Here is a 72089-nt window from a genome sequence, read left to right on the forward strand (position 1 = left end):
ACCATTTGACTGTCAATGTGTTTGTTAATAAAAAGTGTGTTATATACTGTAAATGTAAAAATATTTACAGAATGTATTCATAAAAGTATATACTATTGCTTTAAATGTGGTATTTACTCACTGTGCTTATGCAGAACCTTAAATCTCTTGGATTACTGGGCCAAAGAGCTATTATTGTACTATTGACTAATGACAGCCTAAAAATGAGTTATCTCCCAACAGGTATGAATTAGAATTGAAAAGGAGAATCACAGGCGATAGTGATTTTGTGTCACTTAAAAAGGTAAAGTCTAAATTAAAAAATTTTTTTGGGTTTTGGAAGCATGCGCGTGTTGATAAGTTTAACTGATAGCTAATAAAGGGGATTTTATTAAGGAATTTGGGTCATGCCTTGGAGAAATATTTCAAGTAAAAGTTCCTACCTTGGCTGTGCACATTAGTTCCCTCTGCAGTAGCAGAGCAGGAAGTGTTCCTGGAAAATGCAGTCTTACAGGAAACAAATATAAGTAAGTGCTGAACTTGCACAAATTTTATTAGGGGGTGCTTTACTTTATACCTCTTACAGAAAGAAAGTAAATTGAGAGTAGAGCCCTGACAGTGTGAGTCTCCTCAACCCCCTTATAATGTTGAATTTCACCCAACTACTGGATTTAAAATAATTACAAAAATGCAGATTGTGGAATGATATGGCCACCTACAAATCTATTGTTTATTTTTTAATTTTGCAGGATATAGATTTTACTTACCTCATCCAAGTGGAGTTGGACATCAAACGGAATGCATTAGGTGATGAACTCGACTTCCTGACAAAACTTTATAAAGAGGTAACTGCTAGTGTTACTGGGAAACACCGTATTTAAATAGTTTGGTATTTTTCCATACAGTACAGTTTGCATGTAAAACTAGATATCTTATCTGGTCCTTTGTATTTATCATATGTAGATATATATATGGGATCAAACGGCACTCACTATTCATTGGGCTTCTCGCCGGGTGCTAACCAATAAGTCCAGAGAAAGCGCTCACGGCATTGACCATCAGATATATTTCAAAGTATGCTTATTCGTGCATGGTGCATCAACGCGTTTCGGCTCACATAGAGCCGTCGTCAGGATGAAAACAGGAAGTGAGACAATTCACTAAATAGCCCTAGTGTCCAATCAGCATATCAATATGTAAAACACATAAGTGAGTAAAAGGTAACACCCATCCACATGTGTGTTGATGAATAGATCTGCTCACACCCCTTAGGTGTCTAAAAACTTGTATCATGTGACAATATCTCTGTTTGTAGAAAAAATCATGACACATGATTTTTTAATGTAGACCGAAACGTTGGAATACTACAATATGTGTGTATAAATAAAACAATATTATATCACGATAAATGGGAGTGCTGATCCAGGAATAAATTATTCCAAAGTTTAAGTGTATGCTGGAGATTGATCGTGCACCCTGAACAGAAACAAGGACAGAGTGCAGACGCCTAAGGAAAGTGTGTATGTATATATATATATATATATATATATTTATATATATATAGATAGAATATCTATGGATAGATTGAATACAGGAAAGGGTCTGGACAGTCTTTTGCGATGAATATGTGGAGTGGTTTCGATTGTGTTTTAATAAATTTTGAATTTGACTTTCAGGAACTTGATGGTATCCAACAACAAACATCTGGGACCTCAGTAGTCCTCTCTATGGACAACAGTCGTATGTTGGACCTAGGAGACATTATTGCTGATGCTAAGGCCCAGTATGAGAACACTGCAAAGAAGAGCAAAGAGGAAGCAGAAGCAGCTTATCAAAGCAAGGTAATGTAATGCATTCATTTGCCAAGGGTCAAGAATAAAGCAGTGATATAATTAATAAGAACATTTAAAAGCTTCTGGTACCGATCAAGTTTCATGTTCCTGTTTAGTGATGGGCGAATTGATTCGCCAGGCGCGAATTTGCGGCGAATTTGCGCGATTCGCGCCGAGCGAATAAATTCGCGAAACGCCCGCGAAAATTTGCGGTAAAAATTCGCCGGCGTCAAAAAATGTTTTTTTTCGAAAAACGGGCGCCGGCGTCAAAAACGGGCGCCGGCATCGAAAACGGGCGCCGGCGTCAAAAACGAGACGCCGGTGCCGTTTTGCGAATTTTTCGTCATTTCGCGCATTTCACGAATTTTTCGGCGAAGCGAAACGGCGCAAATTCGCCCATCACTATTCCTGTTATGTATTTTGGCTCCCAAACATGGTAATAAATAAAGTGAAGTAGAAGCACCATGAAACAAGGGTCCCTAACGATGCTAAACACTAGTAAGTGGACCAGTGAAACTGAAATACAGCACAAAAGAATACGATAGACAGTACAGTGAGCAAGAGAGTATATTAGTATATAGGTTTTCAGGCTGAAATAAAAAAAGACATGTAAAGCCAGTAATAAACTGCTATGCTGGGTAATTTGTTTACATTTCTGTAAACAATCTAATAGTTTTAATATGATGAATACAAGGGCTATAATATTGGCAAATTTGTACAGGAGGTCAAATAGTACAGCACAAATAATGATTAAAGTCTTTTACAGAGCTAGTACTACAATCTTATATTTTAGTTGATGGCAGTGGCATAACTATTGTATAAGGGGTGCAGAATGTGAGGATGGAGGCATAGGAGGACATGGTAAGGGCCCATCTTACTATTGTTCTCTGTTTCATGATGAAAGCCACACTATCACCCTCCAGGGACAGGAGGCTGGTTGGACACAGAAGGGACTAGCAAACAAACATTCCTCTCTAGTAGTCACATCAAATTTTTAGACTAGACTCTAGAGAATGAACCACTAGGGTTAGTGTGTTGAAATTATGAATTACGGGAGGATGGAAACAAGCTTGAACTATTGAGGGCAAAAATTTAAATAGCATATACAGGTGCCACTAGTCAAGGCAAATAGTGGGGTCCAGTTTGTTATCAAACTAAATAATAATAGCCAGTGAGAGGAAGTTTCGACTAATCTATTATCTCTATATGCTACTCTCCTTCTGTGCTATGTTTTATTACTATCAGTACCAGCAGTTGCAGCAAGCTGCAGGCCAACAAGGAGATGATCTAAAAAGCAGCAGCAAAGAGATATCAGAACTTAATAGATCCATTCAGAGACTGAAGAATGAAATTGAAGGTGTGAAAAAGCAGGTAACGTTATGATAAGCTATATTTTGCACAGAACATTGTTATGTTCATTTAGAAACTGCTAACTAGTTTAAGATCAGGTTTTCTGTTACAGCCAGACTCCATATCTCCTTCAGATATATTGTTACCAAAAAGGTATCACATTTACAGAGATGGAGTGTTTATCCAATAAATAAACTCCCCAAGGTCATGGTCAAGGTCTCTTCCTCCCACATGTAGGATTGGGGAGCTCCAAAGCCATGTCTGGTATACTACCAAGCATTAATCTGCATGATATGTAAATACAGACAAAGAACTTCTTTAAATGTACCATATGGACATACTGATTAAACTCATTGGCTTCTAGGGTAGGCAACATGTCCCCTGTGTTTTCCCTTTTGGTTGGCCAAAAGGCTGCAGTTCAGATCTGCTTTCTCTGAAATATAATGCCTTTTGGAATATAAATTTACTATTATCTCACTGCAAGTTAAAAGTATGTTTTTGGTTTAACATTCAGAATGTTTATGAATCAAACTGTGTTTTCATCATAAGATTACCAGTTTGAAGGTTTCTATTCAAGACGCTGAAAAACGGGGCAACATTGCTTTGAAAGATGCTCGGGAAAAGCTAGTTAACCTTGAAGGGGCACTGCAGAAGGCCAAGCAGGAAATGGCTCAACAGCTCAGGGAATATCAAACACTATTGAATGTGAAGCTGGCCCTTGACATTGAAATTGCCACTTATCGTAAACTACTGGAGGGAGAGGAAAGCAGGTAGGTCCACAGCAAGCTTTTATGGATGGGATGGTAAACCTTCTAACAAAACTAGGTACCAGTGATATTGGAGAAGAAAAATGAAATGCAGGACTTTCTAGTTGGGTTCAAGAGGAGATACTCAGTCTAGTAACACAGGTTCTTTTAGGTCATGAGTATAGAGAGCGGTGGTGGGAGGGGTTGTCTAATCTTTGCTGAAGTTGAGCAGGTACCATTTTCTGTGTGCTCCCAATGTGTGTGCACACTTGCCATAGCTTAGCATGGACATAGCCTGCTACACTTCCAAAGGTTGCCTATGCAGGAACATATGTACCCTCAGTTTCACATAGTAGCATGGCATCACCAATGACATGGTAAAATTAAGAAATATCTAATTTCTTTCATACAGGATATATGGTCAAGTCTCTGATGCAGTTACTGTCTGTAAGTATCAGTTCTATTTCCATTGTTTCCTTCTGGGGACTTCCATATAGCACTGTAACATCAACACAGATTACAATCAATTTGTTTTTTATTTAGACAACTGAATCAAATACATAACAAATGCAAATGAATAGATGTATGCTCAAAATTGAGAAAAGAAAGCACAGGCAAAAACAGATTACAAACCTGGCTGGAGGGTACATCCCAAGTATTTCAAGAACACAGAAAGGGTAATAAATCAAGGGGTGTCAAACATCACAAAGCTAGAAAAGTGAAATTTTGACCTCTAAAAGCAGTTTCCTATACTCATCATTTAGAGTCTGTCATGTTTTTGGTGTTCTTAAGGGGGCAAAACACAAAGCAAGTGGCCTAAGTCCTGTCTCGGCTACTTGTTCCAGGTTAGTTGATAGTTAAAGGGTTTCCTGAAGCAGGCAGCAAATAAATCGTGGGATATTACTATGCAAAAAGAAACCACTGCCTAAGATATATAGTGGCAGAGAATTTGAAGTGATTCTCTGGCATCACATTAGTGATTTTCTGTTTACAGAATTAAATGCTTTAGTGAAAGATTTGTTCCAATAACGAACCAAATCCAAACCCTAATTTAGATTTGGATTCCGTTTGGCGAGGAGCTTGGATTTGGCCGAATTCTGCTGAAAAATGCAGAATCCTGGCTGAATCCTGAACTGAATCCTGGATTCGGTGGTACTTTACAGACCACTCCGGATTACTCAGGACTCTTACCCTGGCCCTACACGTTTATTAAGAGTTAATTTTTTGTGGATAACAAGTTTTGATTTGTGATAATCTGTTTTCTTATTGGCCCAACTGGTATAAGCAGAGGTTATTTCAGAGAAAGGACACCCATGTTTTGTAGTTTGCACAACACAGAGAAGTCTGGAAATTAACATTTTGTTCATTTTATGTCCTAAAGCAGTTGTAAGTGGCACCAAGTCTTCATTTGACGCAACCAAAAGATCTGCAAGCAGCGGCGTTAAAAAAAGAGGAAGTTCTGGGGTGATAATCTCAAAGACGGAAAGCCTCAGCCAGAGACTTTATCAGTAATTGGGAAATGTGCATTCAGCTTGGTGCCAAAAGTAACAGTAATAAATCAACAAAACAAGTTGTCCAACCAAGGAAATGCAAAAGCCAGAGGTGTAACAGTTGCCAGAGCTTCCTTCAGAAATCATGGGGCTTCTGAACAACCCCAAAGCATAGGGTGCAACCCTAGCAAAGCAGGTAGTCCTTTCCTTACTGCCCACCATGGGGCAATGATGCATGGGGTAAGGGCAGGATTTACTGACAGTGATTAATTAAGTACCAACACATTTTCTTTCTACAGGATTTTAAATATTTTAAAGTTAGTTTAAGGTTTTTGTATTGATCTATATCACGTGTTTAATTAGCTTAACTTTCCTACAAGGTATTCATCAACTATTGCTGAATTACTGTAGAAGATATTCCTATATTTGAAATAAAATGTATTTGTTTCCTATTAGAGATTGTTTGTGCTTTGTAACATAAACATTTCATGGTGAAAAAAAGTCTGATCAAGTCATTACTGTCTGGCTACATCATGGCTAATAGTGATGATGACATTGTTTCTTTGTTTGATCAATGTTATTGTTTGAGGCAATTTACAATTGTTTTTCATTTTTTATTATTTGTGGTTTTTGAGTTATTTAGCTTTTTCTTCAGCAGCTCTGCAGTTTAATCCTAATTCCCCTAGCAGCCATGCACTGATTTGAATCAGAGGCTGGAATATGAAAAGGAGAGGACCTGAATAGAAAAAAGGAGCAATAAAGAGCAATAAAAATAAATATCTAGCCTTACAAAGCATTTGTTTTAGGTGGGGTCAGTGACCCCCAATTGAAAGCTGGAAAGAGTCAGAAGAAAAAGTCAAATAAGAAAACTATAAAAAATAAACAATGAAGACCAAATGCAAAGTTTATTAAAACTGGCCATTCTAAAACATACAACAAGTTAACTTTTAGGTGAACCACCCAAGGATGAAACTTGCTCTGTTTCAGAACATGTTAAATACAAATAGTGTAAAACTAAGGAGACTCGTTTTTGGTCCTCCAGTAGAGATGTCGCGAACTGTTCGCCGGCGAACTTGTTTGCGCGAACATCGGGTGTTCGCGCTCGCCGGAAGTTCGCGAACGTCGCGCGACGTTCGCCATTTTGGGTTCGCCATTGTTGGCGCTTTTTTTTGCCCTCTCACCCCAGACCAGCAGGTACATGGCAGCCAATCAGGAAGCTCTCCCCTGGACCACTCCCCTTCCCTATAAAAACCGAAGCCCTGCAGCGTTTTTTCACTCTGCCTGTGTGTGCTGAAGAGATAGTGTAGGGAGAGAGCTGCTGCCTGTTAGTGATTTCAGGGACAGTTGAAAGTTTGCTGGCTAGTAATCGTTTTGATACTGCTCTGTTATTGGAGGGACAGAAGTCTGCAGGGGTTTGAGGGACATTTAAGCTTAGGTAGCTTTGCTGGCTAGTAATCTACCTTCTACTGCAGTGCTCTGTATGTAGCTGCAGTGGGCAGCTGTCCTGCTTCTGATCTCATCTGCTGACTGCTGCAATAACAGTAGTCCTTGTAAGGACTGCTTTTATTTATTTTTTTGTTGTTTTACTACTACTACTACTACTACTATAAGAGCCCAGTGCTATTAGTCTAGCAGTGTTGGGGAGTGGGACTGGTGTGCTAATCTGCTGCTCCTAGTAGTTCAACAGCACCAACTTTAATTTTTTTTTTAATATTCATTTTTTTTTATTTTACTTTTTTTTATTTTACTACCGCTGTAGTAGTGTATAAGTTGACCTTTTAGGCATTATTTGCCCTGTAGGCATTTTTTGCCCAGTGTGTTATTCAACCAACTGCCATCTAGCTGTGTGACCTTGTTCACATTCTGTCTAAATATCCATAATATTACCGTCTCCAGAAAAAACACCGGAGTGACTTTTTTCAAGCAGCCATAATATATTTTACGTAATCCGTATCCATCGCTGTAGTAGTGTATAAGTTGACCTTTTAGGCATTATTTGCCCTGTAGGCATTTTTTGCCCAGTGTGTTATTCAACCAACTGCCATCTAGCTGTGTGACCTTGTTCACATTCTGTCTAAATATCCATAATATTACCGTCTCCAGAAAAAACACCGGAGTGACTTTTTTCAAGCAGCCATAATATATTTTACGTAATCCGTATCCACCGCTGTAGTAGTGTATACGTTGACCTTGTAGGCATTATTTGCACAGTGTTTTCTTCAACCCGCCATCTAGCTGTGTGAGCTTGTTCACATTTTGTTGACCTTTTAGGCATTATTTGCCCTGTAGGCATTTTTTGCCCAGTGTGTTATTCAACCAACTGCCATCTAGCTGTGTGACCTTGTTCACATTCTGTCTAAATATCCATAATATTATCGTCTCTAGAAAAACCACTTGAGTTACTTTTTTTCAAGCAGCATTCATATATTTTACGTAATCCGTATCCACCGCTGTAGTAGTGTATACGTTGACCTTGTAGGCATTGTTTGCCCAGTTTTTTTGGCCGCAGCCACTGAAGCACAGAGGCCAGAAAAAATATGCCATATAAATGCTGAAAATAGTCATTTTTTGCCATACGTTGACTCAACGTATATGGCAAAAAATGACTATTTTCAGCATTTATATGGCATATTTTTTCTGGCAACTGTGCTTCAGTGGCTGCGACCAAAAAAACTGGGCAAACAATGCCTACAAGGTCAACGTATGGCAAAAAATGACTATTTTCAGCATTTATATGGCATATTTTTTCTGGCAACTGTGCTTCAGTGGCTGCGACCAAAAAAACTGGGCAAACAATGTCTACAAGGTCAACGTATGGCGAAAAATTACTATTTTCAGCATTTATATGGCATATTTTTTCTGGCAACTGTGCTTCAGTGGCTGCGTCCAAAAAAACTGGGCAAACAATGCCTACAAGGTCAACGTATGGCAGTTGTTTAAAGAGAACAGTAGATTACTAGCCAGCAAAGCTACCTAAGCTAAAAATTCCCTCAAATCCCTGCAGACTTCTGTCCCTCCAATACAGAGCAGTATCAAGCAGATTACTAGCCAGCAAACTTACTATCATCTGTCCCTGAAATCACTAACAGCTCTCCCCCTACACTATCTCTTCCAAGCACACACAGGCAGATTTTTCAGATACATTTTTGCCCTTGATCCCCCTCTGGCATGCCACTGTCCAGGTCGTTGCACCCTTTAAACAACTTTAAAATCATTTTTCTGGCCAGAAATGTCTTTTTTAGATGTTAAAGTTCGCCTTCCCATTGAAGTCTATGGGGTTCGCGAACCGTTCGCGAACCGCTCGCGTTTTTGCGCAAGTTCGCGAATATGTTCGCAAACTTTTTTTCCGACGTTCGCTACATCCCTATCCTCCAGTATTGAATGAATGTCAAAGCAAAGCTGTTTTGTTTGGCTTAGCCACAAAATTGGCAAAACAGCTGAAAAACGTTGAAAATGTTGTGAAACGCATTGGAGTAAACAGGTGTTTTTCTTTGCTTTTTTTCCCCGCCACATGCATTAAAGTAAATGGGCATTTTTTCTCAAGTTTTTTCTCCAAAGTCATTAAAGTCAATTGGCGTTTTCTTTTTCTCCAAATGCATTGAAGTGAATAGGCAGAGTTTTTGCAGCTATAACAAACAAGGGAAAGTTGTGCTCACCACTATTTTTTAAAAAGAGTTTTTGCAGCAACAATTTGGCAAAAACATTAGCCAATAGGACCAAAGAGACACCATGTGGTAGCTTCCCTTCTAAAAGACTAGGGAACCCTGACACCCCCTGGCCAGTTAATGAACTACCAGGGAAAAACATGGATAGAGATACAGATCCCCCTCCCAACTGTAAAAGAGGAACAGCTCTTAGATGTCCAAACCCTCATAGGGACTGCCTGAAATAGAAGATAACAAAACTCTTGTACGCTTACACAGCTACAGGCATCACAGCAAGATGAACATAGTGTTATTTTCCTAATCTATTAATAGAGGGCTGATGTCAATGGAACCAAAGAAGGAAGCTTTTTTTCTATTTGTCATTGTAAACCATTTCTTCAGCTAGACAGAACATTATTAAACAGATGAGACTAAAGGCTTGCTGGTTGCTAAAAGAAACTGCACTGAAAAAAGAACTCAATAAAGGCAATCTTCTTAATGAAATTGTTCATTGTGTTCACAGCCTTACGCGTTTCATGTTACAAACACTTAGTCATAGGAAACTGCACTGGTATAAATGATTTAATGAGCCCTGTTTCCAGGGCCGGAACTAGTGGTAGGCAGAGTAGGCACGTGCCGGGGGGGCGCCAGGCACATACCATGTCCGGTCCCCTTTCTCCCCGACTATGTGTGGTGTTTCCACATCTTTTTGTGCTTCCACACATGCACGCACGGCAATCTATCTGTATGCACACACTCTGATTCGCCTACCCGCGAGTGCCAGCTCATGCTGCGGCTGGCCAGGTTGCCTAGGGCACCTGGCCAGTCTGGCCCGGCTCTGCTTATTCCTGTAAAATATGTCTCCTACCCCTTATATAGAAGCACCTTCTACAGAAGACACTTCCCATTAAACGGCAAACCAGCAGCCAGTGAATAAAAATCTGATCAGAAGTAAATAATTAGGGTTTCACTTGGCATAGTTATGTGATTTAGTGTTCCTGTTAGGATAATAAATTCGTCAGGCATGGATTCGCGATGTAAGTTTTGCGAATAAATTCACAAAACTGCAGCAAAAATGTGTCAGCAAAAAATCCACTGCAACAAAAAAAATTTGTAGCCTGTCAAAATTGGTATGTGTATCAAAATTGACACTCATCAAAATTATTCGGACGCCCATTGAATTAAATGCATTTGGACAAAAGAGTCGCGCATATAAATATTGACATTTGTGTCAAAATTGACGCCCATTGACTTCAATGTGTATTTCTCCATTTCACAATTTTTTTCATTGTTTCGGCGGATTGAAACGGGACCAGGGTCGGACTGGGGGGCCAGGGCCCACCGGGACTACTGCCCAGGGCCCCCTCTGACCCCCCTACGATGACATGCATGCGCGGAGGTGATGCTTGGCGTGCATGTGTGTAGGTGCAGCTCAGTGAATCAGTGAAAGGTGCCGCGCGCATGCGCAGATAGCGCTGCGCGGCACATAGAAAAATATCAGATACGATCGGGACAGGGGACTGGCCCGGCGGGGGCCCATTAAGGGTCGGGGCTCATCGGGTTATTTCCCGGTAGCCCGCCGGACCAGTCCGACACTGAACGGGACGGATTCGCTAATCATAACCATACAACCAAAAACTCATTGCTATCTAGAAAATATCAGGGGGTTCACCACAGCCCACCATAGAGAAATTCTGCCGTGCTTTTTTTACTTGTATCGGATTTTTAGAGATTAGTGAGAGATTTATTCCTAAATATCTCATAAAAGTGGCAGAATTTCACTCTGGTGGGCTACAGTATGGAACTCTAGTTTCACTCTTTGATAATTAATTATTTAACAAATACTTCACCAAAATAAATGTTTTTTACAGGTATAATATTAAATGTATTCCTGAATTTATAACCTAGCTTCTTTATCATTAATGAGCAGAAATAGACAGGCTTTTGCATTCAGTATCATCCAAAGTTTAAATAATCCTATGCAAAGATACAAATCTTCTCATGGAGATCCTGTGAGAAAACTGAAATGTTGAAAGTATTTAAGGGTATTAAATATTCACATAAAGGGAGATAATATTTTCCTTAACACAGCATATTCTAGTCTGAACATTCAGACTTCTGCTGACATCATCTCCATTTGAAGTGACAGTCAAACCAGATCTAATGATAAATGACTTGAGTCTTAAAACAGGATCATTTAGTTCTAGACTACAGGAGGGGCACTGAGAAATGCGTATAAGCTAACATTGTTTAAGGTAGAAGGATATTTAAAAGAAACATCGGCTCTAGCATGTTTGGCTTATTGGGTTCTATATGATAATGTAAAGCTCTAACTAGACATTCATTATATCATGAATTACTGGGTCAGATTACCTACAGTGAGGGGCAAACAAGGTAAATTTCAGCTTCGGCCATTCAGTTATCCCATGCTTTTCTCTTTTAGTTGTGGTGCCTTTAGGTGTGGTGGTGCCTTCTTCAGATGATACACTTTCAGTCCTTCATAAAAATGTAATTCTCCTTAAAGTCATGCCATCAGAGGAGGATCTCATCTAGCCCAAGAATTTAGTTGCCCCAGTTTAGCTTTGTTGATTTTATAAGTGGAGTAACAAAACAGTAGTACAGATAAAAAAAAGTTTCTGATGGCCTGTTGAGCAGGGCCTTTTTTACCTCCTCAATGTTGATCTACCATTAAGGTTAGAACTTGTAGTCCCATGCCTAAAAGCAACTCTATGAGACATTGACACTCAAATCATGAGGGACCTTGATTGGTGCTTCATTATATTCTGTTTAATATATGCATAATTCTTAGTAGTGCCTGCCCCCAAACCTTCATTCTGATACAGCCAACACTAGGTTCACATTTGCTTCTCTCCCAAGCTCATACCACATCAGCTCTTGCTTTACAGTTTACCATTCCTAGATCAACCTTTAGTCTCTTATTTATATCTTTATTTCACAACACCCATTCATTTTTATACACCTCATTTTCACATGTGCCCAAGAAGATTTCTACTCATGGGCCCATACCATATTATTTCAATGGGCTGGATTTGTATTGCTTTGGGTAATTAGGTAACTACCCTTCCATTTGTGTTGGAAGTAACCGTAGCATGTTATACCTTATGTCTACAAAGAATATCTAAAAATGAATTCAACTCATTAATTATATCATAAATAGTGATGGGTGAATTTATTCGCCAGACGCGCATTCGCAGCGAATTTGCGCGATTCGCCGCCAGTGAATAAATTCGCGAAACACCTGCGAAAATTCGCGTCAAAAATTCGCTGGCGTCAAAAAAAAAATTTCCGAAAAAACGGACGCCGGCATCAAAAACGGACGCTGGCGTCATAAACGAGACGCCGGCGCTGTTTCGCAAATTTTTCGCCGTTTTGTGAATTTCGTGGGAAATTCGCAAATTTTTCGTCGAAACGGTGCGAATTCGCCCATCAATAATCATAAATAACTACAAGAATTATCTGAAAAAAATCTGAATTATTAGATTAAAATATAGTTTATGGGAGAAGACCTTCCTGTAATTCTGAGCTTTCTGCATAATAGGTTTAACAGATCCCATACCTTTATTTGTATGTAATAGGCCTGTTTGAGGTCTGAAAACTTTTATCGTATAGCAATGTTTTGGTCTATGCACTCTATTAAGGATATCCCTGATATAATGTGTAGCACAGAAAGTATCATCAGCGGGACACAGGAGCTAAACAAGATAGCCATGACCATAATATTGCTTGTGATGATTTATTTAGCCAAAAACATATAATTCTTGCCTCTTTATAAATAATAAAACAACAATGTGTGTGGTTACTGGGGTACAGACTAGGGATGTAGCGAACGTCGGAAAAAAAGTTCGCGAACATATTCGCGAACTTGCGCAAAAATGCGAGCGGTTCGCGAACGGTTCGCGAACCCCATAGACTTCAATGGGAAGGCGAACTTTAACATCTAGAAAAGACATTTCTGGCCAGAAAAATGATTTTAAAGTTGTTTAAAGGGTGCAACGACCTGGACAGTGGCATGCCAGAGGGGGATCAAGGGCAAAAATGTATCTGAAAAATCTGCCTGTGTGTGCTTGGAAGAGATAGTGTAGGAGGAGAGCTGTTAGTGATTTCAGGGACAGATGATAGTAAGTTTGCTGGCTAGTAATCTGCTTGATACTGCTCTGTATTGGAGGGACAGAAGTCTGCAGGGATTTGAGGGACATTTTAGCTTAGGTAGCTTTGCTGGCTAGTAATCTACTGTTCTCTTTAAACAACTGCCATACGTTGACCTTGTAGGCATTGTTTGCCCAGTTTTTTTGGACGCAGCCACTGAAGCACAGTTGCCAGAAAAAATATGCCATATAAATGCTGAAAATAGTAATTTTTCGCCATACGTTGACCTTGTAGACATTGTTTGCCCAGTTTTTTTGGACGCAGCCACTGAAGCACAGTTGCCAGAAAAAATATGCCATATAAATGCTGAAAATAGTCATTTTTTGCCATACGTTGACCTTGTAGGCATTGTTTGCCCAGTTTTTTTGGTCGCAGCCACTGAAGCACAGTTGCCAGAAAAAATATGCCATATAAATGCTGAAAATAGTCATTTTTTGCCATATACGTTGAGTCAACGTATGGCAAAAAATGACTATTTTCAGCATTTATATGGCATATTTTTTCTGGCCTCTGTGCTTCAGTGGCTGCGGCCAAAAAAACTGGGCAAACAATGCCTACAAGGTCAACGTATACACTACTACAGCGGTGGATACGGATTACGTAAAATATATTATGGCTGCTTGAAAAAAGTCACTCCGGTGTTTTTTCTGGAGACGGTAATATTATGGATATTTAGACAGAATGTGAACAAGGTCACACAGCTAGATGGCGGGTTGAAGAAAACACTGTGCAAATAATGCCTACAAGGTCAACGTATACACTACTACAGCGGTGGATACGGATTACGTAAAATATATTATGGCTGCTTGAAAAAAGTCACTCCGGTGTTTTTTCTGGAGACGGTAATATTATGGATATTTAGACAGAATGTGAACAAGGTCACACAGCTAGATGGCGGGTTGAAGAAAACAGTGTGCAAATAATGCCTACAGGGCAAATAATGCCTAAAAGGTCAACTTATACACTACTACAGCGGGAGTAAAATAAAAAAAAGTAAAATAAAAAAAAATGAATATTAAAAAAAAAAATTAAAGTTGGTGCTGCTGAACTACTAGGAGCAGCAGATTAGCACACCAGTCCCACTCCCCAACACTGCTAGACTAATAGCATTGGGCTCTTATAGTAGTAGTAGTAGTAGTAGTAAAACAACAAAAAAATAAATAAAAGCAGTCCTTACAAGGACTACTGTTATTGCAGCAGTCAGCAGATGAGATCAGAAGCAGGACAGCTGCCCACTGCAGCTACATACAGAGCACTGCAGTAGAAGGTAGATTACTAGCCAGCAAAGCTACCTAAGCTTAAATGTCCCTCAAACCCCTGCAGACTTCTGTCCCTCCAATAACAGAGCAGTATCAAAACGATTACTAGCCAGCAAACTTTCAACTGTCCCTGAAATCACTAACAGGCAGCAGCTCTCTCCCTACACTATCTCTTCAGCACACACAGGCAGAGTGAAAAAACGCTGCAGGGCTTCGGTTTTTATAGGGAAGGGGAGTGGTCCAGGGGAGAGCTTCCTGATTGGCTGCCATGTACCTGCAGGTCTGGGGTGAGAGGGCAAAAAAAAGCGCCAACAATGGCGAACCCAAAATGGCGAACGTCGCGCGACGTTCGCGAACTTCCGGCGAGCGCGAACACCCGATGTTCGCGCGAACAAGTTCGCCGGCGAACAGTTCGCGACATCTCTAGTACAGACTCCATTGAATGCAGCCACATTTGGAGGGTGCAACATTGTTATGGAAGTTTATTCTCCCTTTTGATATCAGCTCACACTTAATGAATCAGAATTATGGGTAAAAAGAAGATTTGGAAAGCCCCAGGCTTGGACTTCTAATTACATGTTATAAATGCAGTATTCTCCACCCCTTTGAGCTGATTATTAAAGCTAGATAAGATGTAACAATACAACATGTCATGAGAGCCTGACATCTCCTACATGATAGACATTCAAATCTAATTGATGTAACGAATACAAACAGGTTTGTGGTGTAGCAACAGCTGTGCTTGCAGATACTGAAATTGCTAGAGACTTACCATTTGGGTCTGACACCCATTTCTTGGATACTGTTGCAAAACCAAAGGGTAAACCATAAACAGAGATACAATAGAACCCAACAGGATCCATAAATAAATTCATCAAACCATCATAAATACATCACAGCGATGTGCAAAAAACATAAGGCATATGGTAAATACTGAGGGGCAAAACACAAGCAGCGCTGTATTCCTTGGGAAACCCAGATATCTGTGCATGGTTTTGAAGCAGAGTGAAGAAAACATTCAAGACTGCCCCAATATGTTGCACTTTTCACCCTGTCCTACACTTGAAAATGACTCCTAATGGCTGTTTAAGCACTTTAGATTGAACTGATTATTTTATAGTTTCCATTATTATCAGGAGAATTGCAAATTGTGTGGCCTTTTCCCTACAGACTTGCTCCTATTTCACTTGTAAGCAATGCAAAGCAAAAGGTGAATCTGGATCTCCTCTACTTGTGTCTATTCTTAATAAAAAATTAATATATGACTTGATATTATGAAAAATCAAAACCAAAAGTAGCTAAATATACATAATCCTTTATTATAACATGAAAACGCATTGTGCCTATTGTGGCAGTTACTCAGAAGCTCATTATTATTCTTTTCAACCCTCTTTTAACAAGATTTTATCATCTTATGTCATTTCATATTTTTATCATTTGCCAGTGATGTTTATCAATCACCTCTGTTGTGGTCCACCTACTTCTGTACTTACCTTCATGCCTAATAATCTGGGCAAGAACATGGAGGTTTACACAAAAGACAAGGGCCTGATTTAGTAACAAATACATATAGAAATCAATTGGTGATAGCGATGAGCAAATTGTTTTGCCACGCATGGATTTATGGCAAAATTTCGAATTTTTGCCATCTGCAGATTTTTTTTGCAAAACTGCATCCAAAATCTGCTGAAAATAAAATGCCCAATGACTTAAATGAATTTCGAGTGAGGAAAAACACCCAGTAACAATGCAAAGACTTGAGAAAGCTTTAATGTAATTGGAGAAAAGTAGCTACAGAAAGTTGCTGCAACAAAAAAATGGACCCAACAAAAAAGTTGCACATAGACTTTAATATATTTTGCTACAAAAAAAGTTAGCATGACAAAAAAGTCGCCCATAGACTTTAATGCGTTTCACAAACTCTTCGCCGTTTCGATAATTTATCAGCAGTTTTACAAATTTTCCAGCGAAGCAAAACGGAGCACATTCGCTCATCACTAATCAGCAAATAGTTTTGATCAAGTAACTAACAGTTACAAAATGAAACCAAAGAACTGATTGTTTGATAAGTAACTGCACTGGTGCAATTTAGCACATAGGGTGATATATCAACCCTAATTTGAGTTATAGTATCTAAACTCAAATTTCTGAGATTTATCTGAAAGAACTAAAATAAAATTAGAATGGAAAGACTTGCCGACTTAAATCTGTCATTGTTGTATAGAAGTCAATGGGAGGAATTTTTGAAAAATTCAAACTATGTTATTTTACAACTTGCTATATCCTTATAAACGGTGAGTTCTGATGTCATCAGTTATTAACGGTGAGTTCTGATGTCATTTCTGTCACATGACTCACTGAAACTTGTGTATTATAATAAATAAAGTTGCAAAATATGAGGAAATAGAAGTTACCTCGGAGTTCCATGACCTGTATGAAAACACTCGGCCTCGTATTTTTATATGGTCATGAAACTCCTCTGTAACTTACAATATCCTTATATTTTACAAGAGGGGGTACTTTATTCACTATATATTTATTATAATTATACTGTTATCATTTGTGCATTGTTTTATGCTCATATTATTTCAAGTGTCATTAGGTTTTATATTTTCTATGAGCATCACACCAGACACAATAGTGATGCTCTGTGCTGCTCTTGCGTCTACCTCCGGTTTTACCAGCATCTGGGGTATTATAATTAAAATAACTACCATCCGAGGGAAGGAAATACCATAAACCCATAAATTATTTTATGCACCACTTCTTCACTGCTGTCGAGTTACATGTTAAAAAATACACTACAGTTACATGGTTAACATATTTTTCAGGACAAGTTATTTCTTGTTACATTAAAGAGAATATTTTTACTTTAAATACATAGCAAATCTTGTGTATTCCCGTTGTGAGCTTTGCCCGAGGAAGTAATATGCTTTGTACAAAATGATTTCAATGGCCTTTATTCTGCCTTTCATTTGTCCCAAAGCCTCTTTCAGAAGATCCCATTTCTAAGCTGCAGTTTAAGATCTATACATTAAGGCCAAATAATGGGATCTTATTATTAACAATTAATATTACTGATGTTATCACTGAGTTCTGTATAGTAGCAGGTACTGTATAATACAATCTCCGCTAAGAGCAGTTGCAGACATTTGAAAGCGTGTGAAGCTGACAGCCTTTTCAACATAAAACAGAACTGACTGTTTATGTTACTCCAGTTGACAATATTAGTATTCCTCTCTGCAGTATAAGTACACGCCAAGGCCCTGCCATAAAGATATGTGGACTATATAGTGATATATATATATTGTGTACTCTTTAGTCCTTCTTTGTTTTTACCCAACTGCAACACCCTTCAACTCCTGGTAGAGCACTTGTTACATGTGCCTCTTTCTCTAAGGTGGGCCTTCGCTGTATTGGTGGGGAAGGCTTCAAGACACACATATACACAGAAGTGATCTTTTAAATAACTTGGGTGCCAGTGGCCCTTGCAACAAATAGTTAATACTTTATAGATGAGTCTTACTCAATCTCTTTGGTCTCACTGTACAGATGGTACAACAGTCATTCAGTTCATAGATACTTTAGACATTTCATCCCCTGGATGATATTCACACAGGCATAATATTAGCATTACGCAGAGGTAGTGCTCACTTATAGGTGAACTAGTCCACATCCCTAGTGGATTCTTAAAGTGGTTATTATTTCAGGAATCACCTAATCTTGAGCCTAAACTCTTTATTCCTTATGCTGGCAGATAACACCATGGGGTACTTAAACTCCTGGTCTACCTGTAGGAGCCTCTGACTGCTCAGCTAACTACCCTGATCCTAGCTCTCATCCACAGAGTGAGCTATTATGGAAACTTTCCTTACATTTTCCTTTTGAGACCTTTCTCCATGCCAGGCTCTCCAGCACAAACTACCCCTCCAGCAAATTGGACCAAAGGTCCAAGAGATCCAGAGAGGCCAAGCACATAGTGACTTCCTCTTTTAAAGACCTGGCCAAATACAAACGGTGAGGGCACACTTTGACCTGCAAAGATAAACAGCTCTCTGTGAAACAGGCCCAGCCCTTGCCTGGATTACCTCTTATGGGAACTGGGATGAGCAAAAGCTTTACATTCCTACAAATAAATATCAAATAATACAGGACCTCACTTTGCAAGCTGTGATGCACTTAATAATATTATATTATGTTGTCAATGTGCTTGTCTACATGTTTCTTTATCTGGAAATGTGATAGCGCATCTTGTCCATATGACAACAAAGTCCGAATATCACTTCCAGCTGACTTCTCAGTTAAACTTCGAACATCCGAAAATCGTTCGATTCGAACGATCGAAGGATTTTAATCGTTCGATCGAACGATTTTCGTTCGAATCGAACGATCGAAGCCATTCGATCGAATGATTTCATTCAATCCAATGGCTTCGATCGTTCGATTCGAACGAAAATCCTTCGATTTTAGCGATCGAAGGAATCGAATGGTCGAATGGTCGAAAGATTTTTGACACGAACGTCGCGCGACGTTCGCGAACATTCGGCGGACGCGAACAGTCGAAGTTCGCGCGAACTAGTTCGCCGGTGAACAGTTCGCTACATCCCTACAGATAACTGTCGTGCAAGTGTACTGTGAAAATCATTTTGGGTGAGCTAAAATTGCCCAGACTATTAACTATAAACCCCAAAACAATTTTTATACAGTTGGCCTGTCTTATCCTTAAATCTCCACAACACCAATAACATCCGTCAATGTATACAGAAATATGGATGTTTTTACATAACTACACTCTCTGTACATTTTAGGTCCTTTGGTCCCAGACCTAAATGACTTGGCTTTAAAAATAAATATTACACTTGCCACAGCTTTCAGATGTGTTGCTAAAATCTGCAATAGGGAGATCTTGCCTCTTGTAGTTACACAGATAGAAATATGTCCAGTTTCATTAAAAAAATCTAAAAAAAATCTTATCTTTGCCTTCAGCCAGAGGAATATCATTGACTGAGGAATATGATGCAATTCTATAAAGCGAGCCAAAACCCTGCAAGCAGTATAACATATTCACTGTTTTTGTTCTACTTATATTTTAGTTATTAGTTTTGTTGGCATGGATTGCTTTCTCTACGTTATACAAAATTATGTAACAGAGTTTTCTGCCCCTTTCTGTCTTCTTAGAAAGTGTGTCTTATACATTTACTGAAGGGCGAAGTGGCCGTTGCTAGTGAAAATTTGCCAGAAATCTCATCCGCAGGGACATTGCCAATTAACATACAGGCGTCAACGACAATTCACTAGCAAAAGAGACTGTCGCTAGCGCATTTTGGTTCCCTCTCATCAGGCAAATTTTTGTTCAGGGGAACAATCGTTACTCCGCAAATTCACTAAAGTGCATATTTTATAGAACATTACTGCTTTCACTAGAATTTCCTTCGCCACCTTAGTCCAGGAGAACTGATACGATGAAGCTACAGCTGCCTCAATCTTATGTCAGTGACATCATATCCGGTATGTCGTAAACTGATACAAGTTGTAAAAGACACTGAAGTTTTTTCATTTTTTAAAGCGGAATTGTCTTCAAAAGTCGTAACTATTAAAGATTTTTGTGTTAACATTTTTTCCCAACCATTTGAGGGGCATGCCACATTTGTTTTAGGGTGGGCTTATATCTAGGATCTCTTTTGTCTTTATTTTGCTTCCTTGGCCACTTCAAGCAATTTCCACCAACATCTCTAATAAAGATGTCTATACGACCTATATACTGTAAGAGTACTAACGAAGTTTCGCTTGGTCAAAATTGAACGATATTGATCGCGCTGTCAAATGAACGCTAGCCAAACTTTACCAGCATTCGGCTGCTGAGACGCAACTTTTTAGTGAATTAGCGTACTAGTAACGGATTTGCGTGGTGTGGCGGATTGTTTTTATTACACATACAAATTGGAGCATATGGCTATGGAAGACTCCATCAATGCAAATTTGTCTCTATAAGATCTAGTAAGTATATTACTTGCAGCATACTTTGTAAAGTCAGCTGTGGGCTCAATTATACTGTACAACATTTTAATGTACATATCAAGTCCTCCTCCAAATGTAGAACATTCACATTTCCCTTTCTAACAGAAATAAAGCAAACTATACAGAAAACTATATTGAAAGCTGTAGTAGTTGTACAGAATGATTATGTAGAAAGTCTACTTTGTCCAGGGAAAAGAATGCATATAGTGCTGTACTTTCTGGTTCTTACTTGTTATTTTATTTTCACCTGCTCACTTTCAAGGATCTGTCTTTACACCAATAATGCTGGAAGCGTAAATGTCATTCCTGAAATTTTATTTGAAAAAAAAATGCCTTCTGGGCACATTGTGCATAATAATCTTGTAAATTGATCTCATTGCACTCTTTTAGACCACGCAGCACAAGTATATAAGAGCAGCTGCTAAATCTCAGATACAGAGGGGTTCTGTCTCCTTGACTCTCTGTTTCTGTACATCAATTTCAATTTTGTTCAACCCAAAATGAGTCAGTATAAGCAGTTTAGTGTTCGATCAGTTGCAACTTCAGGCAAGCCTGGCTTCAGTTCATTTTCTGTGGCTAAGAGTGGTGGAGGATTTGGAAGTGCTTCAGGAGGAGGTAGCTTTGGTAGCAGAAGTCTTTATAATCTAGGGTCAAGGAAGGTCAGTTCTGTTAGCTCTGCAAGTGGAGGTGGCTATGGAAGTGCAGCAGGTGGTTTTGGTGGAAGAGTAAGTGGTTTTGGTGGTGGAGTAGGTGGGGGAGGCTATGGAGGAGCTGGTGGTGCCTTTGGAGGAGCTGGTGGTGCATTTGGAGGAGCTGGCGGTGGTGGCTTTGGAGGAGCTGGATTTGGAGGTTTTGGAGGTGCTGGCTTTCCTGGTGGACCATCAGCTGGTATACAAGAAGTTACAATCAACCAAAGTCTCTTGGCACCACTGAACCTGGAAATTGATCCAAACATTCAGAGAGTTCGAGTGGAGGAGAGAGAACAAATTAAAACTCTGAACAACAAATTTGCTTCTTTTATTGACAAGGTAACATTTGATAAAGTATTATTATATATATTATTATGCCTATATTTCTTTGCACACATGGTCATGGTTAAAGAAAGTAAGGGGTTTGGTAAGTTTATGGTTTCTTTGCAGTAAACTCCAACCAAATGTGTTTTCCAGTTGTCTTCAATTGTTATCTCATGCCATAGTGATTTTTAAATTCACATATAGTATCCATAATAACTAATTAGCACTAATATATTCACAAACATTTATTTTAATTTATGTTAGGTCCGGTTCCTTGAACAACAGAATAAGGTGCTTGAAACTAAATGGACCTTATTGCAAGAACAAGGAGGCCAAGTGAAAGGGTCAAGAAAAAGCAACACTGAGCCTATTTTCGATGCCTATGTCAACAACCTCAAGAGGCAACTGGATGCTTTGCAAAATGATAAACTAAGGCTTGACGGGGAGTTAAGAAATATGCAAGACTTGGTCGATGACTTCAAAAATAAGTAAGCAATGTTCATACTAATTTGACACTAAGATCCTACATCTACAGGAGGGCGGGTGCATTATTTGAAACAGTCAGGTTGGCGCACAAGATACACAAGGTGCAGCATTTGTTGTAAGAGAAAGAGGGTGTGGCTGTGTGACACGGGCATTAGTTAAACACAATTTAGGTGTACTTGTGACATGGTGTGATTAAGCTTGGTATGCAATCTTATTAATCACCTTATTTATTTATTGGTAGATACGAAGATGAAATTAACAAGAGAACATCAGCAGAAAATGAGTTTGTTGTTATTAAGAAGGTAAGTTATAGTAAAATTAAAAATTTTTTTTTTAAAAAAGCTGAATGTATAGTAAACGACTCTATTCAAGAAAGCTATTAAGTATCTGTATCTGGTTCTAGAATAGCTCTAAAGTGAGAAAGAATACCAGCTCCATTTGGATATTATGCATATTATCTGGATTTCATAAAAAGTATATTGGCCTTAGTAAATGTTCTCCTAACTGTATCCTGTTCCATATCAAAGATTATTACAGGACTAATGGGCAATTATATACACTTTAGGGATCATTTACTATTTACCCAGATGCAAGTGCTAGAGCACTAAGCTAAAGCATAAACCTAAGTACACAAAAATTCTGCACTAGGTGCAGAGTGCAGTGCCATTGCACAAATTATTGTAGCTGAAATACAGTCATCATAGCTGTTCTGCCATCTGTTCATTTTCCATCAGACGGAAAACAAATGGATGCGTAACTACTGAAGAGACCCTCTCACAACAATGGCAGAACCCTCATATTAATCAGCCGCAGGAGCTCTGCAAATTATTTCCATAAATAGAGTGCACACACTTCTGACATTGCTTAGTTTATCATAACAAACATTTGGAGCAGACGTAACACCAAAGGAGGATGGGACAAAGGCATGATAGGCTACTGCCTGCCAACATTCTGTATTGTGATACATTGCCTATAAAAGTAAAAATGCTTCTGCTAATAATCGTATTATATAAAATGAGACTGACATCAGACAGCATTATATATACACTAAATTCATAACATCTGCCATGTTTAGGGCATTTAATGTCTTCAGCAGACTTTGATATTTACCAGCTTGGCTGCTGTGATAATAAGCAACAGTCCAGTTAAAACTATAGTGAACTTGCAAATCTTATTAAGTTTAATAAGTGAAATGTGGCCTCTGCTGGAGTCTGTGTCAGCTGCTACAAATGAAGGCACTTCAGATATAAAATGTACATAGTGTTTTCGTGGCTATACAGAATTGACATGTAATATCACAACAGGTTCTTATCATGATGACTTATTGTCAGACTTGGCATTACTTCTGTTGGACTATTTTCAGTGATTTGAGATTGCTGTCATTTATATACAGGGTGATAAGCATCTGGTTTATGTTCTATGTTTCTGAGATGATAACCATGAATATCCTGTACACTATAGCCTTATAAACAGTGCTAAGTGATATCATCAGTTATAAATGGTGCTTTGTGATGTTATTTGTGTTACATGACTCACTGAGACATATGTATTATAAAGAATTTTGCACCCCTCTTGTAAAATAAGCGCATATCTGAAGTCATCACCAAGGAGTTCCATGACCATATAAAAGCACTCTGCATTTAAAAGGTCACAGAACTCCTTAATGATTAAAGGAACAGTAACACCAAAAAATGTAAGTGTTTTAAAGTAATGAAAACATCATTTGCTGTTGCCCTGCACTGGTAAAACCGATGTGTTTGCTTCAGAAACACTACTATAGTTCATATAAACAAGCTGCTGTGGAGCAATGGCGGAAATTGAAAAACGGCTATATGGCACAGATAACACCATTAGACAGACAGAGCTTATTGGCTACCTGCTGTGTAACCTGAGCCTTTTCTCCTTTGAATGGCTGCCCCCATTGCTACACAGCAGCTTATTTATATAAACAATAGTAGTTTTTCTGAAGCAAACACACCAGTTTTACCAGTGCAGGGCAACACTGCGTTATATTTTCATTACTTTTAAAAACATTTTTATTTTTTGACTTTACTGTTCTGTTCCTTTAAGAATATCCTTATATTTTACAACAGGGGTATATTATTCTCTATACAACTTATGTTTGGTGATGTCCTGAGTTATAAATAGTATTTAATGATGCCTCTTATATCATAAGAAATGTACCTTGCCTTTAAAATATGAGGGCATTGTATAAGTGTCCTTGGAACGCCATGGTATGTATGATTAGTGATGGGCGAATTTGCGCCCTTTGCTTCGCCGAAAAATTCGCGAAACGGCGAAAAATTCGCGAAACGGCGCCGGCGTCTCGTTTTTGACGCCGGCGCCCGTTTTTTTCAACGCCGGTGCCCGTTTTTGACGCCGGCTCCCGTTTTGAATTTTCGCGGGCGTTTTGCGAATTTATTCGCCTGCTTCGAATCGCACAAATTCGCCGCGAATTTGCGCCTGTCGAATAAATTCGCCCATCACTATGTATGATGTGACTGGTGATAAAACTCCTTGTTGACTTCTAGTATCCTTATATTTTACTATATAAATATACTGTACTATAAATACTATGGGGCAGATTTACTAAAGGGTGAAGTGGCTAACACTAGCATCAATTCGCGTTCAGCGCCCAGTATGAAACTCCGGATGTTGTCTGAAATAATTTTTGCCTTGCGAAGTGTTGCGCTGGGTGCGAAGTGGACGCCAGTTAGTAAATCTGCCCCTATATTATTATAAATATACTATATACATATTATAATAATTGATCAGGGGTTTCCGTTGTTCTATAAGTAAATGCTTAACTTCTCTATGTAAATGATTAACTATTGTATGTTCTGTGCTTTATTTTTCACACTTGACCTAATTTTGCATGAATTCCATTTCTCAGGATGTGGATGCTTCTTACATGGGCAAGGTGGAACTGGAAGCCAAAGTAGATGCTCTGACAGATGAACTCAACTTCCTGAGGACCTTCTTTGAAGCTGTAATATATGTTTTGCTTTATTTATATAATACAGTAATTAGAGGTTCACAAAACAACCACAGTCCTACAGCTGTTTTTGAATAATATGATTCAGTGAAAAGGAGAGACATTATTACTCTACTGTACTCATACTTTGCAGATATCGGGTTAACTAAAAACAATTTAATGACTACTTTAAGATGGAATAATTATTCTAACTTCATTATCCATATGCACTCAACTATTTGTAGAAAAGTAAGGGGTCCTTTTAATGATGAAAGACAACCAAGTGTCTGGGGAGAAATTACAGGGATATAGATCTTCAAGACAACCTTTGGTTATTAATGGAATATTTGTAGTTGAAGCTGAACAACAATTGGAAAGCTGCTGGTTGGACATCCCTATTGTACTGATATACACAGTAACATGGGCTTTGTATTTTTCTGTACTACCCTAAAACTTGACCCCTCTAAAAACTTGACCCCTCTAGGAACTGGGTGAGTTGCAGGCTCAGAACTCTGACACCTCTGTTGTCCTGTCCATGGACAATAACCGAGCTTTGGATCTGGAAAGCATCATCACTGAGGTGAAGGCTCAGTATGAAGACATAGCAAAGAAGAGCAGAGCTGAAGCTGAATCTGTTTACCAGGACAAGGTAAGGGCAATGATCTTCTCATAGACACCAAAGATAAGCCAAAGAACTATAAACCAATTGCATGAGAGCAGAATCTATTGCTTTTGATCACCCTCCAGCACCCACAACACAGATAAGAAGAAGGCATTCAAGTAAGAATTTAATTGTACTGTGTACGCTGTACTCTGTACATATGACAATTAAACTTTGGATATTGAATCAGTTTCTTGATACATGTTAAACAATTAAAAGGCATTGCTAACCATGATATTCACCTTATCTTAAAATTTTTGGGGAAACAAGAAGTAAATCTGTACCTTATTTTGTAAGGTTCAAGCATTGCAAGCATCTGCAGGCGAACAAGGAGATGTTCTGCGCAATACAAAGAATGAGATCTCAGAGCTCAATCGTACAGCCCAGAGACTGAAAGCTGAAATTGGAAATGTGAAGAAACAGGTGAGGCATTGGCTTGGGTTTAGAAAATGTGGCAATATAACCTGTCCTATGATAGGCTAATACCTTAGCCCCAAATGGAGACCAGCACTGGCAACTAAAGCTGGCCATAGATGCAAAGATCTGATTGTACGAATCATCGCACGATCGGACCCATCTCCCGACCCGCCACTAACCATTCAGATCAAAGTCTTACCAGTCAGATCAAATAAAGTAGTTAAAGAACAGATCAGCAATGTTCTGCCCCTGACAGCAATCGTACGATATCTATGTCCAACCAAAGCTAGTGACAGTCTCCCACTGAAAATCGTACGATCGGCAATACACGCAGAGATATTATCGGCAGCCGACAGAAATGTTCTAACCTGTCCGATCGACCAAACGACCGATCTCCGCAGGACGAAAAACGTCGGGACTCTCCACACACGGTCCGAAAATCGTACGTATCCTCCATTCGTACGATCAGATCTTTGCGTCTATGGCCAGCTTTAGGTTTATCAGAGGGTCGTGCATAGAATATACTTGCAAGATTGTTTGTATTTATTAAAGTATATTTATTGCACTATTGTTATTACATGTCAGTATTATGACATTTATATTAGGGATGCACCGAATCTGCTAGGTTGTATTCGACCAAACCCCTGAATCCTTTGTGAAAGATTTGGCCGAATACCAAACCGAATTGAACCATAATTTGCATATGCAAATCAGTAAAGGGGCGGGAAAAAGAAAGTTAAGTTAAGATTCGGTTCAGCCAGGCACAAGGATTTGTCTGAATCTGTATCCTGCTAAAAATGGCCGAATCCTGGCCAAATACTGAAACGAATCCTGGATTCTGTGCATCTCTAATTTATATACAGTCTAAACATCGATGAAATTATAATTTCAAAGTGCTTCATAGATATCATGAAAAACAACATGAACAAATGTTGCTCAGCTCCGATATTGCAGGAAAACTACTGTTTCAGAGTGCTCTAGCTTTTGTCACAGTGTAAGGAATTGTTGGAACTGGAAGAGTTGTTAGAAAGAGCTGCAATGTCATAGTGTGATAAACAATGCCCTAGATCATCTGGGCTCTAGTACATTTGCTCTGGCTTCTGGGTAGTCTGTCCATTGTCCCCAATCCAAAAGTCACAGAGACGGGCCATGACTAAATGTATTTTATGTGAACTGCATTTATCACATTTTTGTTTAAAATTATGGGTATAATTAGGTCAAGACAATTTCGATATAAATATAGTCCAAATGATATACTCTTAAATGCACATCAGGTCAATTACCTGGTTATAGATGAGACTCAACTGTAATCTGACTCTTATTCTATGTAGATTTAAGCAGAAAAAGAGAAAGTCTGTCAGTAGAGGTGTAAAAGTCATAAAGCATAATGACATATTGTTTCCAAAATACCCTTTCTGCAAATCAGCATGCAGTAGGAAGCATTCACACTGGCTTGGCTTGTCTAAAGAAAAAGGTTAGGTAGAAAAATTCTTAAATTTTTAGGCTACCATGTCCAGTGAATGATCCTCTATTGACTTTGAGACAGGGGTTATTTCTGAGGATCATTTGGCAGTAGCTAACATGATGAATATGGCTCAACTATCCATTAAAAAAGCTGTGACCCAAGTAACGTTGGATGAAAACCTAATTGAAATACAGTAGCTATGGGCAACTGTGCGAGAAGCACTTAATGACTGCTCTTCTGCTTTTGTTTACTATTGAACTGGTAGATACTGGGCACAATGTGGAATGCACATAACAGTTGACTAGGGAGAGCAGTTACAGAGGGGAATGGCTTTTATAGCTATGACTGATCTAATGCAAATATATTCCTTCTTTCATATTGGTGTTTCCTATATTTTTATAGCTATGTGCATTAACAATTAATCAGGTCTTCTTTTAGGTTTTGGCACTAATCATAGGGAGTATTTACTCTGTAGGATTGCTTTCAGGCCAGGTACACCTGAAAAATTTCCAGCATCATCTTTCTGTTTTATCCAGATCGCCAAGCTGCAGGCATCTATTACTGAAGCAGAGGAGCGAGGGGATCTTGTTCTGAAAGATGCTCAAACCAAACTCGCTGAGCTGGAGGTTGCTCTGCAGAAGGCCAAGCAGGACATGGCTCTCCAGTTGAGGGAATACCAGGAACTGATGAATGTGAAACTGGCCCTGGATGTTGAAATTGCTACTTACAGGAAACTGCTGGAAGGGGAAGAGAGCAGGTAGGTGTTTTCAGTAAAAGCCACATTATTTTTAACAGCCTGAAACTTTTCTCATGTCTTAAAATACAGCGGTGGTTGAGCTATCATGTACGTTAGCTTGGGTTTCTTTTGCAGGGCAGTTCATACAGTGGGCATTGGCAGTCCTCAATGAGATAATGAGAACTAAGAATTCAGTGCTTCTACCAAGCACGGACAAACTGCTGCCACACAATACTAGGAATCGATTGTCTGCTCTAGTAGTGGAATTAATGCTCTTCTACACATGGGATAGAGTGAGAATAGCACAGGCAGTAAAACTTGATCCCCTCATTTATTGTGCCCATAGGAACCCCTAGAAATCACAAATTTGCCTGAATCAGTGTGGTGGGGAATAATGGAGTAAACACCTGGTTTCCTATGTTTATTTTCATATATGTATGTATAGGACAGGGCTTATTTTGATCTTTAATAATACTGATATTTTATTTTTTTAATTATTTCCTCTACAAAAAAAGCTTTAATAATTGATTATTTGGGAGGCAGCTTGGAAGAATATGGCTATGTAATAAAAGTCTGGAGCAGTAACTCATAGCAGCCAATCAGCAGGAAGCATTTACTGGCAAACATCTTTTTGGTTGATATAGATTGCTGCTCCTGGGCAAATGGGGAAGCTTATTTGTCAATATTCAAATTTGTGGATGTTTGAGTGTTTTAATAATTCAAATAAACTAAATAATTTGAGCAAGCTTAAATGTTTGCTTATTTATTTAAAAATTTGAATCTTAAAAAACTCGACCAAAACCATGAAAGAAATGGGTCTGTCTACGAAAAAATTTGAGAAATCTGAAAACTTGAAAACCTGAAATTAAAAAAATTGCTTACATTTTGCTTAAGAAAGCTTTTAAAAGCCGAGTTTTTTACGTTTTTTGTTGTCGAACATTTGAGTTTTGAAAACCATCATTTTAATTAGTGAGTTTTAGTGCAAAAAAATTCCAATTGCAGTAAGAATTTGAATTCAAACGCTGATAAATCAGTGGCTTAGTGTCTTTTCTTACATATGAGGGATAGTTCCTTCATTTACAGGAGTAGAGGAAGATCATGTTGTGTCATGTTTATGATATTAATTAATACTATGGAATTAATTGGATTTTGGTACTCTAGTAACCAGAATGATATGTCTCCACCGCTGGCAAACTTAGTAGCCAACATATGGTGTATGTTTCTCATTTTGATGAAGAGCTACAATTTTGTTAATTGACGCTAATTTTTTTATTCCATTCCATTTTTTTCAGGATTAATTCAGATGTCAATAATTTCAGCATCTGTAAGTATTTTCTGTGTGTTTCATTGAACCCTCATAATATATGCCATGTAGCCTTGTTTGTAGGGTCAGACTAGGCCAATGGGACACCAGGAAAAAACCACTGGGCCCAGGCCCTCGTAGACCCTACTGGCCCAGGCCGTTCCCTGCTCAAAATTGCTGCCCCCAACCTCCCTCCCTGGCCCCGTTTGTGATCCTGAGAAGAAAAAGTTACACGTGGGGGACCGGAGGTGGCTTTGAGGCTAGGGCGGGGGCCAAGGTGGGGTGTGGGGGCCCCACAGGCAGCAGTCCCAGTGGGCCTCAGGCCCCCCCAGTCTGACACTGCTTGTCAGTCAGTGAGCATTCCTATCGACATATATATCCCATGAATATGAATGTCACAGTATAACACTGGGTGAAGTATCCAGCCATCTTAATAAAGATCTGATCTTTTTATAACATGTGCAAATTTTGCTCCAATTCGAGTAAAGCAAAACAGCAGATATATTTTTGTTATCTTTCAGCTGAATGCAAATATCTGATTGCTATGATTTACTTTACCTTGAGCAAACTTTGAGACCGTTCTTTTCTGTTTGTTTCATAGCTGTCATCAGCTCTGGAGGCAAAAGTTCCCTAGGAGGAGGAGGAGGAGGTGGATCTGGAGCAGGCTTCGGCTTTGGAAGTGGTGGTGGAGGCTTTGGTGGAAGTGGTGGTGGAGCCTTCAGTGGAAGTGGTGGTGGAGCCTTTGGTGGAAGTGGTGGCAGTGCCTTTGGTGGCAGTGGCCTTTCCTTTGGCTCAGGAGGTGGCGGATTCAGCTCCTCAAGCTCCTCATTTGGTGGTGGCGTCAGCAGCGGTGTGAGATTTTCTTCCAGCAAGTCCAGCTACAGGAGTTAATCAAGTCATGAAATGAGGCAAATATCAGTGCCCAGAACACAATAATTCATTGCCTGTTAATACAGATACTGCGCTTTCAGTTGCTGTAAACATTCTGTTCTGCAGATCCCATCCTCATGACTTTCTCTTTAAAGCAAACACATGTTTCCACTAAGGCTTTTCCGCAATAAGGTGCTGTCATTCCATACTTGTCTCTCAAGCATTGTCTGTGCAGGAGAAAAAAGGATTTAAAATTTTTGACAAAATGGTAAAAAATAAACATAATAAAAATAATACAATGCAATGCACATCCTTGTTACAATGCCTCCCAATTGTAATCCTAATTGCAAATTTGGGGTTATTCTCATATGTGGCAATCCTGCCCCATTTCTGCTTCATAAAGGTAAAACGATCGACGCAGGTCCCTGCAGTGGCACAAACAGAAGCAAACATGAGCAATCATTGTTAAGCATTTGACACCTTTTTTCCACCTCGATTTGTAAATTCCACCCACTAGGGGGATAATGTTATGTTTCTGTAAATGTGCACTGAGCTTAAGCATTGTGGCACAAATAAACATAATCCTGCTGCAATATAAATCCACTGTTCTGTCTTTTTTTAATTGTGAAATTGTTTTGGAAATATGTATAGAAGAGTAGAAAGCTGCTGCAACAAAATCATATTTAATCAATCAAACAAATAAACCATACTACACAAGTGCCACATTTCAGGTTGTCCCTCAACTCTTCCTCAAGCCCAGTAACAAACAACATACTATAGGGGAGTAATATAATAAAATAAAGTTGCAAAATTCCGGGTCACTTCTGGATCTGCTGCTGTTCTGAAACAAGGCTCTTTTTGCCATTCCTGGTAAAGACTCACCTGAGGCAATGTTTTTCAACTTGCAGAAGTTTGCACCAGGTCTGGTAACGTACAGCAACCTCAGCAGGTAGCATTATGACTTTTTTAATCTTACCCAATAAATGTTATGCAGTAAAACGAGTCGCCTGGACACATATATGCACCCACTTAAGTATCCATGGCACAAGGTAAACACATGGATTGTTGGTTATTTTTCTTAATGAAAAAATAGCCCCGGTAAAGTAAATGCAGACTAACCACCCAGATCCAAATATAGATAAAAAAAGACCCTTGGATGGAGACTCTAAAACCTAACTTTCTTAAAGTTGTTGATATGCTAAGACAATTTTCAACTGTTCATTTTTTATTGTTTGTGTTTTTCGAGCTCTCCGGCTTGCAATTTCATCAGTCTGGTTGCAGGGCTCCAAATTACCCTAGCAACCATACACTAATTTGAGAGACTGGAATATGAATAGAAGAGGGTCTGAATAGAAAGATGAATAATAAAAACTAGCAAGAACAATGTGTAGCCATACTGAGCATTTTTGTAATGACTAACGCTTACCCTGGTGGTCTAGTGGGCAGCGGAGTCCACCGGACCTCCTTTGGCGTGGACGCCCGCCGCAATGCTGCCTTCCCTTGCTGCGCCGGTTTCCCTGTGGCGTGCGCACCGGCGTACTTCCTGGTTTATGCGCTGGCGTGATGACATCACACGCAAGGGCCCGAAATTCAAATTGTATAAAAAGGGAATTCAGTGTTCTGCAAACGGCCCGTTGTTAGGTTCTATTTAGAAAGTTCCTAGGTGCCTTGCTTAAGTTTGATCCATTCTGTGATACTGTGTATTGACCCTTGCCTGCCTGCTTTACTACTCTGACCTCTCCAATCCTGACCTTGCCTGTCCGTGACTACTCTGATCTCTCCAATCCTGATCCTTGCCTGGCCTCCGACTAGTCTACACTCTCCAATCCGATTCCGGCCTGTCTGACGATTCTCTGCTTGTCCTGGCCCGGCCTGCCTGTTCCGGGTGGTGTTCTTCCTTCCAGTATCCTGGTGAGATGATCGTGCCCCTTTGCTCGTCCAGAACCATTAGCTTAGCTCCTCTCTCAAATAAGACCTGGCGGCATCTGATTAGCCGAGGGCTCCTCCCGAGGTGAAAGGCGGCGGTTAGAGGCAGAAGTGAGAGCCGAGACCAAGGAGCTTAGCTTGGGTTCTGGATATAGGGTGCCGAACATGACAATTTGTTTTTTTTTATTGAGATTAGTCGCCTGGGTGAAGGCACACGCGGTGCTTCATTTTTCGAAGTCGCCCGAAGTTTCCTTCTGAGGAAAATGAAGCATCGCGTTTGCCTTCGCTCAGGCGATTTTCATTTTAGCCGGGGGAGGAGGAAGGCAGTTGAGGGAGTTTGTCACCCAGAAGAAGAGGAGATTTGTCGCTGGGGCAACTAATCTACCTGAATCTGCTTGTGTGGCCTGACCCTAAAAGTTAATTTAAAGGTGAACCACCCTTTTAAGATCCCATCATCCAGCCCCCTACCAAAATAGGTATGGGAGGACGTACTCAATCACTTTAGACACTTCATTGAGAAAAAGAGTGCCCAGCTTTGAGTAAATGTTTTCGTTCAGGTATTTATCTCCAAGGTGAGATTAGCACAATAACACACTTGTTGTCCATTGCAGTTTTTTTTTCTTTTAAAATTATTTTTATTGAAGTTTCAATAAAATACAATGACTTAACAAGATAAAATACATATGTTTCCAAAAGAAAGGAATTTACATATGATGAAATTCCAAAGATTTCTTCATGAAAACAATAAAAATAAAAACAATAAAAACAAAACAAATTAGAAACAAATTGACCTGTTATTTCTAATCATCTAATGAAAGCAATCTGTCATTCCTTTTAAATGTGCAGACAACTAGAAGAAAGACTCTTGGCTATTTTGCTATTGTAGACCATCTCAGACATAACTACAGTATCTCCCTGTATCTGTCCACATTGGACAGAATCACTTATAAACACAAGAAACCAAAATTGTGCTTCTTAGTCTGGCACTTTTTGGAAATGTGAATTCATCCATTACCTTCCAAACCTGCCTATCTGACCAATCAGGTTGTGTCATTGCAAAGTTTCAGAAAACTACTTATCTGGCATTGTTACAGAGGAGAAAATGGCTAGGGATTCTCAGGGAACTGAGCTTGGCTATGTGTTCCATTTAAAGTATCTGCCAAAATCACAATATTTCCAAATAGCAAAAGGCTTCATTAAAGGAAAACTAAACCCTAAAAATGAATGTGGCTAAAAATGTAACATTTTATATATACATAACTACTAATTAGCAAGTGAGAAAATACAAGGTTACTGAAATGAATTCCTTGGACCAGGAAGGAATTTTTACCCCCCTCTGTGCCAAGTTGAAGAGGCTTCAGTTGGGGGTTTTTTTTTTGGCTTTCTTCTGAAGTTAGGCAGTTTTTAAATAAAAGGTTGAATTTGTTTATCTTTTTTCAACCTCTACTACTGTGTTACAATGAAAGTAAGATTAACTGTGCAAATATTCTCTGAAAAGAGAATGAATTCATGCTCTTGTTTTGTTAATGCCGTTGCCATCAAGTGTGAGTGATGATCTGCAGAGAAGGCTATTGGATATACAGTACAAACACTATATAAAGGGCAGGGTGTGATAAACGTAACAATGTACTCATTGTTACATTTAGAATTAATACTACATTTAGAATTAATACTATGCATTCATTTATACAGAGTCAGCCATGTATTATTAGGACCCACTGTGGTGGCAATGAAGTGGCTCGTCTGTGTTTGATGGTTGAGAGTGGTGCTGTAGGTTCAGCAGTAGCATTCGTTGAGGGGGGCGGGCCCTGGTGCGTGACGCGCAGCCGGGCCCCGCCCCCCTCCGTACCGCCGCATTTGGCCGCATTTTCAGCGGCGAACGGACTGCCGGGGGGTCCTGAGGGGGTGCGGGCCCTGGCCCGCTCGCACCCCCTGCTCCCCCGGTAGTTCTGCCACTGAGGTTCAGGCACATAAGAAAAAAATGTAAAGGTGCTTAAGACATTTATCCCAGTTATTTCTTTGCATTGATTTTCTTTTGCAGTGAGTCTCCATATTGTATCTGCTTTCACACTAAGGAAGCAGTATGCTGGACTGAGATAAAGTCAGTTACTGTATCACATTGGAAGACCCTAATTTTTCATTAATTTTCTGAAACAGAACAGGTGCCCATTAAAAGACCATATGTCAGACTTCCAGTGGTGATGTCTGTAGAGAGAGACTCACAAGAACCTCACACTGCCACAGGGCTGACCTGGGGGGGGGAGACAGGGAGCCAATGTAGTGGAGAAAAGTGTCACGTCTTCCCTGGGGAGACAGCGTGGAGTACCAGGAAGTTAGGAGCGTGATGACTGGGTAACCCGCGGTGTAACCATACACAGCATTACGGAGATCAAAATTCATGATAATGGGGAAATAATATTTTAATAAACTTAGAGAAGTGATAACAACTCACACTGCTCACAATGTATATACAAACTTGAATTAGTAGAAAGCAGCAGGCAGGGACACAGTCCAGAATCAGGCCAGAGAGTCAAGGCAAGCGGCAGACAAACAAGGAGTCAGCACCGGGGAATCCAAAATCAGTGCAAGCAGGGGCAATAGTGTACAGGAACAAGGAAGGAACAGAACTCGGAATCAGCAACAGAGCAGTAACAAGAACTTGGAACAGGATCAGATGATACAGGAATCAGCAGCAAGATCACAGGAACAGCTTATTGACCAAGCACTGGGCAGAGGTCAAGGGCAGGCTTAAAAAGGGTCAGGATTGGATCATGGGAAACAGATGGGGATAATGAGATGGACGTAGAGATAGGGCCGAAGACTGGAGTAAACCAGAAATTACAAAATGAAGATCAAGACAAGCCTAAGGAAGGAAAGAAACAGTCAAGCACACATGTGATAGCACAAGCCATGTGACACTGCTGTGGAGGTAAGTCAGGGTGCATGATGATGCTGGAATATGGGCAACCCAATCCAAGGACAGGCACCACTGCACAGGCAGAGGAACCTTACGCCATAGCTGCCATTTTGGAGCACTGATTGCCTATATGGAGGAAGGACAATGGAACCTGCAGGACAATGTGAGTCTTCTAGACAAATATTTTCATTTTACGTTAACCAATCAAACTCATCAACTTAAAGAAGAAATTGTCCTGCAGTTAAGTAGCTCCAAATAAACATTTTTGCTTTTATTTTACTAATCAACATTTTACTAAGCTCTGGCTGGTGGACATACTGGGGCTCATTTATCAACACCGGGCAAATTTGCCCATGGGCAGTTACCCATAACAACCAATCAGTGAATAGCTTTTTAAAGCCAGCTGCAAGTAGAACAATGAATGCAGCAATATGATTGGTTGCCATGGGTTACTGCCCATGAGCAAATTTGCCCGGTGTTGATAAATGACCCCCACTGTATCTGCAGATCACTGAATTGCTGAAAACACAATTTTTTTTAAATGGAATGCAAAACATAATTCTAATTTGGATTGGTATCACAGTCACAGGTTCACATTGGAAATCAGTTGAATGTGTGGACAACTGATGCCTGCGTTTCCACTCTTGTCCTCTCTGCTGCAGTGCTTATCATGTTTTGATATTCAACAAATGCTTATTAAGAGCTTACATAATGAAAGCAAGAATGTGCAGATGGGTAACTGCTGATAAGCCTCCATCAAACCTCTTTCCTTATCTCCTTGCTCACATACAATCAGAACATGACATAGGCGTGGTTTTTCAAGACAGGATTAATGTGGCCTTTTGTTCTGCCAGGATGATGCCCAACTTATAGGAACATGTTTGACAAAACATTTTTCTCTTGGCCAAACCCTTTTATGTTCTTGTGGCTGAGCTAACCGACTATGTGAAGATATTCACAATTTCCAAGTGTGACTAATGTGTCTAGCAGTGCTGACTAACGTGTGGAAACCACCTATTGTGGAAACCAGCTATTGATGCCACTGATTCACCCAAAATTCACACTGATGTGGTTCTGAAGTATGTAACACTAGTGAGATAAACATCAGGGCAAAGGAGTATACCATGACTTTTACTAACATATAAATAATATTTCATGTCATCATCTACCTGGAATATATATAATGTCAGCATATTCAGTTGGTTTCAAGTACAGGTATGTGACCTGTTATCCAGAATGCTCAGGACCTGGGGTTTTCCATATAATGGATCTTTCTGTAATATGTATCTTCATATCTTAAGTCTACTAGAAAATCATGTAAACATTAAATAAACAAAATAGGCTGGTTTTGCTTCCAAAAAGGATTAATTATATCTTAGTTTGGATCAAAGTACAAAGTACTGTTTTATTGCAGAGAAAAAAAGAAATCATCTTTAAAAATAAGGGTAATTTGGATAAAATGGAGTCTATGGGAGACAACCTTTCTCTAATTCAGAGCTGTCTGGATAATGGGTTTCTGGATATCAGATCCCATTCCTGTATTTGATTAAAATGGAGTCTATGGGAGACAGCCTTACTGTAATTCAGAGCTTTCTGGATAGCGGGTTCGGCCTGGGAGCAGATTTACTAAAGGATAAAGTGACTAACGCTGGCGACCATTTGAGTTACTGCTTTCAGGCACTTCACCCTTTTACTAATGGGCACAGGAGTCACTTCGCTAGCGAAGGAGATAGACGCTAGTGGTGATTTGCACTCTAAGGACCGGTGACTTTTCGCTCTGGCGAATGGACGTTACTCCGCAAATTCACTAAGATGCGGATTTTACTGAACGTTACCTTTTTCGCCAGACTTGCCTTCGCCAGCTCAGACCAGGCGAAGTGACTTCCTCAATCTTCAGTTACTTAAATCAAATTTTTTGAGTGGAAAAACTTCTAAGTCCAAAAAACGCTGGTGTCTTTTCCTTTTTTCAGGGTAATAGGCTGCAAAGGTGTTTTTTTTTTTGTGTAACCGGTTTCCCCCATACATTTTATAACATATGGAAACATTATTTTAAACTGGGCTTTTGTGTAGGGCATTATAACAACTCAATTGACTTTATTAGGGTTCCCTTGGCATGTGTAGTTATCAGTGTAAATATAATGTATTAGATGCAGTATGTACCATAAAGAGGTCCATTCAACTTTAAATTTGCCGCCGTATGCAAATTAGCCTGAGCGCAAGACCTCTAGCGAAGTTGCGCTAGGCAGAATTGAATGCTAGCGCTTCTTCACTTTGATTTGCTGGCATTGCCGAAGTAAAGCTAACGAATATTCGCCCAGGACGAAACTTCGCATTTTAGTAAATTAGATTTGTCTGAGCGAATTTTCACCTGGTGAAGTATTGCGATGCCGTCGATGGCGAATTTTCACTGGCTAGTAAATTTGCCCCTTGGATTGGCACAGAAGTTTGTTATACATTGTACTTTATCGAATATGAATTTATGACTGACCCAAAACAATTTGCTGAGCTTTAATGTCGCCCTGCACTGGGGTCATAGATCCTATTCCAAACATAGAATTTTGCCTGGGGGAAAATCCCTAATGAAGGATAATAATAGTAATATGACAAGGATCAGACCAAAGCTTACATAGGCAGCTCATATAGGCTTAGTAGGGTTTTACTGAAAAATGTTAAACATTTTTACTTTTGAAAAAGTTAGTATAGTACAGTATATGTCACTTATAAAGGCCCTACACAAAAGAGCTACAGCAATAAGGGACACAAACTGAGGTTTGGGAATTCACTGAGGTCTTCTGCTTTGCACTTTGCACCAGATTATAAATGCAGAATACAGTGCTTATGGCAAGGCACAGCATTGGACTGGGTGGCCTGGGGCCCACCAGGGCTGCTGCCTCAGGGGCTCCCACATACCACCAGCTGCAAAGCCCTCTCCAACCCCCCCTGCCACCCCAGCTGCACCCCCTTTCTCTTCCAGACTGGGGCAAGGGAGGGAGGTCGGGGTCAGCAGCATTGGTATCAGGCAGGGAGTGGGTCTGGGCTGGGGCCCACCATTTTTTTCCCTGGGTTCCGCCAGCCCAGTCCGACCCTTACAAGGCAACCCTGTCCTTACCGCCTGCCTGAGATTCAAATTTTAGTACCCAGCCAAATAATATGACTCAGGTGCACTAACCTCAACAGTTTCTACAGTTGCTGCCAAAACTTGCCTGATGGCAAAAGCTGGTTTGGCGTTTATCACAAAGAAAGCATAAGGACACAGCCGTGAATATGCATCCCAAACGTTTTTCAGTTTTGTGTGCCTTTAAGGCAACGGCACAGACAGACACACCTCGCAGTTGCCAGGGAAAGAGACAATGGGCAGAATTCAGTAGATCGTAAATGCCAACTGCAATCTATATTTACTGAGGACAACGTGTCATTATATAATTGCTGTTTATATTTCATCTTTGTACGAGAGAGACCCACTTAATCGCTTTTGACGTTCTTTATTATGCCAAGAGGAATGCTACCTGCCAAGGAGACACTGGCATCACATCAAATGTGGGCACTGACTTCCCTCCTATGGAAAGTAGGAGAGGCAATGTATAGAGCAACACTGAGTTACATTCAGATAAAGTGCCGGTATTACTGAACAAGTCACTGCTGAGTTAAGTATAGGGTTATTTATCTACTAATGTGCCAGCAGATGCAGAACTTCAGGGGAGTTGGGGTTTTTACATAGAAAGGCATCACATGCCATTCATTTAGTGTTGTTTGCCCACATACTTAAGTTTATATTTAAGGGAACATAATACAATGACAATCCTATTATAAGTAGGTACTATTTAACTCTTTAATAAGTAAGTTTACAATCACTGCCTTTATTTGAACAGTACATACCTTTGCTATGGGGAAGCGTTGGGTGGCACCATAGTTGTAGCTAAACATATTAATAAAGGGGTATCAGGAACAAAGAATTGGTTGATCAGTGGATCACGTGTTTCAGTATGAATATATACTCTACATTACTACAGCATTGATGACTCAATTACTATTGCTTATTGTTGTGAGCAAACTGGAAGCAGAAATGTGTGCATTAACACAAAAAATCTGAACATATTGGACATATAATATAATATAATATTATATTACATATAATAGTCATAGACACATTATAGACAATTTTTATCAGTAGTGGGTAAACCCACACAGACACAGCATACAAGCTCCTAGTGGATAGTGCCCTGGCTGGAAACAAACCCATGACATTGAGCATTCCATGGATCACTAGTAGGAATACCTGTTAAGTACATGGTCCCTACAAAGCACAAATGAGCAGCAAAACATTCTTTTCATGGATACCTTTCATCCTCTCACTAGCTGTACAGCACAATACCTACAAATATATTTAGGGCTATCTTGGTGTTCTATAAGCAAGTGTCTGGAAAGATTTCTTCTAGATAAACAAATATGGTTTTCTGCTGGGACTCCTTTATTTTGTTTTGTATATTTCCCACTGATGTTTGCAGGCAGTTGCTCTAATTCTCCGCATGAGAGATTTGGCCCAGTGCGCTGTTTTTTGTTCTCTCTCACAGGAGTGAAACAGCTATTGTTTGGTTAATACCATAAGAAATGCAGATGGGCGTTCACTGTCTTCATGCACAGATTGGCTTCAGTATCTTAAAACATAACAGAGGCTGGATGGAGATGAGACTTAGCAGCATTCCTGCCTTGTAAAAAGAGATTTCCTAACCACAGTTTGAGAGTGGTGATTTTGTTCCCCTGAGTCATTACAATGCCTGCAGGTCTATCTATGCATCGCTGGTGGGCTTTCACTTGGCGAAGGATGACGAGACATGTCCATCCCTGTGGTGGTGGGTCCAACTACTGCAAAACACTTCTACAGAGACTGTCCATTGGCTAACTGGGGGTATATGCTGAAGGGCAATGATCCATAACCAGTAGCTCATGAGCAACATGTTGCTCCCCAACCCCAAGTGGCCTCAAAGCTGGTGCTTATTTTTGAATTCCAGGTTATGACGCACGTTTTGGTTCTATAAAAATCAGGTGTACTGCCAAACAGAGCCTACTATTGGCTGTCAGTCCACATAGGAACTACCAAATAGCAATCACATCTCTATTTTCCATCCTCAGGGATTTGTTTCATGCTTGTGTTGCTCCTCAACTCTTTTGCATTTGAATGTGGTTCATGGGTAAAAAGGTTGGGGACCCCTACTGTAGGGAATATAATGCTCCCTTATGATCACTGCTACTAATAGCGGAAAAAATTAGGCCAGTATCAGTACCATATTGTCTGGAGCTATTTATCATCAACCTAACAATTGGTTCATCATCCCTAGTGGCTTATAGTGGTTTATATAAGGGCCCCGAGGGACATGTGCCACCAGCCAAGCAGTACTGTAAATCACATCACCATTGTACTGCTGAGATTCAAGATTCAAAGTTTTATTGTCAGATATACAGAGTACAGCATACACAGTACAATGAAATGCTTACTTGAATCCCTTCTTCACAGACAAGACAATTATCACTGCAACATTACAATAACAAAATAAAATGATAAAAAAGTTCTGTTTGCTCTAACTAAATACAATAAAGGTCTGTCTTTTTCTAAATACAGTAAAGTTACAACAAGTCCTATCTACTCTAGCTACCATGTACTATTATCAAAATGACCGTAACCATAAAGAGTGAGTGTAAAATGTAGCGTTTAATAGTCTTTAGCATGTTCAGTGTACTGGATTGCAGTGCTGCTGAGCTGACTATGGTTTGTATGCAAGGAGGCCAGATAAACATTTTTTTTTTTTTTGCTGGGGGAGAACATGCCCCCAAAGTTATACCACTGCCACCAGAGGACTGAAACTGTACAAAAAACTGACAGAAAACTGCATTAATACTTATTTGATCCATAAAGCAAAACTTGAAGGAAGAAGAGATGGTACATGGTTTTAAATGTAAACCAAGAAGTAGAGATTTTGTATTGAGCATAAAATAAAATATGATATACATTTTTCTAAGGCCATACAAAGTCTTGTTACAGTTAGCATCCCAGGCACCATTCCCCGTTGATCTGCAAACCACATATAATTTATTAAGCAGCAATAAAAATGCCAGTTAACTGCAGATTTTGGTTTACATAAAAAATGTAACTATATGAATATTGCTGCTTAATAATAAGCTTAGTATTATTAGTATTACCATTTTGCAGTGAATACTAAAGATTTGTGAGGAATCGTATTTTAGAGTATTTGTGGATAGATGCTACACTGTGAAAGTCCTACAGCCTTATCCCCAAGCCCTGTACTCCCAGCTTATAGGTTCTCTTGCTCTTTATTAAAAGGCTTGAGCACTGGAGAGCTGCCCTGGATAACAGAGCTTCCCCTGATCACATTCTCCAGGAGGGATAGTGCATTTATTTTGAAGTGGCTTGGTTTAAGACTAAACATGCTGCATTACAAATTATACAGAGTTAAATACAGTTGGAAAGCAACTAGTTAAGTCCAGAAAGTGAATTTCCCATAAATTCCAAGCCGTAACAGTTTAGTGCTTGAGATGTTAGAGGTGTGATTTAATTAGATGATTTCACTGTTTAAATTGCTCGAAGGCATGCCAAGCCCAGTATTGAGGTAAGACGATTCTTGCACATCATAATGACCAAACCCACATACTCATACAGATAAAAGGGGGAGTAGAACCCAGGAACGTTCACTCTGCATTCTCTGTTTGCTCATCCTCAGCATCAAAAGTTTAGAGCTACTGCAGTAGGACCATGTCTATGTCTCGCCAAACTGTCTATTCTGTTGGAGGTACCAACAAAAGATTCAGTGCATCTTCTGCTGTACCAATTGGGGGAAACCGAAGCAGCTTCAGCACTCTCTCTGTCTCTCGTGCTGGTGGTGGAGGTGGCCGTTCTAGCTATGGTGGTTTTGGGAGCAGAAGCCTTCAAAATGCTGGTGGATCTAGGAGAATTGCTGTTAGTTATGGGGCACCATCACATTTTGGTTTCAAGAGTTCTGGCATGGAATCTCACATTGGCGCCAATTATGGTTCAGATATGTCTGGAATTGGCATGAGTCAGGGTCACTTTGGCGGTCCTGGATTCCCAGTGTGCCCACCTGGCGGCATTCAACAAGTAACTGTTAACCAGTCCCTGTTGGCACCTCTCAATCTGGAAATTGACCCAGCTATACAAAGAGTTAGAACAGAAGAGAGAGAACAAATTAAGACCCTCAACAACAAGTTTGCCTCTTTTATTGACAAGGTAAGTGGATTTGCTATTTCCATAACATTTCCTTTCTTATAGTTTGCATAGTGCTCATAAGGGTTTTCTAGGAATAATATTTGTTTTTGAATGTTTCTTTAAATTATAAATCTCTTCTTGCACAGGTTCGTTTTTTAGAGCAACAGAACCAAGTTTTGGAGACAAAATGGAGGCTCTTGCAAGAACAGGGGGTAAAGAGTGTGAAATGTAACATTGACCCTCTGTTTGAAGCTTACATTAGTTCCCTGAGAAGGCAACTGGATAGCCTATCTAGTGAAAAAGCCCGTTTGGAATCAGACCTGAGACAGATGCAGGATGCTGTAGAAGATTTCAAGAAGAAGTAAGTGGACATATAATGCATCTTACAATTGAAAAAGTAAAACCTTTTTTTTGTATATTTGGGGAATGTAACCATTTAAAGTTACGCTAGATAAATAAGTGAATAATTATGTAGGGATGTTTTGTGTTGGATATGTCACATACTACAAAAGCTGAGGACTTGTTGTCCTAGTGCAATGAGGGAAACTAAATTTGCAAACTTGAATATTTCAGGTATGAAGATGAAATCAACAAGCGCACCTCTGCAGAGAATGAATTTGTGGTTCTCAAAAAGGTGAGGTTAAACCTGACAACCATCAATTAAGGATGCTCAGATGAACCGCCCATAGATATATTAATGGTTTAACATGCATCTTTCCCTTGCAATTAAGGACGTGGATGCTGCTTATATGAACAAAGTGGAGCTGGAGGCCAAATTGAACAGTCTGACAGATGAGATCAACTTTTTACGAACTCTCTATGAAATGGTAATTATTTCACTTATATGATCCTTACAATATATAGAGGTGAAAATATTTTTTTTTATTAGGATAAGCTAAATTATAAAGTAGTAAAGAATGAGTCATTGCTTGCACGGTCTGGGGAAACACAACAATCAAACCGATGTCTATACATTTGGTGACACATTTGTTTCTTTTATACTTTAAGTTCCTTTTTTCCTGGTATTTAATTGATTAACAATAGACTCTTGGTAGCTGAGATACAGATGGAGCAACAGTGTTATCTACAAGGATTCAGATAAGTGTGTAGAAAGAGTGGGACACCTATAAAATATGTCTGCCTTATTTTGCTGAATCTGTAACTGGGAACTTGTTTTGTTTTCAGGAGCTCGCCCAGATGCAGACTCAGATCTCTGATACTTCAGTGGTCCTGTCCATGGACAACAACAGGAGCCTGGATCTGAATGGTATCATTGCTGAGGTGAAGGCTCAATATGAGGATATCGCAAACAGAAGCCGGCAGGAAGCAGAGTCTTGGTACCAAACCAAAGTGAGTGATTCATCCATGTCAGAAAGCATGGAAAAAATACCTACACTCTACACCTCAAACCTATTTTCTAGAGATGTACAGGTATGGGTCCCTTATCTGGAAACCCATTATCCAGAAAGCTCTGAATTATGGAAAGGCTGTCTCCCTTAAACTACATTTTATACTAATAATTCACATTTTTAAAAATGATTTCCTTTTTCTCTGTAATAATAAAACAGTAGCTTGTACTTGATCCCAACTAAGATATAATTAATCCTTATTGGAAGCAAAACCATCCTATTGGGTTTATTTAATGTTTACATGATTTTCTAGTAGACTTAAGGAATGAAGATTCAAATTACTGACAGATCTGTTATCCAGAAAACTCCAGGTCCCAAGCATTCTGGATAACATGTCCCATACCTGTATTTCCTGCCTCATAGATTTACTGTGTATATATATATATATGTATATAATGTTTGATTGTTCTATACAGTATGAGGAACTGCAACAGTCTGCAGGGAGACACGGTGATGATCTCAGAAATACCAAGACGGAAATCTCTGAGCTAAATCGCATGATTAACAGACTACGATCTGAAATTGAAAACGTGAAAAAACATGTGAGTTCAACCCAGAAACAATAAAGGTCTTAGGGCAATGGTTTAAACTTTCTCATTTAAGGACTTACCTTTCTCATGAAGGAGGGATATATTGCATTATTATATTATTATAAGGAACATAAGTGCCTTATGTATAAATAGGGGTAAAGGGCATAGGAGGCTTTATTTGTCTGCTTATTTTTCTTTTTACATTTGCTGGGAGCTATCATCATTCTTCTGGTAGTTAAAATGGGATAACAATTGAATTTACTTACTAGGATAATGGTAGGAGCTGGTGGGGAATAGTACTTGGAATTTATAATCTTATGCATGTTGCTTTGCAGTAGGTCAGGTGTAGCTTTATTGCCATTAGTAACTACTTTCTTCATTCAGTGTGCCAAACTACAAGCTGCCATTACTGAGGCCGAGGAACGCGGGGAACTTGCCCTGAAGGATGCCAAGAAAAAACTGTCTGACTTGGAGGAGGCGCTTCAGAAATGCAAGCAGGACATGGCTCGCCAACTGCGGGAATACCAGGACCTCATGAATGTCAAACTGTCTCTAGATGTTGAAATTGCCACCTATAGAAAACTGTTGGAAGGAGAGGAGGGCAGGTAAGGGGTTTAACATAAAAAACCAATTTAACCTAAAGCCGGTATAAAATCAAACACTATGATTGCAAGGCAAGGCAGAATTACTTGACATTAAAACATCAATATGCTCGTATATATAACTACAAGTTTCTGGGCTCTACAGTAAAAACATTTAAGGGCCCACTTAAGTTTGAGAATAAGACATTTATCATGAACATATGCAGAAACTGCTGATCAGGCAGTGCCCCACTGGCCCGCCTATGGGCCTACCAGCAGTCACAGGTCTGTTTCCTCTGTAGTTATACCCATATGTATATGTATATATTGCTACATGGCAAATGTGTGTTATGCATACTTCCATGCTTGAGGGAGTGCTTTAGCTTGCACCTGTATTGGTCATGCAGTAAGTAGAGACTGTACCACATGCAGGAATGAAACTGTGTGCCTATGTCCCTCCTGCTTGTTGTCCCTTCCCACAAACCAACAAGTTATATATTATTGTACTAATATATTCATCTTTTTATCTCTTTCAGGTTGGCAGGAGAAGGTGTTGGACCTGTAAATATATGTAAGTATTTATACAAGAGATGTTCTGTACCAACCCGCTTGCTGTGTAATCTAACAGTATAATTCTATCAACAGCTGTTGTGAGCTCTGGCTACGGGGGCAGCAGTGGAAGTGGTCTTGGCTATGGAATGGGAGGAGGAAGTGGCTATGGAATGGGAGGAGGAAGTGGCTATGGAATGGGAGGAGGAAGCGGCTTTGGATCAGGAAGCGGGTATGCTGTTGGCGGAGGACAAAGCTTTGGCGGAGGACAAAGCTTTGGTGGAGGACAAAGCTTTGGCGGAGGACAAAGCTTTGGAGGAGGATCCATTTCTGGAAATATGGGAGGAGGCGGCTTTTCTGTAAGCAGCGGGAAAATGGCAGCCTTTGGCCCAGGCAGCGGGAGCAGTTCAAGTGTGAAAATTATATCAAAAACCTCCACAAGCTCTAGAAAGCTTTAATTTCACTCCCCAAACCAAGCCACACCACACAAATAATGCCAGCTTCATATTCAAAGCGTGCCTGTAACAGCACATGTGCCTAGAGATAAAGCATATCAGCTGTGTTACAGGCAGTTACACAAGCATTTGCATTTTGGTATTCCACTGCATCCCAAAGATTTCCCTGTTTTGAAGAGGTTGTTGTAGGTGACACTTTAAGGCAGTCCCCAGAAACAAAAAAAGGTACTGGAGAACTCAAGAGAAAACATTGACATTGCTTAGACAGCAGATATATTATATATTGTTTAGTTAATATTCTGGAAATGCACTCATTTGCTACAGTTGATACCTCTACCAATAAACCCTTTCATTCTGACGTTGTCTTAATAAACTGCAATAATTCTTAAGCACCATTTGCTGTCTTCTTGTTTCTAATATATGTCACATTTACTGTGTATTTTACTTTTTTGTCTATGTCACAAGCAGCTAAAATTCATTCATGGGAAGCACCAACAATGTTAGGGAGTGAGGCAGTGACGTAACTAGTTGGGGCCGGGCCCTGCGGGGGCCCTGAGGGGGTGCGGGCCCTGGCCCAATCGCACCCCCTGCTCCCCTGGTAGTTACGCCACTGGAGTGAGGTGAAAATATATTATTCCCTAGATATTTTGCTATTAAATGATTGATACACCAAAAATATGTAAGTTGTTACAAGCTACCAAAAGTTGAGCAAACAGATCAGGATTGCCACCTGGTACACAATAAAAAAAGAGGAAAAAATTTGAGAAATGCACACACAGATTTGTATAAACCTGTATATGTAATTGTAAATAATACAAAAATACTCATAAACACATTCCCTCTGCTACTATCACACAAGGTGCAGGGGGTTAAAGGACAAGGAAAGGCAAAACAATAAAATCCCATTTTTACTGTCTTTAATGAAAAAGAACCCTATCTCCAATATGCTTTAATTAAAAAATGTGTACCGTTTTTATGAGAAACCTGACTGTATGCAGTAAAATTCTCCCTTCATTTACTGCTGTGGATAGGAATTGTCAGATGGTCCCTAACTGCTCTGCAGGGAAACAATCATACTTATGAACAGCAGGGGGAGCCCCCGCCTTACTTACCAGCCATGCAGAACTCAAGCAGCTTTGTTTATAACGATCTCTAAGCAGCCCAGACGACACTGAGCATGTGCAGGGTCAGGGTCAGGCAAAGATGTTTAACAAAGTTACAAGATGACAGCCCCCTGTGGCCAACTTTGAAAGCAGAAATAATTTGTTTGATTAGGCTTGTGGTGCAGTAAGTTCATGCTTATGTTTAGTATACAAAATACAGCATTTCTAGCCTTATTCTATTTTAGACTTTCCTTGTCCTTTAAGTGCAAAAACAGATGCAAGTTTGCATGTTTTTTGCACTTATCACACACACAACAGCTCCAAAGGCAGTATTAACACACTGCAAGTGTTATTTTATTATCTGTACCCACACTGCTAATAAAATAACATTGCAATATATATAAATTACAGTACACAGGCATAGTATAGCACACACTGGCATATAATGGCACACATAGGGCAGCGTAGGACAGGCATAGTATGGCACACACAGGCAAAGTATGGCACATACAGGCATAGTATGGCACACAAGGCATAGTATGGCACACAAGGCATAGTATGGCACACACAGGCAGAGTATGGCACACACTGGCATAGTGTGGCACACAGAGGGCAACATAGGACAGGCATAGTATGGCACACAAAGGAAGAGTATGGCACACACTGGCATAGTATGGCACACACAGTCAGAGTATGGCACACACTGGCATTGTATGTCACACACAGGGATAGTATGGCACGCACAGGCAGAGTATGGCACAATGGCACACAAAAGCTTAGTATGGCACACACAGGCAGAGTATGGCACACACAGGCATAGTATGGCACACACAGGCATAGAAGAAAAAACAGCGGAGCACCGTAAGAGTCCAGTAAAAGTATTTAAAAAAATGAAAGTTTTATTCAGTAAACATGTAAAAACAGGTTACAGCAGCAGTAAACCCTGGCTGCCCGCTTAACGCGTTTCGTGGCGTCCTGCCACTTCATCAGAAGCTGACGGCAGCCAACCTTCAACTACTTTAAAAAAAACCCATATAGACACACCCACAAAAACCATTAACCCCATATGACCCAAGAAAATACAGTAATACTTAGAGAAAACAGACAGCCATCCCCATCAGATAAGAAAATGTAGTAATACTTAGAGAAAAAAACAGACAGCCATCCCCATCAGATATAATCTTTCATTTTTTTAAATACTTTTACTGGACTCTTACGGTGCTCCGCTGTTTTTTCTTCTTGTCCTTGAAATCCTTTTGACCGCATGGGATGGCGGTTGGCTGCGCAGCACGTTTGAATCCAGTGTCCGGTAAGTGCTCCCACTAAACACATTTTTTCAGGACACACAGGCATAGTATGGAACACACAGGCATAGTATGGCACACACAGGCATAGTATGGCACACACAGGCATAGTATTGCACGCACAGGCAGAGTATGGCACAACGGCACACACAAGCTTAGTATGGCACACACAGGCAGAGTATGGCACACACAGGCATAGTATGGCACACACAGGCATAGTATGGCACACACAGGCATAGTATGGTACACACAGGCATAGTATGGCACACACAGGCAGAGTATGGCACAACGGCACACACAAGCTTAGTATGACACACACAGGCAGAGTATGGCACACACAGGCAGGGTAGAGCAGGACAAGCAAAGTAGGGCAGGAGACAGGGAAACCTATTACGACCACTCTAAGATGAACAGGAAGTACTATACTACATACACTGACACAATGCCGGCACTGCTCCTACAGTCTGTATGAGGTGTGAACTATGTGGGTGTTTGCAGCCTGAATCTGAGGTTTGAATAATGCAGGAGGCAGCTAATCTTAGTACTGCTACCATTAAAAACTTACCCAAAGGTAAGCAGTCACAGCACCCAGACTTTAATGAGGGGCCAGAGTCTATGGGCCTTTTTTTTGGTGGCAAAACCTGGCAAAAAAATTAGCCCACAAATTAGCCTGTTTGCTTACTCAGAGGAGCCACAGGCACAACACTACTGCCACAACTGGTACAAAATACAACCACAAGCAAAGTTATGGGTCCAGTAGTATTTCATTAAATGTATTTCATTAAATGTACTTGTTTCAACATGTGTTCCTTGTACTTCCCTATAATTGTCCTCAATTGTGCTGCCTTCCTCCTGCCTCCCATTCCAGTTATGCTCTAAAGTTCCCACACCAGCTTGCATCAATTGCCTCAGTAGGGTTGTGTCTAATGAACCGGGAGCACATGTTAAAGATGTTGCATATTGTGTGAAACAAACTCACAGATGACAGTAAAATGGAAAATACACCACAGCTGTTTTATGTAAATGTTTAATATATATTACCATTTATGACTGGCAATGATCAAAGTGCAATATTAAGTGCAACTCAGCAGCATTTTCCCCCAGAATTCCAGTGTTGTTGTTGCAAGAGGGTGTGTTGTGCCTGACGCAATAGCAGCTGATGTCTCAAAATTCATGCACTTACGCTTGCACTTTGCAATTGTCAGTTGGCATAATTTCCAGTGTTTGGCATGAGAGTGACACGTACACCACGGAGCTGCTGCCTGCCTTATCAGCCAGATAAGCTATATACTTTATTTTTCAATACATATTTGACATTTAAATAAATGAATAAGAAAGGTGACATTTTTTTGTTTTGCACCTACATCATAACTCCTGACTAAATCATAATAGCACCCATCTGACCCCAAATAACAAATGAATAGTAACACTGTAACATCAATATACAGTATACTTCCATACATAGAAGTATCATTAAATGCTTATAAATAATACAGCAAAGAACCCAAAAGTTGTCATTAGGTGGCACTGTTGGCACAATAATCGGGATGAATGAGAAATAATTGTAGATAAAGAAATGAAGCATGTTAACAAATAGTGTTACTAAATTCATCCCAAAATGACACCAGGGCATATACAATAAAAGGTTTAAGAGAAGTAACTTATGTACTGATCACTTACTGTTCACTAGTTCCTAAACAGCATAAAGGAACATCATTGGTGGTGACACAGGGTGGTTCACCTTTAAGTAGATTAAAGAATAACTAATTCTAAGCAACCTTCCAACTTTATCATTTTTACAGCTTTTTAAATTGTTTGCCTTCTTTTTGCCTTCTAGGGTAATTTGAACCGTAGCAACCATATTGCTGCAATTGCAAACTGGAGAGCTGCTGAATAAAAAGCTAAATAACTCAAAAAGCACAAATATTAAAAAATTAGAACCAATTGTCATTAGTCTCAGAATATCACTCTCTACATCATACTAAAAGTTAACTTAGTGGTGAATAACCCCTTTAAAGAAGAATTTAACCCTAAAGTTAAAAACATCCTACCCTACATAGACCCCCCTCCTCCTCCTCCCCCCCAGCCTAGCTGTCTTTACTTACACCTCCGTGCCCAGCGCAGTTCACGGCCGCAATCTTCTGTAGTCTTCGGAATAAGACCGGTGCAGCAGCGCATGCGCAGTTGGAGCATTTTTCTGTCTTGCAACAACTGCGCATGCGCCAAAACTCCTGAAAATTGCAGAAGCTTCGGTCTCATTCTAAAGATTACAGAATCGGCTGAAGATGGTGGCCGTGAGCTCCGCTGGACAGAATCAGCATATTGATGGGCGAATTTGGGGTGTTTCGCTTCGCCGGAAAATTCGCAAATTTCCCACGAAATTCGTGAAACAGCAGAAAATATATTTTTCATCTGCGAATTTTCGCGGGAGTTTTGTGGATTTATTCGCCTGCAGCGAATCACGGGAATTTGCCATGAATTCGCGCCTGGCGAATAAATTCGCCCATCACTAGTTTCCTGACCAATAACAATTTCCAACTCTAGATACTATTTACTATATTTCAGCAGGTGATAAATACCAGCTGAACTAATTAGTGGAATGAATACAAATGACTCAATGGAACCAGTGATAATTTTAAGATACATATAATAATACCTGTCAGGGAATAAAACAGACCCCTTATTTACTTATCAATATATACTGTAGCACTAGCCAAGTACAGGTATGGGATCTGTTATGTTGAAACCCGTTATCCAGAATGCTCTGCATTATGGGACCCATAGACTCCATTATAATCAAATAATCCACATTTTTAAAAATGATTTCCTTTTTGTCTCTGATGATAAAACAGTACCTTGACCCAAATTAATATATAATGAGTCCTTACTGGAAGCCTATTGGTTTTAGTTCATGTTTACATGATTTTTTACATGACTTAAGGTATAAAGATCCAAATTATGGAAGGATCTGGAAACCCCCAGGTCCCGAGCATTCTGGATAACAGGTCCCATACCTGTATGTACTTACATTCATACAATTAAGCCCTGTTGTGTTTCCTTTCTGTTCTGTTCAATGAAGCGCTAGTTTTATCAACTGAGAGAGAGAGAAAAAACTTTCTTTCAACATTTCTCATTTTTTTGCAGATAACGTGAAAAAGAATTGTGCAACCTTTATATATATATATATATATATATATATATATATATATATATATATATATATATATATATATATATATATATATTAGAAGTGGTAGAGATCGCACTCACAGGTCTTAATATAGAAAAAGAAAATTTATTGTGGACAAGTGCTGACGTTTCGGCTGAGACAACAGCCTTTCTCAAACAGCCTTTGAGAAAGGCTGTTGTCTCAGCCGAAACGTCAGCACTTGTCCACAATAAATTTTCTTTTTCTATATTAAGACCTGTGAGTGCGATCTCTACCACTTCTAATTGATGTTACCGACCTTGGACTGCACCCAGGCACGCTTGACCTCCATTTCGTGAGTGCCGGTTTTTTGCTTTACATTATATATATATATATATATATATATATATATATATATATTTATAATATTTAATATAATATTGATGGAACTTTACTTTCATTTGGATGAAAAACCCGTAATTGACAGGCAAAGACCCCATATTCTGATGGTGACCCCAATCAGGGGGACTCTATGGGCAAACCTGGACTACTACCTCATAAACCCTCAACCCCAGCCACAGAGCCCCCCCGACACAGCCATTCACCCATCCAAGCCACACAGCTCCCTCCTTCACAAGTCTTACCTCCGAGTTCCAGCACTAACATACTTGCTTCTACCTATTGCCTCCTCTATCAGATTTGCCCACAGGTGGTGGCCAAGCAACAGGGCTCAGTCTGACACTGACCCTAATCTCCTATCCCTTCCTATTACTTTCCTCCCCCTCTACCCAACACCCACAACAACTATACATATTTTTATTACTTCATTTTATTTGAAACATGAAAATAAAGTTTTATTTTCTTGGGTAAAGCTGGTTGCATTTACCATGCAGCTGAACTGCGCTCTCATTATACAACATGTCTATTTGACAGAAGATTATAAACCACCAATTATGTGTCAGGTTAGTGCAATATTTGTACTCTCAGAAAAGAAACAATGGGTGGCACTCGTTTAACTTGAAACAGGAGAAAGAACATATCCTTGTAGTAATTGCATTTGTTCTTTGGCCTGTTTTAAAATACTTTTCATATCTGTACTTAAAGGGATTCTGTCATGATTTTTACGGTTTATATTTTATTTCTACATTTTTCTAAATTGCTCATAATTCACTCTACCATTTATACTTGTATTCTTGAAACAAGAAATATATTTTTAGGTTGTGATATGGTTGTGTACTAGAAAATATACTGCTGCAGCACCTCCTTTGTTGCAAAAAGTGAAAAGTTGAATTTATTAAGTCAGACAAAAAGGCAATGTTTTGGACTTAGTCTTGTCCTTTCTTAGGTTTAAGAAAGGGCCTGAGAAAGGACAAGACTAAGACAAAAATGTTGCCTTTTTTTATTATAAATAATAAAAAAAGTAGGTGCTGCAGCAGTATATTTTAGTATGTCTATTTAACCCCTGGGAAGGGTTTCCGAACTGCTTTGCATCCAACTCACTGCAGCCATTACACAACAGTAACTTCCAACTCTATCACTCCCAAGCAGTATTGATAGTGATGGGCGAATTTATTCGGCAGTAGTGATGGGCGAATTTATTCGCCAGGCGCGAATTCGCGGCGAATTTGCACAATTCGCGGCAGGCGAATAAATTCGCGAAACGCCCGCGAAAATTTGCGGAAAAAATTCGCCGGCGTCAAAAAAAATGTTTCCGAAAAAAACAGACGCCGGAATTTTTCGCCGAAGCGAAACGGCGCAAATTCGCCCATCACTATTCGGCAGGCGCAAATGAGAGAATTCCCGCGATTCACTACCGGCGAATAAATTCGCAAAACCGCAGCGAAAATACGCCGGCATCAAAAAAATGGACACCGGTGTCGAAAACAAGACACCAGCGCCGTTTCGCGAATTTCGCTGAAAAATTGTGAATTTTTCGGCAAAGCGAAAACGCCCCAAATTCGCTCAGCACAAAGGGGCAGATTTATCAAGGGTCGAATTTCGAATAACAAAAAACTTCGAAGTCCGACCATCGAATTACAAAACTTCGAATTCTACGTTTTTTAAAAAAATTTGCCAATCCTGCGGTCGCATAAAAATCATTCATTGGAACGATTAAAGCGTTTAAATCGAACGTTTTGAACGATTTTAGCGATCGATCGAAGGATTTTCCTTCGACCTCTAATGACTTAGAAAATGGTTGGAGCAGGTCCCCATAGGCTAACATACCACTTTGGCAGGTTTTATTTGGCGAAGTATTGAAGTCGAAGTTTTTTTAAAGAGACAGTACTTTGATTATCGAATGGTTGTATATTCGAACAATTTTTACTTTTAATCGAAGTCGAAGTAAATTCGAAGTCGTAGTATCCTATTCGATGGTCGAAGTATCCAAAAAATTACTTTGAAATTCGCATTATTTTACTTAGAAAATTCCCTCAAATTCACTTCGACCCTTGATAAATCTGCCCCTAAGTATTGATAGTACTATGAATACACAGTATAACTCATGTGCACAGTGACACCTGCAGGCCATTTGTATACACACCACAAAGGTTATACAGCGTGGTTGAAGCACATACAACCTCTATTACTAATATTGGTGTGTAGGCAGCCATGTCAGGTTATTCTGCCTGATCCTGTGCTTTGAGAAAGCATCATCACTGCACAACAGAACTGCATTCAGATAAGCTATTGTTTCACCTACTTAATGTTATTTCCTAAGTCACAAATAGCAAAACAAAACTTGGGTTTCTCCCGATCTGGGGGTAAATTATTGCCCCTTTCTGTATTACTGTATTTAAATGGGTGGTTCAGCTTTACGTTAACTTTTAGTTTGTTATAGAATATCCAATTCCAAGCAATTTTTCAATTGGTTGTCATTATTTTTTTTTTTTTATAGATTTTGAATTATTTGCCTTCTTTGTCTGACTCTTTCCAGCTTTCAAATTGCGGTCACTAAAAACAAATGCTCTGTTAGGCCACAAATGTATTGTTATTGTTACTTTTTATTACCCATCTTTCTATTCATTTTAATATATTTTCTCTTTCAAATCAAAACATGGCTGCTAGAGTAATTTGGATCCTGGAAAACAGATGGCTGAAATTGCAAATTGGAGAGGTGCCGAATAAAAAGCTAAATAACTTTAAAAAAAAACCCACAAGTTATAAAAGTGAAAAACAATTGCAAATTGTCTCAGAATATCACTCTCTCAAGTGGCAAATGGGGGTCACTGGCCCCATCTAAAAACAAACAAATACGCTGTAAGGCTACATGTATTGTTATTGCTACTTTTTATTACTCATCTTTCTATTCAGGCCTCTCCTATTCATATTCCAATCTCTTATTCTCTTATTCAAATCAATGCCTGGTTGCTAGGGTAATGTGGACCCTAGCAACCAGATTGCTGAAATTGCAAACTGGAGAGCTGCTGAAGAAAAAGCTAAATAACTCAAAAACCACATATAATAAAAGATAAAAACCAACTGCAGAATATCACTCTCTACACCAGTGATCCCCAACCAGTAGCTTGTGAGTAACATGTTGCTCCCCAACCCCTTGGATGTTGCTCCCAGTGGCCTTAAAGCAGGGGCTTATTTCTGAATTAAGTTTTGGTTGTATAAAAACCAGATGTACTGCCAAACAGAGTCTCAGTGTAGGTTGACAATCCACATAGGGCTACTAAATAGCCAATCGCAGCACTTATTTGGCACCCCATGAACATTTTTCATGCTAGTGTTGCTCCCCAACTCCTTTAACTTCTGAATGTTGCTCACAGGTTCTAAAGGTTGGGGATCCCTGCTCTACATCATACTAAAAGTTAACTCAAAGGTGAACAACCTCTTTAAGTCTAAAAATAATGTAACATTAAACGCAATAGGTTTGTTTTTCCACCAATATGGATTCAAGTAGCTTAGTTACAATCAAGTACAAGGTACTGTTATTATTACAGAGAAAAGGGAAATCATTTTAAAGGGATACTGTCATGGGAAAAAACATTTTTTTCAAACTGAATCAGTTAATAGTGCTGCTCCAGCAGAATTCTGCACTGAAATCCATTTCTCAAAAGAGCAAACTGATTTTTTTTATATTCAACTATGAAATCTGACATGGGGCTAGACATATTGTCAATTTCCTAGCTGCCCCTGGTCATATGACATGTGTTCTGATAAACTTCAATCACTCTTTACTGCTGTACTGCAATTTGGAGTCATATCACCTACCTCCCTTCCCCCCCCAGCAGCCAAACAAAAGAACAATGGGAAGTTAACCAGATAACAGCTCCCTAACACAAGATAACAGCTGCCTGGTAGATCTAAGAACAACACTCAATAGTAAAAACCCAGGTCTCACTGAGACACATTCAGTTACATTGAGAAGGAAAAACAGCAGCCTGCCAGAAAGCATTTCTCTCCTAAAGTGCAGGCACAGGTCACATGACCAGGGGCAACTGGGAAATTGACAAAATGTCTAGCCCCATGTCAGATTTCAAAATTGAATATAAAAAAAATCTGTTTGCTCTTTTGAGAAATGGATTTCAGTGCAGAATTCTGCTGGAGTAGCACTATGAACTGATGCGTTTTGAAAAAAACATGTTTTCTGATGACAGGATCCTTTTAAAAATTAGAATTATTTGCTAAAAAGTAAAAATTGCCTCTATGGGAGATGGTACTTTGCTGGATAATAATGTTGATTGCAAATTGATGTTCTAAATTCTTAGCTTGATTCTGAATGTTTCAGCTGGCAAACATCAATGATTTGTTTATCCTGCCTCTTATTTTCAATTGGTGCAGCGCCTATTTACGTAGGAATACCCTGGAGTCACCTCCAAAAGCTCCAGGGTTTCCAGAGTGGTGTGCATCAATAAGCACACTTGTACCAAAAGAACCAAGACCATACGCATTTCTGGCACTGAGTAGCAGAAGTGACACCATGTCAAAAATGTCATCTAATTCGTGTTAAGGTGTAAGTTTGTGAATTACCTGCAATTGCATCAAGCACATCACCCTCTTTGGACAACCATTACCTTGCAAGTAAAAAACACTGCACTGTGTTTACAAGACATGGTTATTGTATCTAAGAAGTATACTTTGCACACTACGCTTGTGAGATGTACATTAGCCTTTCTATGTTTCTGAGCAAAAAATTGAATTATTTTTTAAATTGATTATTATCTGAAGGTACGCTTTCGACATATAATTAGGCCATTTTTCTCTCCTCCCAAAGACCAATTTGGAATTATCTTACCAAAGCACCTTAGAGATTGCAACATTGTATACTAATATTGATTTATTGAGAATTACACATCTAATTAACCATGCAACATGACGAGTAATTACAAGTCAATGACTATGATTTCTACATTAACAAAAGGGAGTTAAGCTTTGCTCATCAGATGATAACTATTGCTAATTGTATCCCAGGCTATGGGTTTGCAATATCTTTTAAGATTTTGATTCCTTTTGATTTTCTTTCCCAGAAATAGGAGGAAAAGTATTTCAAACAGAGATTTTAACATGAAGGGGTTAATTAGATTATGTTGACCATGAGCTTTAAGAAGAAGTTTCCAAACTATAAACACTATCTCCATATAAAATAATTGCTTTTTTTAATTCCTCTTTGTTGATTCTTCCACTGTCATGGAGCAGTTCCCGCAATATTCACATCTTTATTAATCCATTGTTCTAAAAGGGTAAAATCCAGTTCAAAGGCAGCTTGTTCTAAAAGTAGGCAAGTCAAGACTGGCAGTGGCAGCTGATATTCTATTCCTATTCAGAGAGATTTTGAGTAATTGAGTATTGTATTGATTTATTTCTAAAGCACCATGATGTACCCAGTGCTTAAAGGTGAACTCCACAAAAACATAACTTAAGCTTTTTGAAAAGAAAATATAAGTTCAACCAACTTTGCAATATACATCAATTAAAAAATATGCAGACTTTTCATGATTTTTTAATGGTTTCTCACAGTTCCCTAAGCCTAGCCCCATGCTCTTCTACTGATCTTTCTGACTACTTAGCTGAGCTGGCTGACTACTGTTACTTTGTCCTTAGTCTGCATCCTCCAAACCCCACAATTCCCTGCACTACACTTTATAATCTCTAAGAGTTTTAGGGAAAAAAACTATTTTTTAAAGAAAAGTACAATTTATGAGAAAAAAAGGAAATCCGCATATTAGTAACAGTAGTAATTTCTCTGAGACACTTCTCAGTAGAATACTTCTACTCTGATTGTAATAAATGCTTATATTGCACTCAATACCAATATGAGTTATATGCTTCTGCTTTGGTTTGCTATTAAAATGTTAATCCAAATAAAATGAATTAGAAAAGGACATAACACATTCATGTTAATATTCTCCCAACTCCTATCGTCTCAGTTATCACTCTATAACTAGCCAAAATAAAGATCAGCACATTACTTCACCCATACCATTCATACAAAAATATTAAACATTAAAGTCTCAGAGCAACACATTGACAAGAATAAATATTACTTGAGTTTTTCTTTTTTTTTAATGGATCCAATTGGAAAACATCCCATTTGTGAGCTTTTTATTTTTGAATCAGTTTGAGCTATGAATTTTCATTTAAATAAATGTGTATTAATAGGCATTCCCCCATGCTGATGCTTTTTGCACTTATCGTATATACTCGAGTATAAGCCGTCCCCAGTATAAGCCGAGGTGCCTAATTTTACCTCCAAAAACTGGTAAAGATTATTGACTCGAGTATAAGCCTAGGGTTAGAAATGCAGCAGCTTCTGGTAAGTTTCAATCAAAAAATTGAGGGTTACTGCTCCCATTGGAGGTGCCGGCGTCTCGTTTTTGGATGCCGGTGAATATTCTTGGAGACTATTCTTGGACGCCGGCGACTATTCTTAGAAGCCTGCTACTATTCTTAGAAGCCTGCGACTATTCTTGGAAGCCTGTGACTAATCTTAGGCACCGGCGACTGTTTTTGCGCTTGACCCGAGTATAAGCCGAGGTTGAGTTTTTCAGCATATTTTGGGGGCTGAAAAACTCAGCTTATACTCGAGTATATACGGTAATTGCTAAACCTAGTTGGTGAGTGGCAATGTTGTTTCCTTATGTCCAAAGTGACTTGCCTGGTGGTTTTCTTTCATGGATCAACCTGCAATCCATAAAATAGATACTCAAGCAGTCTTACAACGGATGGATTCCTTGCCCCAAGAACAGCTTGATCCTTTTTTCCTACATGGCTGGAATTTCAGATTGTTAGCAAGGCCAGCATAGGGTCAGAATAAGAGGTGGTCTCTATAAACCTGCCTCTTAACAATGTATGTTTATCTGTAGTAAACTGAGCCAAAACTTGACTTGAGTCCAAATAAATAATGGAAATGTATTTCCAATCAATAAATTTCCATTTAATTTCCTTATATGAATCCTCAATGAATATCCTGGGGCAATAGTGGGGTGGAGACAGTAATGAGAATGCCAGCTGCAATCTTGGCATATGTTATTCCACAAACACTTGGCAAAATACGAGACATTATATAGTAGGTGCATTTATTTGTTAGTCATCTGCCATTAATAATATAGCATTTTCCATGGTGTCTTATTTTATTATTTTTAAAGTAGCATAGTCAGTAGCAAAACAATTCTATTGGTTTTTTACATGTTTTTAGTTCCCTTAAGGAGTGGTGCTCCAATTACAGAAAGACACCTTAGCTGAAAAAACACAGGTACCAAGCACTGCAGATAATAGATATTGATGTTTTTGTTATCAAAAGAAAAGTACTGTACAATCAAGTATTCTTTACCCAAAGATATATAGACCTTCTCTATCACTTGAAATTCATTATCATTATTGGTCATCATCAATCATTATCCTCATTTTCTGCAGATGACGCAAAGTTCAAAGATACTCTGGGAGGAATAAGTCAAATTCAAAGCAGTTTATAGAAATCGGAGTAATGAACAGGCTTGGGATTTTTAGTATATTAGGTCAAAATTATCGAATGGTCAAATATTCGAACGATCTTTACTTCGAATCGAAGTAAATTCAAAGTCATAGGGGCACATTTACTTAGCTCGAGTGAAGGAATAGAATAAAAAAAACTTAGAATTTCGAATGTTTTGTTTTGGCTATTTCAACCATTGAATTGGCTACTTCGACCTTCGACTACGACTCGACTCGAACGATTCAAACTAAAAATCGTTCGACTATTCGACCATTCGATAGTCGAAGTACTGTCTCTTTAAAAAAAACTTCGACCCCCTACTTCGCCACCTAAAACCTACCAATGTTCAATGTTAGCCTATGGGGAAGGTCCCCATAGGCTTTCCTATGTTTTTTTGGTCAAAGAAAAATCGTTTGTTCAATTGATGGATTAAAATCCTTAGAATGGATTAAAATCCTTCGACTTCAATATTCGAAGTCGAAGGATTTAACTTCGACAGTCGAATATCGAGGGTTAATTAACCCTCGATATTTGACCCTATGTAAATCTGCCCCGTAGTATCCTATTCGATGGTTGAAGTATCCAAAAAATTACTTCGAAATTCGAACTTTTTTAACTTCGAAAATTCACTCGAGCTTAGTGAATCTGCCCCTTAGTGTTGTTTAGGGGCTCAGTCTACAGAACAACTGTAAATAAAATAGAGGTTGTCAAGAAAAAGGGCGACTTAGGGGTCCGTTTACTAAAGTGCGTTAAAAATATTCGCACGATATATAGACAGAATTTTCGCCAAATATGTTATCGCCAGTTTACTAAACTAATATAAATTTGCGAATTTTCTTGCGCAAGAATAATTGTTCTTACACATTAACGCATGGTTTACTAAATAGCGAAATGTGCTAAAGACAGAATTAACACCAGAATATTCGCAAACTTTTACCGCCACCTATGTAGTGGCGTAAAAGTATTTTTTTTCGCCAGAAAATTCTCAAGGGGCAGGAAATATCCCATAATACTGTTTTTTTTTACCCATCATTCTTTGCTGACAGGAGAGAGATCTGTAGCTATTGCTGACATGATGTCTGGGCTTCTGCTTCTATCTGGTGCAACAGCAGCAGTTTCAGCTCAGAGGTGTATTATTGGCAGCGGCATCACAGTCCAAGGATTCGTCAGCCTCTACACTTTTTTGGTTTCATTGTGATTGGCTACATTAAACTGTGCATTTCTATGAAGCAAAGAGATTGACTGGTATGATTTCTTGTTCCTATGATTCTATTGGCAGAAGGGTTTATGTGATGCAGACATGTTTGATTGTTGTTACTCTGGTGATGTTCTGTTGGATGGTATAATCATCAGTCAATAAAGTTTATGAGTTTTGAAGATGCATTTCTGGCCATAAATGTCACAGTAAAAATTGCCATAATAACCGCCATAAAACAAGACTATTTTATAGCACAAATATTCGCAAAAACGTAATTTTCCGCCAGAAAATTCGCAACTCGCTAAAATTACCGCTAATGTAAGCCGGTTCCTTAACGTAGTTACCGCAAGTGATCGCAATGACTTCTGAGCGTATCGCTGTTTAGTAAACTTAGTCGCTGCGAATATTCTGGCGTAAAAATATTCTCAGCGATAACATGCGGAAAATTAAAGTCAGATTTACCGCACTTTAGTAAACGGACCCCTAAGTTTATTGTTTACGGTCTTTATTGTTGAGGTAGGAAAGCTAGTTAAGGGAGGAGAGAAACCAAACCACACAAAAGTATTTAATGCTCATAAAATAGAAATGAAAATCATTACTACCATTCCTTTATTGGTATTACGATACTACTCTGTTCCTAAACTACTAGTTCTGATAGGAGTCTATTTCTTAATAATGGTGAGTCACAAGTTATGGGAGCTGGGAGTTACCCAATTTGTGTGAGCCCAAGTTAGAAGGAATGCCAAACCCTGTATGCACTACATTTTGCAAGAACATCCGTGAAACCAAAAGCCTCATATACAGCACTTCAGGAAAAAGGAGACCTTCGTTGGACTGAAGGATTATCTTAAAAAGAGGATCATGGCGATGAAATTAGTTTTACCACCACCAGAAGTGCCAGTAACATTTTCCAAACAAATCTGTGAAGAACCTGATGTATTATGTGCTATTAGCATAGACGAGACAGATCAGATTAAATCACTGAACAACAAATTTGTATCTCTCATTGATAAGGTAAGTGCATGCCAGAAATTGTGCTGTAGGCTTAACTAGTGGTTAAAATAGGAAATTCTGAATAATTGGTAGATATTCAATGCATTCAATTACACACCTTTGCTTTATTTAGCTGTGCCCATTATAAATCAGATTCAGTTCAATGGAAAAAAAACACCTCATGTTTGTTTCAAGGGAACTTCTAGTCTATTGGGAAATCTGAAACTGAATGAGGAGCTAAATTTTTCAATATGTGATATACATCTGAAATTAACCCAGTCGCTATTTTTATATGCTATGTCATTTGGTATATGATTGGTCCTGGTGTTCGCAATGTTTAACAGCCAAGTGTTGGCACCCCCAGTTAATATTATCGCTTACTCATAAAGGATCTCTAGGGTATGAGGAAAAATGTCAGCATGGCAGGTACAGTACCCAGCGCACAAGCAAATTTCATGTTCCTTGTCCTCTAAAAGCATCTGAAACTCTTAAACAATGTATTTTGTGGGTCACAAGAACATATTTTAGAACTTGCTCCCCTTGTTTACACAGGTTCGGCTATTGGAACAACAAAACTGTGTATTGTGCACTAAATTGAATCTCTTGCGAGCACAGGGCATAAAGAACGTTGCCAGTGATTCACAACTCCTTTATAAAGACTACATCAATGCATTGCAGAGACAACTGGACCAACTAGGAAATGACAATTTGCATTTGGATTCAAAATCAAGACAAAGTGAGGAAATTGTAAATAACTTCAGAAGCAAGTAGGTATACATTCTCGGTGAAGAGAAGCAATGGTTTAAATTGCAGCTTAATGTCCTGATCACTTTGTAAAAGCTCCTGAGCAATGTTCCCTCTAATTCTTTTGTGCGCACATTTTAAACTTGTGTGCGCAGGTCAGAATAAATGCACAAAATGCAGACACACAAAATGCACGCACAAGAGCACACAGTTTAGAGGGAAGATACACACACAGGCTGGTATAGAGAGCTAAAAATTGGGCTTTGTACCTGAATGTATAGCTGTGGGAGGAGCCTGGCGCAGGGAAGAGGCCAGGCAGGGATGCTCAAGATGCTCAGGATGTGGGTGCAGCTCTTGGGAATCAAGAGCAAGTGAGGTGAACGTCTGCCATGATTGACTAGTGTATCTGGTAATTACACTCATCTCCAACTAGAAACTCCACCCACCAATGCTATCATTGATTGTTTAGTCATTATGTAATATGGACAGAGAATGCATAATTGAAACATCTGCAACACAAAGCTTTTAATATTGCAGTAAATAATGATGGGGGGTGCGCATGGGGGAAGCATGCACAGGACTTGAGCAGCAGTGGTGACAAATGACAGTGCACACAGGCAGTGAGGGGAACAAGGGTCCAGACTAGGGGTAGGTGAAAGAAGAGGTACGCGCCCAACACCCATCTATTTTTGCAGCCCCAGCTAAGTAGACCCTCTTCTGTCTACTCCTAGTTCCAGCCTTGAAACTTGTGTATTATAATAAATAATGTACCCCCTGTTGTAAAATAAGAGGATGTTAGAAGTTACCTCAGTGACTAGTTATAATACCTGCGGACTTTTTTTTGCTCTATATATATATATATATATATATATATATATATATATATATATATATATATATACATATATATAGTATTTATAAAGTAAGTAATTAGATGTTACCCCAATAAATATTTACATTAGACAAATACAAAGAGGAAAAAAATGAGTCTCCGGTGTTTATGACAATTGTGCATTTGGTAGTGGAATTCTGAGCTTGATAAGCCAAAAAAATTGCATGAGCTTTAGATACCAGGGATTCTCTAGGGAATATTCGATGCCTTGTGTAGGGATGGGCAAATTTTTTCGCCTTGTTTCGTCGAAAAAATGACGCCCATAGACTTGTATGGTGTTGTGCGACAAAATAAATAGACGCGCATTTTATAAATTTCGCCGCGCGACTTTAATGGGCGTCAGCGACATTTCACTGGCGGCGAATTTTGCTCTGTTCCAGTTCATGATGTTTCAGTTGTACTGGCCACTGTATCTGTGTTTTGCTCCTGATATTATCCTTGTCTGTCTGACTTTGATTCTGATACTATCGCTCCTCGACTTTGTGTTCATTAACCCTTGCGGTGCTGTGCTTATGGTATTCTCCCTGTTTACTTGGATGTGGCTGTATCTACCTATACTTAACCCTTCCCATGCCTGTGCATGCTTGTGTGCTTGTTCTGCTGAATAAATGCTACATTTGTTGCTAAATCCTGCCTGGCTGTTTCCGAGCCCCTTCTTGTTCCCTACACCAGACCCTGTAGGTCCTGCTGTGCCCCTTTGTTGGCTATTCACAGTACGTTTTGGCCATGAGTTCTTACAATAACACCACAATAGAATCTTACAGTCATCACAACTGTTTCTTTAGCATTAGTATATTTATTTAAAAATTGGCAACCTATTCTGCATGAAAGTACGTGCATAGAGTTGGAGGATTGATGGAGGAGGCTAATATCAGCAGGATTTTAGATCAAGTGGAAAGAGACGAATGAGCATGCATGGACAATAATGAAAAGGTTGCTGCAAATCTAAGCAAGAAACAATTAATAAGAGAACAATAATTTATAATTTCCTTGTGTGAGAAAGGGGAGTATTCTTGGAATGATTAAAAGCCAAGATTTTGTAAGGGATTAGAAATGAAGGTGAGAGCAGAATTGAATATGCCTGGGAGGCAATGAGCCTGTCTATTGGAATAATTCATTGTTATTTAGAGGGAATGATATGATGGGAGTAGTGCGTGTGTGGCCGGGTGGAAATATGAGATTTGACAGAACTGATAGTGTTCTTTACCATTGGCAGCAGTGCAAGTTCTGGAGCAATAAGGGATGGGTGCAATATGATGAGTCCATAAATTTAGCCCCTCTGCCCCGTTGTTAGTGCTATTTAAATTTAAAAGAAAAAAGCACATTACTGGCAGTATAAAGGGAGCCCAGTTCTTAACTCCTGCTCTGAGCAGGCATCTTGCATAACTTTAGACACTTTCATTTTACCTCCTAAATAACATGCAAGGTAGGGACATGGGATTGGATGCCCACATCCTGCCAATTTACTACCTGTCCAGTAAACAGGGTTGCCAGGTGCAGGCAATGCTACACACACAAAGGCTTATGCTTGAGTTCCCTTCTGGCAGTGCAAAGAGTTACGCCAGGCATAACGTGGTGGTGCAAAAAATGGTGCATTGTTTCTGTATTTGCTCTTTGCACTGTGGCATCCCTTAGTAAATGTGCCCTTTAGGGTAACATTGCATATTCTATCACTTACTATTGTTAGCATTAATTATGCCCATCTTGATAAACTTGTGTCAAGTGATACCAGTAATTTCACGCCGAGGAATTCATTTCCATCCAACAGATATGAAGAGGAAGTGAACAAGCACACTGCTCTAAAGAATACATTTGCAGAGCTTAAAAGGGTAAGTTTGGGAACATGTGTCTGCAACCAACGAAATGAGCACAAAACATGACTGAATACGCACAGTAACACTTGTGTCATTCTAGGGTGTGGATGCGGGGTATATGGACAAAGTTGAGCTGGAAGCCAAGATACAATCTCTGACAGATGAGATAAACTCCCTTACACTCATTTATGAAGAGGTAACTCTATGGTATCTGACATGTAAAGGTGTATTGCAGCAATACATGTTGATCATCAACGGTTGGTCATACAAGTGATTGTAAAGCAATTATTTAAATATTACAGGAGAACTAAAGGCTGAAAAAGAATATGGCTAGAAATGCTGTAGCTTATATACTGAAATTCAGCAGCCCCAATGATTAAAGGGATACTGTCATGGGAAAAAAAATTTTTTTCAAAATGAATCAGTTAATAGTGCTGCTCCAGCAGAATTCTGCACTGAAATCCATTTCTCAAAAGAGCAAACAGATTTTTTTATATTCAATTTTGAAATCTGACATGGGGCTAGACATTTTGTCAATTTCCCAGCTGCCCCATGTCATGTGACTTGTGCTCTGATAAACTTCAATCACTCTTTACTGTTGTACTGCAAGTTGGAGTGATTATCACCCCCTCCCTTTTCCCCCCAGCAGCCAAACAAAAGAACAATGGGAAGGTAACCAGATAACAGCTCCCTAACACAAGATAACAGCTGCCTGGTAGATCTAAGAACAACACTCAATCGTAAAAACCCATGTCCCACTGAGACTCCTTCAGTTACATTGAGAAGGAGAAACAGCAGCCTGCCAAAAAGCATTACTCTCCTGAAGTGCAGGCACAAGTCACATGACATGGGGCAGCTGGGAAATTGACAAAATGTCTAGCCCCGTGTCAGATTTCAAAATTGAATATAAAAAAATCTGTTTGCTCTTTTGAGAAATGGATTTCAGTGCAGAATTCTGCTGGAGCAGCACTATTAACTGATTCATTTTGAAAATTTTTTTTTTTCCCATGACAGTATCCCTTTAATCTCTTTAAAGGTATCCACGGCAGCTCCCTATCTTCTAATCTTGTTAGGCAATTTTATAATATTTTAATTTTATACAGTATGCTCAGTGCTCCTGGTGAGAAACTAAGATCAAGGGTTGTCAGAAATGTTGATTAGGGTAAATGGTGTAATGTAATGGGTATCATTAATGTGGTCATTTCTGGGCAGAGGTTCAGTTTGTAACTGCTAAAATGCTTGTGTAGCTTCATTCTTTGTTGAGCTTAAGTTCTTAAAATTCTTATGATGTAGCAGATTTTAAAAAAAATCCAGATAAAAGGAAATGCCTGTAAGACTTAAAATCTTGTTTTTTCCTCTGTATGTTTCAGGAGCTCGCCCAAATGCAGACTGAGACCTCAGACACTGTGGTTAGCTTGTCCATGGACAACAACAGGCACTTGGACCTGGATGGTATAATAGCTCTGATGAAGTCTCAGTTTGAGAAGATTGTAAACTATAGCCATGTGGAAGCAGAGTCTTTGTATCAAACCAAAGTGAGTGGCTTAGTGATACTTAACGATTGCCCCGAACAGGATATATATATATATATACTATATATAACAGTATCTGTTCATTAATACTGTATCTAGCACTAGCTGGTCCATAATAGTTAGCTACAATGCCCCAACTAAATGGATTGCATAGTAAAGGTACACTACATAGCTTTTGCTCAACTAGGGCCTTCCTTAAAGGTGACATATCCCAACCCAAACAAACTAATGTAAAATTTCAATTTAGTTTTTTTCATTTTTCATGATATTAGAAGACCATTTCCCCTTCTGTTGCGTCCCATGACCCTTTGCTTACCCCACAAACGTTTCGAAATGAAATATCCCAACCTCAGTTAGGAAGGACAACCAAATTCGATGCTCAAGAGGAGAGACAGAAAAGTGGAGTATATGGCGTCGCACAGTCCCAAGACTACTCTATACAGATAACTGTGTCTTCCAGCCTGACGTGATCAACTAAAGACTTAATACAAACATTGTGATTCCTGTGATATTTTGTAACATCTCAACTGAGATAACTCAATAAATTATTAAATTAAATACTTAAAGTGAAAATCTTGTCAATTCATGGTGAATATAATTCCAAAGTGCAAGTGCTTATATTTGTGAACATAGAGTTGTGCTGGAAACCACAGCTTGGACTCAATAAAGAAAACCTAATAAAAAGTAACTTTTATTTCATCATTAAAATTCATGGACTGAAAGGGAATCGATAAAATCACTTAAAACAGTTAAAAAAGAAGGTGGAAATAGATCAATTATCAGAGTAGAAAGGGGTAACAGTGTAATAAATTCATAAGACTGTTCCCATATAGATCTTACATCACCCGTGACAGGGAATAGGAGGGAGCGCATGACAATCCGCAGTATAACAGATAATTAGAGGGGGAAGAACGGAGGGTATTTTCTATGTGGGGACTTGGATCCTACGTGCGCAATGTGTAACCACTGTCAGTATAAGGTGTTGCATTTGTAGTGTCTAGGGAATAGGCCAAACGTATTAGGTGCCTCTGAGAGGACATAGCGTTAGTTAACTCTTTGCACACCATACTGTACAGAGGCCGACAAATCCACCCTTCGAACTGAAGGGCTAGTGACACTAAGTTTGAGGATAATACGCTGCACCCTCTCTATCACTCAATCCTCTTCAAGGCAACTGTTTGGGGGCACCCCAGAACAACCCTCATTCTACGCTCATTCAACACTCACCCTCCATCTAAAATACTGCACTGTCGCTAATCAAGTCCTCCTTACACTCCCTGACTATAATTCAGCCAGTATAGGGACACGGGTGATGTAAGATCTATATGGGAACAGTCTTATGAATTTATTACACTGTTACCCCTTTCTACTCTGATAATTGATCTATTTCCACCTTCTTTTTTAACTGTTTTTAGTGATTTTATCGATTCCCTTTCAGTCCATGAATTTTAATGATGAAATAAAAGTTACTTTTTATTAGGTTTTCTTTATTGAGTCCAAGCTGTGGTTTCCAGCACAACTCTATGTTCACAAATATAAGCACTTGCACTTTGGAATTATATTCACCATGAATTGACAAGATTTTCACTTTAAGTATTTAATTTAATAATTTATTGAGTTATCTCAGTTGAGATGTTACAAAATATCACAGGAATCACAATGTTTGTATTAAGTCTTTAGTTGATCACGTCAGGCTGGAAGACACAGTTATCTGTATAGAGTAGTCTTGGGACTGTGCAACGCCATATACTCCACTTTTCTGTCTCTCCTCTTGAGCATCGAATTTGGTTGTCGTGAATGGGAGTAGTCAGCACGTCCATACCAAGTTGCTCCTAATTCTCGGTTAAGGGGTATCCCTAGGGAAGAACATCGGGTTGGAAGGTGCGGCAATCCCCTTTTTTCTAATTGCCTTCAGTTAGGAAGGAGTAGCTTTAAAGGTGCTTCTAACATTACTTGTGGCTGTAGAGGATCCCAGCCTTGATTACAGTACAGTTCTCAAAACTGGCAAAACAGGTTTCATGCAGTGTGAAATTCTTTTTTTATTCAACAGTACGAGGAGCTGCAGGGACATTCTCAGACTCATAGTGATGAACTGAGAAAGAAGAAGGTGGAAATCTCTGAGCTGAATCTCATGATTAAAAGGCTTAACTCTGAAATCAACATTTTAAAAAATCAGGTATAGTAGGCATAAAAGCAACATTAGACATGAGGGTCAGGGTATCAGTTTCATGTCATGTTCATGTTTTCTTTGCAGATCAATAAGCATGTGGGGCACGGGGGCTAAGTTAGAAATGGGCCAAATGCAATGCAGGAAGTCTAGGGGCTCCATCTGGAAGTAGGAGGTTCAATTGAGGGTAGAGATCGCCTTTCATTTGATGCATTAATTAAGTAGCACTAAATATAAACCCAAACATACTTTCCAGTGAACATAAAACTGATACAGGTATGTGACCTGTTATCCAGAATGCTTCCGACATGGGGTTTTCCGGATATTGGATCTTTTCTGTAATTTGTATCGTCATACCTTATGTCTACTAGACAATGATGTAAACATTAAAGAAACCCAATAAGCTGGTTTTGGTTCCAATAAGAATCAATCACAGTATAACTTAGTTTGGATCAAGTACAAGGTACTGTTTTATTATTACAGAAAAAAAGGAAATCATTTTAAAAATTTCGTCTATTTGATTATAATGAAGTCTAAGGGAAACAGCCTTTCAGTAATTATGAATGGGTTTCCAGACAATGGATTCCATAGTTGTATTAGCCAAGTATTATGCATATTATTGAGCCATAGATATCCCCCTTACATGTAAGTAAGTTTCCCAGCGAACCCCTGGTATCCCAGTCCAACTATGGCCCAATATTTAAACTCCCCTGTCTGCATACCACAAATCTGTCTCTGTTTGTTCTAATTAATGAACTTTATATTGTAATTTTAGTTATTAATGTTCTAATATGCTGTTCTGAAGAGCTGAACCGAATTGTGAAGCATATGAAAAGGGATAAGAAAACAATTTCACACATCAATTTCAACTTTATATGTGAAATTGTCTATCATTTCAACTTTATATGTGAAATTGTCTAACAAATGATATTTTACCTCCAATAACTAGTGTGCCAAACTACAGACTGCCATTGCTGAGACTGAGCAACACGGGGAACTTACAGTAAAAGGTGCAAAACAACAGGTGCATGAGCTGGAGGCTGCATTGCAGAAGGCTAAGCAGGACATGGCTCGCCAGCTAATGGAATTTCAGGAGTTGATGAATGTGAAACTGGCACTGGATATTGAGATCGCCACCTACAGGAAGCTGCTGGAAGTAGAAGAAAACAAGTAAGCAACAGATGTATCTCATTTGATGTGACATGAATTACATCTAAATGATCAGTACAACCTGATTCTAAATGTATGACAATGTAGCTCAATATAATCAACCAACCACATTTTTAATGGCAGGTTCAGTGGAGAAAATGCTGAAATTTTAGACATATGTAAGTATTCCTTTCATTTGCCTTGTCTCTCTCTCTCTCTCTCTCTCTCTCTGGGGCAAATTCACTAAGCGCCGAAGCGCCTAACGCTAGCATTAATTCGCTAGCGTTGGTCATTTTCGTTACTTCGCAAATTCACTAACGAAGGCTGGCGTAAATTCGCTAGTGTTACTTCGCACCCTTACGCCTGCCGAATTTTCGCAACGGACGTAACTACGCAAATTCACTAATGCGCGCATTGTGCTGAACGCTACCTTTTACGCTAGACTTCCTTCGCCACCTCAGACCAGGCGAAGCACAATAGAGTAGATAGGGATTGCTTCAAAAAAAGTTAAACATTTTTCTAAATCCCAAAAAGCGCTGGCGTTTTTTCTATATTATGGGTGATAGGCTGAAAAAGATCGAAATTTTTTTTGGGGCTCCCCTCCTTCGCCCCTACATTTCCTAACTCATGGCATCTTAACTATACAGTGGGCACATGTGTAGGGCAAAAAAATATTTTTTATTTGATGTTTTGAAGGTTTCCCAGGCATTTGTAGTGATTCTACGTATTCCTCCATTGAAATTTGAATTTGTCGCCGTATGCAAATTAACCATCGCTAGCGTAACTTCGCTTCGCTTAGCAAATCAACGCTAGCGCAACTTCGCAACCTTACGCTACCCCTGAGCGCAACTTCGGATTTTAGTGAATTTGCGGAGCGCTGGCGAAACTACGCCTGGTGAAGTGTGGCGAAGTGCGGCGAAGGTACGCCTGGCGCAACTACGAATCTTAGTGAATTTGCCCCTCTCTCTCTCTCTCTATATATATATATTGTCCTTTCTTTTTCTGATAACTAATCATAAAATTATGTTGGCAGCTGTCAACTGGGGAGCCAATGGAACTGGCCAAGCAAAACGAGGTGGAATTGAGCATCACACTGGAAGTGGCTATGGTGATGGCTATGGATTCAAAGGAAATGCATTTAAAAACATCTGAGGGTCATTTACTTATCTGCATACTGCACCTCACACCATCCGCATGGAGTGCAGTGGGCAGTGAGGGTGAAGCTCCCACAGGAGCTCCCTAAATTGTGTGTGAAGCAGCTAAAGAATTGTTCAAAACAGTCCCATCTATTAGATACAACTATTAAAGATGAACTTCCCCTGTAACAAAATAGAGAATGACACATAAAAAACATTAAGAAAAGAATATTAGTGGTAGCAAACAAAAAGTTCAATTTAAGGTGAACTGGCCCTTTAGAGATCAAAATATAACCCACTGTTGCTGCATGCAAGCTTTGTATAAGATTTTTTTTTACTCTTTTTTAATTTCCTTAATAAACAGAAATGACTTCAGCATTCCTCCTGATGTCTTTTTGTGAGTCTGGAAGTGGATTTCACTGTGGTACAAAAAAGTCACACTAGAATTCTCAAATGCAGCGTGTTGGAAAATACATATGGAACCAGGATACGGGTGCATTTACCAACATGGGTGCAGTTGCCAGTGACAACCAATAATCCGTGACATTTCAGTCTACCAGTTAGAAAATGAAAGCAAAGGGTTGGTTGCAATAGCCAACCGGTCAGAATATGAATAAAAAATGTCTAATAAATCCAATTTACAGTACAGTATGTATGCATCTGTGTGTATACATGGTGCTATATAGTTTTTCTATATTACCTTAGTAGCACAGATAGAAGAGTGCCATGTATGAAGGAGGGAAGAAGATTCCTACCCCGTAGATCTTCCAATCTAAGTGGTCTAGGAGGTATGGCATTTGTTCTATTCAGTGGTTTAACTTATTGTAGCATGTGCTTAAAAATATTCACTTCTAAGATGAGCATTTGAGATAGAGCTGCAATGGAAATGTGTTCAGCTCAGCCTTCTGCAACAGAGACAGAACTGCCCTCTGCACCCTATATATTAATAGTATTATTCATAAGCACCAACATATTCC

At 39.3% G+C, this 72089-nt stretch overlaps 4 protein-coding genes across 4 annotated transcripts in view; all 4 read left to right on the top strand.

Moving 5' to 3' along the window:
- krt78.1.L (keratin 78, gene 1 L homeolog) overlaps nucleotides 1–5848 on the top strand; it is a 9552-nt gene extending 3704 nt beyond the window's left edge. Inside the window, exons 3-9 of the mRNA XM_018247592.2 lie at nucleotides 223–283; nucleotides 729–824; nucleotides 1656–1820; nucleotides 3057–3182; nucleotides 3711–3931; nucleotides 4320–4354; nucleotides 5289–5848. Of these exons, the coding sequence (XP_018103081.1) occupies nucleotides 223–283; nucleotides 729–824; nucleotides 1656–1820; nucleotides 3057–3182; nucleotides 3711–3931; nucleotides 4320–4354; nucleotides 5289–5419 (835 nt within the window). The 3' untranslated portion in view covers nucleotides 5420–5848. The remainder of the gene's footprint in view (nucleotides 1–222; nucleotides 284–728; nucleotides 825–1655; nucleotides 1821–3056; nucleotides 3183–3710; nucleotides 3932–4319; nucleotides 4355–5288) is intronic.
- Nucleotides 5849–20920: 15072 nt separating this feature from the next.
- Nucleotides 20921–31009, top strand: krt62.L (keratin 62 L homeolog). Its single transcript, NM_001085584.1, is given in 9 exon segments — nucleotides 20921–21513; nucleotides 21763–21986; nucleotides 22226–22286; nucleotides 24878–24973; nucleotides 25443–25607; nucleotides 25917–26042; nucleotides 28038–28258; nucleotides 29530–29561; nucleotides 30142–31009. Coding segments are annotated over 9 exon segments (1743 nt in total). The 5' UTR covers nucleotides 20921–20985; the 3' UTR covers nucleotides 30432–31009.
- Nucleotides 31010–41971: 10962 nt separating this feature from the next.
- On the top strand, nucleotides 41972–46406 carry krt61.L (keratin 61 L homeolog). Its single transcript, NM_001094942.1, is given in 9 exon segments — nucleotides 41972–42511; nucleotides 42637–42851; nucleotides 43064–43124; nucleotides 43222–43317; nucleotides 43676–43840; nucleotides 44316–44441; nucleotides 44814–45034; nucleotides 45547–45581; nucleotides 45656–46406. Coding segments are annotated over 9 exon segments (1773 nt in total). The 5' UTR covers nucleotides 41972–42019; the 3' UTR covers nucleotides 46018–46406.
- A 14957-nt stretch (nucleotides 46407–61363) lies between these two features.
- krt60.L (keratin 60 L homeolog) lies at nucleotides 61364–71487 on the top strand. Its single transcript, XM_041582598.1, has 9 exons — nucleotides 61364–61699; nucleotides 62231–62445; nucleotides 65083–65143; nucleotides 65229–65324; nucleotides 66499–66663; nucleotides 68711–68836; nucleotides 69777–69997; nucleotides 70121–70155; nucleotides 71010–71487. Exons 1-9 carry the CDS (start codon nucleotides 61547–61549, stop codon nucleotides 71126–71128), a joined length of 1191 nt encoding a protein of 396 aa, XP_041438532.1. The 5' UTR covers nucleotides 61364–61546; the 3' UTR covers nucleotides 71129–71487.
- The last annotated feature ends 602 nt before the right edge of the window (nucleotides 71488–72089 follow it).

The sequence above is a fragment of the Xenopus laevis genome, chromosome 2L, assembly GCF_017654675.1.
Source record: "Xenopus laevis strain J_2021 chromosome 2L, Xenopus_laevis_v10.1, whole genome shotgun sequence".
NCBI lineage: Eukaryota > Metazoa > Chordata > Amphibia > Anura > Pipidae > Xenopus > Xenopus laevis.

Bases quoted from the DNA above. Each gene is read 5' to 3' on its own strand.
- krt60.L (XM_041582598.1), top strand. From the start codon at position 61,547: ATGGCGATGAAATTAGTTTTACCACCACCAGAAGTGCCAGTAACATTT. The intron at 62,446-65,082 runs GTAGGTATACAT...TCCATCCAACAG, and splicing joins GTAAATAACTTCAGAAGCAA to ATATGAAGAGGAAGTGAACA. The intron at 66,664-68,710 runs GTGAGTGGCTTA...TTTATTCAACAG, and splicing joins AGTCTTTGTATCAAACCAAA to TACGAGGAGCTGCAGGGACA.